Source organism: Sorghum bicolor, chromosome 10 (assembly GCF_000003195.3).
Source record: "Sorghum bicolor cultivar BTx623 chromosome 10, Sorghum_bicolor_NCBIv3, whole genome shotgun sequence".
Classification (NCBI taxonomy): Eukaryota; Viridiplantae; Streptophyta; class Magnoliopsida; order Poales; family Poaceae; genus Sorghum; species Sorghum bicolor.
In genome coordinates this window covers 55,631,087-55,691,554 of record NC_012879.2, presented here as the reverse complement: position 1 = coordinate 55,691,554, position 60,468 = coordinate 55,631,087, and the positions used below count along the sequence as shown (strand labels likewise).

The 60,468-nt window shown below is 41.8% G+C and overlaps 7 protein-coding genes and 1 long non-coding RNA gene across 9 annotated transcripts in view; 5 read left to right on the top strand and 3 right to left on the bottom strand.

Annotated features, from left to right (window-relative positions):
* LOC8058449 (zinc finger protein CONSTANS-LIKE 5) overlaps positions 1 to 1,466 on the top strand; it is a 1,811-nt gene extending 345 nt beyond the window's left edge. The window contains exons 1-3 of the mRNA XM_002438733.2: positions 1 to 510; positions 614 to 754; positions 866 to 1,466. The exon at positions 1 to 510 is cut by the window's left edge and continues 345 nt beyond it. Of these exons, the coding sequence (XP_002438778.1) occupies positions 1 to 510; positions 614 to 754; positions 866 to 1,180 (966 nt within the window). The 3' untranslated portion in view covers positions 1,181 to 1,466. The remainder of the gene's footprint in view (positions 511 to 613; positions 755 to 865) is intronic.
* LOC110431413 lies at positions 6,455 to 8,049 on the top strand. The gene is made up of 2 exons (XR_002448907.1): positions 6,455 to 7,111; positions 7,588 to 8,049. It is a non-coding gene; the product is annotated as an uncharacterized LOC110431413 (long non-coding RNA).
* Positions 9,535 to 11,292, bottom strand: LOC8069361 (PTI1-like tyrosine-protein kinase At3g15890). The gene is made up of 4 exons (XM_021449913.1): positions 11,015 to 11,292; positions 10,753 to 10,903; positions 9,755 to 10,647; positions 9,535 to 9,634 (listed from the first exon to the last, which is right to left on the bottom strand). Exons 1-4 carry the CDS (start codon positions 11,062 to 11,064, stop codon positions 9,535 to 9,537), a joined length of 1,194 nt encoding a protein of 397 aa, XP_021305588.1. The 5' UTR covers positions 11,065 to 11,292.
* Positions 15,117 to 16,185, top strand: LOC8058448 (protein GLUTAMINE DUMPER 5). Its single transcript, XM_002438732.2, has one exon. It carries the CDS (start codon positions 15,383 to 15,385, stop codon positions 15,965 to 15,967), a length of 585 nt encoding a protein of 194 aa, XP_002438777.1. The 5' UTR covers positions 15,117 to 15,382; the 3' UTR covers positions 15,968 to 16,185.
* On the bottom strand, positions 18,120 to 19,083 carry LOC8058447 (protein GLUTAMINE DUMPER 5). Its single transcript, XM_002437344.2, has one exon. It carries the CDS (start codon positions 18,919 to 18,921, stop codon positions 18,340 to 18,342), a length of 582 nt encoding a protein of 193 aa, XP_002437389.1. The 5' UTR covers positions 18,922 to 19,083; the 3' UTR covers positions 18,120 to 18,339.
* LOC8069360 (probable histidine kinase 1) lies at positions 25,389 to 35,636 on the bottom strand. 2 transcript variants are annotated; one of them, XR_002448884.1, is made up of 14 exons: positions 35,408 to 35,635; positions 33,544 to 34,465; positions 33,388 to 33,444; positions 33,008 to 33,235; positions 32,370 to 32,463; positions 32,077 to 32,283; positions 31,788 to 31,918; positions 31,529 to 31,578; positions 31,083 to 31,393; positions 30,844 to 30,947; positions 29,910 to 30,596; positions 28,951 to 29,130; positions 27,864 to 28,357; positions 25,389 to 27,018 (listed from the first exon to the last, which is right to left on the bottom strand). XR_002448884.1 is itself a non-coding variant. In XM_021450484.1 (14 exons), the coding sequence occupies exons 2-13, from the start codon at positions 34,243 to 34,245 to the stop codon at positions 28,229 to 28,231; spliced, it is 2,880 nt and encodes a 959-aa protein (XP_021306159.1). In that variant the 5' UTR covers positions 34,246 to 34,465; positions 35,408 to 35,636; the 3' UTR covers positions 25,389 to 27,018; positions 28,203 to 28,228. The 2 variants fall into 2 exon arrangements, 1 of the variants encoding a protein (XP_021306159.1); XM_021450484.1 differs by having other exon boundaries at positions 28,203 to 28,357; positions 35,408 to 35,636.
* Positions 48,999 to 55,671, top strand: LOC8069359 (ubiquitin carboxyl-terminal hydrolase 18). Its single transcript, XM_021449484.1, has 11 exons — positions 48,999 to 49,721; positions 50,560 to 50,731; positions 50,814 to 50,908; positions 51,002 to 51,087; positions 51,165 to 51,333; positions 51,433 to 51,556; positions 51,636 to 51,793; positions 52,527 to 52,611; positions 52,705 to 52,914; positions 52,999 to 53,060; positions 53,662 to 55,671. The coding sequence occupies exons 1-11, from the start codon at positions 49,417 to 49,419 to the stop codon at positions 55,124 to 55,126; spliced, it is 2,931 nt and encodes a 976-aa protein (XP_021305159.1). The 5' UTR covers positions 48,999 to 49,416; the 3' UTR covers positions 55,127 to 55,671.
* LOC8069358 (protein transport protein Sec61 subunit gamma) lies at positions 57,189 to 59,234 on the top strand. Its single transcript, XM_002438730.2, has 3 exons — positions 57,189 to 57,407; positions 57,515 to 57,630; positions 59,003 to 59,234. Exons 1-2 carry the CDS (start codon positions 57,314 to 57,316, stop codon positions 57,628 to 57,630), a joined length of 210 nt encoding a protein of 69 aa, XP_002438775.1. The 5' UTR covers positions 57,189 to 57,313; the 3' UTR covers positions 59,003 to 59,234.

Here is a 60,468-nt window from a genome sequence, read left to right as displayed (position 1 = left end):
TGGGTGTGCGAGGTCTGCGAGCTGGCCCCCGCCGCCGTCACGTGCAAGGCCGACGCCGCCGTGCTCTGCGCCGCCTGCGACGCCGACATCCACGACGCCAACCCGCTGGCGCGCCGCCACGCGCGGGTCCCCGTCGCGCCCATCGGCTCCGAGGCCGCCGCCGCGGCCGTCGAGGCCATGCTGTTCGGGACCGGCGACGCGGCCGAGGCCGACGACCAGCACAACAACGCGGCGGCGGCGGCCGAGCAGCATCAGCATCAGCACCACGCTCACCACGCGCACGCGCTGAACCTCAACGTGGAGGCGAAGGACATGAAGCTGGACTACCTCTTCTCTGAGCTGGATCCCTACCTCAGCGTCGAGATCCCGCGCTTCCACCACGCCGACAGCGTCGTCCCCAACGGCGCCGGCGCTGCCGGCGCCGTCGAGCTCGACTTCACGTGCGGCATCGGCGTCAAGCACTCCTCCTACAGCTCCTACACCGCCACCTCCCTCGATCTCGCGCATAGCGTAAGCTTCTCCTTCTCTTTGCCTTGCCTTTATATGCATATATATAAACACGTCTTAGAATTGAAACTCACGTGGACACCATCCTGATGAATTAATCTGGCAGGGCTCCTCGTCGGAGGTCGGCGTGGTGCCAGAGGCCTTCGGCGGCGGCGGCGGCGGCGGCGGCGGGAGCTTTGAGCTCGACTTCACAAGGCCAAAGCCTCAGGCCTACATGCCATACACGGCGACTCCCCAGAGCCACAGCGTAGGACCCCAACCAAGCTCCCACCTTTCGGGACGCACACGCACCCGTGTTAGTCACTCCATGAGCTCCTACTGACGTGTCGCCGTGAACTCGATCGGTTTCCGTATGCAGGTGTCGTCCGTGGACGTGGAGGTGGTGCCGGAGCGGGGAGACTTGCCGGCGGTGAGGCCGGTGCCGCTGATGGGGGAGAGCCGGGAGGCGCGGCTGATGCGGTACCGTGAGAAGAGGAAGAACCGGCGGTTCGAGAAGACCATCCGGTACGCGTCCCGGAAGGCCTACGCCGAGACGCGGCCGCGGATCAAGGGGAGGTTTGCCAAGCGCGCCGACCACGACGGCGACGGCGACGCCGACGACGCCGAGGCCGAGGCCGCCGTGCCGTCGTCGTACGTGCTCGACTTCGGCTACGGCGTCGTGCCGAGCTTCTGATGATCTCGATCGGCCCACCCCGGCCGGCGGTCCCAACGCGCGCGCATGCATGCATGGCCGCCACGGAACGCCGCGCGCGCGCGCGCGCCTTGTACTTGTATCAATGTATAGGGAGGAGTAGTAATCCCATGTACTCTCTTTTTGAGCAAGCCCTTGCGTAAACTAGCCATGTATAATTTGTATACTACTGGTAACAAGCTGCAGTAGCCGCTACTAATGACCCATGAATCTACTATCGCACTAGTTGTCGTAAACTTGTGCTAGTTACTGGTACAGTAGTGCCATACATGCATGATCCAAACTTGGGCCTTGTTTAGTTTTCAAAAAAATTCGATTTTGTGACATATCGAATCTTTATTAAATATAGATAAAAATAAATATTAATTACAAAGTTTATGTATAATTTACGAGATGAATTTTTTAGTCTAGTTAATCTATAATTAGACAACAATTACTAAATACAAATATCTAAAATCAGAAAAAAAAATGCCAACTGAACAAGGCCCGCCATGCATGCTGTTTCGACCAACCGATCTTCAAATGTTTGGCGCAACAATCGATTGTAGTAGGTCTTAACTGCATGCTGTTTCGACCAAACAGATCTTCAAATGTTTGGCGCAACAATCGATTGTAGTAGGTCTTAACTGTATGTAAGGAAGTATTATTTCTGTGAGAAACAGTGGTGGACCTAGGATTTGGTTAGGACTGGGGCTAAATCTTAGTAGCGGAAAGTAAAAAACTACACCATCATCTATATAATCTATTCCCTCCGTCCACGAAAGAATCAACTTTTAAAGTTGTCCTAAGTCAAAATGTTTAAACTTTGACAAAATATTTAGAAAAAAATACTAAGATTTATGGTATCAAATTAGTATCATTAAATTTATCATAGAATATATTTTTATAAGATACACATTTTATGTCATAAATGTTATTACTCTTTTCTATAAAGTGAGTCAAACTTTAAAAAATTTGACTGGCACGGATTCTAAGATTTGATTTTTTCATGGACAGAGGGAGTATGTGTCATATATATAAAAATTGCTATTACAAAGAAAAGTTTTTAGATCATGAAGTTCTCCAACTACATATTGCCATACAATTTTTAAGAATACAACATTGAACTACAAAAATAAAGACTTAGCAATGACAAGAATACAACATTGAACTACAAAAATAAATACCTAGCAATGATCTGCTACATTCGCATTTTTCATGTCCTTTGCAATAATGCCTAAATCTAGACACAAGATGTGAGAGTTTAAAAAAAGACAAATAAAAAAGTAAGCTTACTTAATGACAATAGATTTGTAGTCTGAATATATCTTGTAGCGTCAGAAAGGATCGTAACATTGTGGAGTTTTCTTTTTGTTAAGATCAGAACAGATGTAGTAGAAGAATTGTATGGGATTCAATTACTTCGTAAATTGGATTAGGGCTTTCTTGAGGCCGCGGCAGAACTTGATGAAGCGTTGGTTGATCTTCTCTTGCCCCTTCCTCTCAGTGATGATGTTGTCTCGCCTACTCACCCGACTATGGCGCGGTGAAGCACTGGCGGGCAACGGGCACCGGTTACGAGCGGCAACGCGAGCGAGCAAAGCATCCAAGCGAGAGCACATGACAACTAGAGAAGAGGCGTCGATTCCTAATATGCATGGTTTGGTTGGCGTTAAAGCTATTGGGCTAAACTATGATAAACTAAAAAGGCATTGGTCCATAAATTAAAGAGCTGTACCTAGAATACCTAGACTACGACTAGGGGCAAGGCCCTAGTGGCCCTAGGCCTGAGCCCACCAATGGTGAGAAATGCTATCCAACAATGAGAGTGTTGGACACTAGATTTCTCTTCATCTGCATGTCCTCTCTTAGTGGTCTCTTCCTCTCTTCTCCAAATCTAGCAGCGAAAAATTGAGGGAGGCCGACCAACGACGATGGCACCGATGCTAGGGTGACGTTCAGGTACGGGTGGCGGTGGAGGCGACCGACTAGATCGGGGCAAGGGCACCCATGGTCGGAGCTCGTTGGCCAGCCAGATCGGGACTAGGGCACCAGAGCCTATCACAAAAGAAAGAGGGGGAGAGAAAGAAGGAGGCCGCCGTGACCGCGGAAGAAAGAGGGGGAGAGGAAGAAGGAGGCCGCCGTGGCCATGCTAGCTAGAATTTTGTCGGAGCACCGTAGCTAAAAGTGAATAGAAAACTAAGATGCACAGCGATTATGAATTGAACAATACCAAACAAATGTCAATGCAAAGAACAACGTGAACAGTGCTAAACAACGAGCGGACAGTATCGAACAGTGTTAGATGGCTTGAATGGCCTTCAATTGATTCATGGTTGACGGATTATATTATATTAGTTATGGCTTTTTAGTCTAAGCCAAGATCATATCGCAAAATCTAAATGTATATGTTTTTTATATTAATCACATAGTTGTATTAGCCATAGATAAGGCTGGATCATGAGCAAGCTCGGCCAACTCGTTTTAGCTTGATAATATAACGAGGCTAGGCAACCTTGGCTTGGCTCGTTAACCATCTTGATCTGGCTTGTTTAGCTTGCAAGCCACGATATAAAAGACCACTCAATGCATAATTTGTAGTTTTGTACATTTATCCGAACCTTAAAATAGTAATAAGTTGATGATGCAAAAGTAACCCAACCCAGTGCAGACAAAAAATGTAACATGTACCAACATGACATACCAATAAATAATACACTACACCATTCATGGTCCTTGGTCCATACGAGTAAACAAGTTCGAGTACACGACCCGACTATACAGACATGCATAAATCACTTCACAAGTTTGAAGTTTCCAACTGCAAACCAGAGTCACATTCATAGCCATACAGTTGAAGACACGAGCACACAGCCTGACAGCCATACGGAAGTTAAAGACAGCCATACGGAAGCAGTTCAAGGGCCATGTATAAATTTACGATATTGAAAAAACAGCAGCAAGCTCTTCATCTTTGGCCGCCTATTGTCCTTGTGGCCTGCTTGAATTGATGCCTTAATTTGGCTCGTTTGGCTCACGAGCCAGACTTGCGAGGTGGCTCGTTAACACCACAAGCTAAAATACTAACTTGGCTCGTTGAAACATATAAACAAACTAAGTTGACTTAAGCCAGAGTGAGTTGCCGGGCTGCGAGCTTTTTGTCCAGCTCTAGCCATTGACTCTTTACTTAGTTTAAACCGTTAGATCATTGTAAAATTCATCATTGTATACTCTTTTTATTTTTTCTATTACATAATTTTCAGTCTCCCTTGACGAATGTGGTGTTTTTTGTTTGTCAAATTCTAAAATAATAGATATTTTTAAGATAAGATAATTTCATTTGTTTTTAAGGATCAGATGATAGATAAATGTGGGTTCGGAGTTAATGTTCCAGCCCAACAAGCAAGTAAACGAGTAAACGACAGGCACAGGCGTACGGCCCATCAAAAGGGTGTTTGGTCCCGGAATGGTCCAGCTAAAGCATGTGTTGTTTTTTCACGAATACGCAAAAAAAAATGTATATTATTGTAATTATGTTAGAAGAGTTTAACAGCATGCGTTGTTGCAGCAGTGTAGTAGTACTCCTATTTGAGTGATCCTAGCTCCTGGGAACCGTGCAATGTAATGATGGATTAGACTTGAAGTTATCCAATTTTTTCAAGATGAAATTGAAGTTATCCAATGGGTACCTGCCTACCTGGTTCCTCGGAGGCAAACAAATTCTGAATCCATTTCCGTCTAAATTCTATCCTCTTCTAGTCTTCTTCCTCTGTACTTCTACTCTACGCATAACAATTCTAGTCACCGATCCTTGGATCAAAGATTTGGTGGGTCAAACTCCATTGATTGATTAGCAACGGAGATTTGGTGCGTCAAACTCCAATTCAATCGACACAGAGCAACTCCGACCCAAGTTCCTAAATTAAGCTCTTAAATTTTATTTACAGGCTATAATAAAAAAATAAGGGCTCAAATTAAGACCCAACTCCAATGGAAAAAACAGACCAGGTCCTTATCTCACATGAGATCCGTCTGCCATTGACAAATCCTACATCAACTCCACTATTTGTAATTCTTGTCTTGATTTATGGGTGGGGAGAGAAAGGTGGGTGGGACCCACTCGATAGGAGGGTTATGGATGTGAGGGGCTGAAACTATAATTTGGGAGGATATGGAAAATGAGAGCCCAAGTAAGAGGTGGGTTGAAGTTAATTTTTTTGAATCAAGTTCTTAGATTTAGAATAGTGACTTGTTTAGGAGGTGGGCTGGAGTTGCTGTGAGCGCCGTATTGTTTTAGACAGTCCGTAATTTCGATAAGCTTGATCGATTTGTGGCGTGGATTCGATCCTGAAGCTTCCTAGCATCCATAACCACTTCATGCGTCATCAGCAACATCGCCGAAGTGTGGAAGATCCTAACACGAAATTGATTCTTGAGGTGTTACAGAAATACTTCACTGAGTTCGATATCAAGTGTGGAAGCAATGATTTGCCGCCAATGAGACCCAGAAGGATGAGCATGTTAGTGAGGTCGAGGCCTTTCTGCAGATGGCTCAAGCTCGAGGCGACCAAACTGAACGAGCACACATGGATTGTACCGAACCATTCTTCCTTAGACCTGGGTTTGCTTCAGCGATAGTGAAGGTTATGTACCCACCCTGACAACTATCTGGTTGGATTGCTCATTCGCATGATCATTCATCTATCTGTTCAGAGGGCTCGTTCGGTTCTCAAAAAACCTTTCCCTTAAAAAGATTCTAGTTGAGACGGTTAGCTAATTTTGTATAAGTTTTATGAAGTTGGATTAGTTCCTAGCCTATTCCAGGGTAACTGAACAGGTCCTTAGGAGGCTTTTTGTTCTATTCCTAACTGTATGTGTAAGCTTCATTCCCTAATGCGATGGTGAAAATATGAACTTGTGGATTTCTAGCTGTGAGAATTACTTAACTTTTGACATGTACCTTCGTGACATGGATATTGGACATCTGATATTGGATAAATATAAAATAATAATATTTATAATACATAATCAATATTATTAGATAGATCGTTGAATCTCTACTATCTTAATAAATTTAGTTGGAACGTTGCACGTATTTTTTACAAATCTAATCAAATTGAGAAAGTTTGACTAGCACGCATCCCATAACGTTATCTATTTACCAAACCCAGAACCTGAAGATAAACTAGACCATATACTGCCATGATAATTATTTTATTTTAGAAGTTAACCAATTTGTCCAAGTAAATAAATAAATAGAGAGAAGCTGCAAGAAAAAGTACTAGACTGACATAATAGACACAGTGACACTAGACATCAGTACTCTTCTTCTTTGTACAACTATATCAAGAAGGGTTGGCCCTTACTAAAGAAGAAGAAGAAGAAGAAGAAGAAGAAGAAGAAGAAGAAGAAGAAGAAGAAGAAGAAGGAGGGTTGGTCCGGCCACAAAACACTCTAGCCCTTATTTGCACCTGCACGGCTGCACCCACACCGTCGTACACTCTTCCTCCAAATCTCAGCAACTACTAGGTGACGTAGCACCAGGTGGACATGGACATGGACATGATGAGCCTATGTTTGCCGCAGACGCTGCTTGTTCTGAAGAAACAGCTTCTGACCACATTTCCTCGAGAGTCTTTGGAGGCGGCTTGAACTTAAGCCCGATGTGAGCGATCAGGACACCAAATGTGACGCAGGTCCACCAAGTCGTGAAGTCCGGCGGCAGCACCCTACGCGGGGGCGGCGGCGGCGGACCGTGGACCTGCTGCGCACGCGTCTGGGCGCGCCGAGCCACTGAAAGCGCTCCTCCTTTCTTCCCGGAGTTGCAGTCGCACCATCGTCGCCGGCGGGCGTCCAACGCCGCACGCCGAACAACCGACCGCAGCACGGGATGCATAGTTCGTCACTCCTTCTTGGATCGATCCGATTCTTCAGGTACGGTTCTGGGTTTGGCACCTGCACCTGCGGCATGTATTGCCCTAGTAGATAGATAGATAGATAGATATAATATATTCCGATCCTAACCGGAACTGATAACTTAATTCGCTCCGAATCGGAGTTGGGAACATGGTTCCGTTCCGTCGTCTAGATCTGGAACGGTTTAAGATTTCAAGACTTACCTCAATGTATAGAGCCTATTCCCATCTTGGCATCTTGACACCGATGCCAAGATGGGAATGCGTTTCATGGAACCCTTTTTAATATAATTTGAAGGCTAGGGTGCATGCATTCTCTCTGTAAAAAAACAACTCTAGTCTAGATTTAAGTTCTCTTAATTTGACCAATTTACTCTAAAATATGGTTGTATATGAAAATAGACTCCATGGTTACTCTAAGGAATTTTTTTTGTATAGATTTAGTTGAAAAATAAAATTGTATGACTCTTAACATGCTAGCTGCGTTCTTTCTAGAACAACGGGATATCAGCATCTCAAACAGTTGAGTGCGAAGCATCAGGCAATGGAGGTGACGGTGCGGGTGCTTGCTGCCGTGGCCGAGACGACCACGCCGTCGAGAGTACGAGACGAGTAATGCCAAGGCCGCCAAGGTGCTGCGGTGCTGCCCCTCCATCTAATGATGATAATCACAGCTCCATCTCCATTTGCATCCTCCTCATGTTTGATGGTGGGGAAGATGAGAGTGGCCACCTTTGCAGAGCAATGAGCGTGCTACCACCACCGTAGCCTGGAGGAGCATATATACCAAGCTGAGGAAAAATGCCAAGTGTTGGTTTGCTTTGAATGGAGAGGAGATCGAGATGAGTTATTTACATCGTGACTCGCCCCTGAAAAACAGACTACACTTTCAGCTAGTGTTCTGGCCAATGATGGTCTATTCCAGCTGCGTGAAAAAAAGGAACAGCACTTTCAGCAGTGTTGATGGTCTATTCTAGCATTGTGCCTGTGTGGAGAAGGTACAATGGAGTTCTTCTCAAATTCATAATCTTTCACATTTCCTACGTTTTTCTTGTGAAATTCATATACGATTCCTACAAGATTCCTGCATTCCAAAGGGCAGGGACTCAGGGAGTGGTGGACGAGGGCTTCCGCCAATCAAGTAATGTGGGCTCAACGCCTAAGGTGTGGCTTACTTTGAAATAACCGAGCAGGACTGTTGTGAGAGAAACAGCAGTGGTGTCACGTGGGAGCTACGTACAGCCGCAACGGGACAGCAAGACAGTAACAACAACAAGCAGATCATCATTCCTAACAGTCTAACACTGCTGCTACTATGATTTACTAATAACTTTGGTTGCTGGGCATTGAGCTTATACCTGGGTCACCTGATCCTCTCTCCATTTACAGCTCGGTCCGTGTCGCGACCTTCCAAAATGCGTAACTTTCTCGTCTAGACTCCTAATTGAGTGATTCAAAATTCCATTCTATGTATCTCGATGAGATCTTCGACGGTCAAATATGTGATTTGATCAAGTGTTCATGTCCAATAGTCACCTTTATTCGTACATCCACGTAGTCACCAAAACTTATGAAATTGATTAGAATTAAGCCCTATGACTATGGTGGATGTCATTCACATTCCCAATTAAAACATAGTTGATGGTATGGAATAGGGAGCAGAGTTAGTGACCATCAACAGAGGTGGCGGTGGAGATGGAAGAGTGAGATGGTTGAGAAACTCTAAGTCTGTTATATGTGACTACAGTAACAAATTGATTGAGGTTCAAGCCTATTTACATAGACGGGCCTCTTAAGTGGTTCGCCTCTGAAAATAAGGTCTATTTCCAAAGGTTGTGTAAATCGATTTCCAAAGTTGCTTGTCTCTCTTTATATATATATATATATATATATATATATATATATAAAGACATCCATTGAGTTGTCTCCTAAAATCAATTTTAATTTTGTAGTAGCACCCCAGCATAGTATTGTTTGTTTCTTCATATGGAAGGACATTTAGCTCATTATATAGAAATACACGTTAGAGAACATAGAAAAGTCCCTAAAATAACATTCATGAGAACACCCACACTCGAACCAATTAAGACAAGTTTACACCCAACAAAATTAATACAATGTTCACTCACATCCCAACCAGGTAAACCTGATCGCCAATTCGCTGTCCATCGCGTCGCCAATCAACGGCTTGCCTGCACCATGATGTTCTCTGTTTCTTAACTTAATTGGAAGAACATTTAGCTCATTACTACATAAATACACTCCATTACTCCTATACTGGAGTCTGGAGAACATAATTGAACATTTTAGCATAAAAGAAAAGCCCCTAAAATCAGAAAAGCATCCAACAGAGCACCAACTCGATCGAACCTATTAATAAGACAAAGAACTTTGCACCCAACGAAACTAATACAATGTTCACGTACTAGCTAGTGTACTAAATTAGATCTTGATAGCATTAGCATTCCCCGAGAACCTCTTGACGTAGGGGTCCTGCATCGTCTGCTGCACTGGCATGGCGCCAAACGCCCCAAAGTTCATGCTACTTTTGTCATCAATCAATGAGTACTCCTCCACCTCGTCGTCGTCAATGTCGTCTCCTTCCTCCTCCTCCTCCTCCTCCTCCTCCTCCTCGTCCCCGTCCTGAGGCTCATCGTAGTACGAGCTGCTCTTGTCCATCTCCATCAGGCGGTCCGCGTACTTGACGCTCTCGATCCTCACCGGCACCTTCTGCTCCCCTTTGCCACCACCACGCGCCCCCACCGTGGCGGCGGCGGCGGCGGCGGCGGCGGCGGCCACGTTCTCTCCGCGCAGGATGCGGACGACGGTGCGCATGTCCGGGCGGCGGTCGGGCTCGCCCTGCACGCAGAGCGCGGCGCACTCAACGACGCGCGCGAGCTGCGCGGCGTCGAACGCGCCCCGGAGGCGCGGGTCGACGAGGTCCCCGAGGCGGCCGCGCGCGATGAGCGGCTCCGCCCACTCGGTGATGGTGCGCTTCGCCCCGGACGGCAGGCGCTCGATGGGCTTCCTCCCGGAGACGAGCTCGAGCAGCAGGATGCCGAAGCTGTAGACGTCGCAGGCTCCCGAGACCTTCCCCCACATGGCGTACTCCGGCGCCAGGTAGCCCAGCGTGCCCTTGACGCGCGTGGTCATGTGCGAGACCCCCTCGGGGACGAGCTTGGCGAAGCCGAAGTCGGCGACGAGCGGCGCGAAGTCCGAGTCCAGCAGCACGTTGCTGGCCTTGATGTCCCGGTGGATGATGTGGGGCGCCGCCTCGTGGTGGAGGTACACGAGGCCTTCGGCCGAGCCGACGGCCACCGCGACGCGGCGCTTCCAGTCGAGCTGGACCTCGCCGGCGAACTGGCCGTGGAGGTGCGAGAGCAGGCTCAGGTTGGGCATGTAGTCGTAGACGATCATCCGCTGGTCGGCGCCCGCGCAGTAGCCCCGGAGGCCCAGGAGGTTCCGGTGGCGCACCCGGGCCAGCACCTCCACCTCCACCGCGAACTCCATCTCCGCCTTGGAGTTGTTGGTCGCCTTGAGCTTCTTCACGGCGATCTGCATATGAATGCAAAGGGGTGCGTCATGTCATGTGCTGATGTTCACAGCAGGATGCATGCTCTGAGTTCAACCTTCAACGATGAGCTTGTTGTCAGGTGTTACCTGGAGGCCGTCGGACGTCTTGCCCCAGTAGACGCTGCCGAAGCCGCCCTCGCCGAGCTTGTTCTCCTCGCTGAAGCCATTGGTGGCGGCGTGCAGCTCCTTGTAGCTGAAGATCCTCCACGTGCTGCTCATGGGCGACGAGCTCACGCACCTGATAATTAATTAAAAGGCACACAGCAGAAACTAAACCTCCTGACAACAAGTAGATGAAATGAATCGTACATGAAATCGATCGAGGACCGTAACGCTCGCACACACGTACCCTTGCTCGACCTTCTCGGAACCGCAGCAGGAGCTCAACGACGAGCCCATGGCGACGACGATGCGCACGCGGACGGACGACGTACGTCGGCCGTGGACGGGGACGACGACACCTCGACACCTCTCCAACGAGACGGTGTGGCCGGCCAGGGCACAACGGCGAACTAACTCGACCGGCGGCGGCTGGCCGGCGTGTGTCTCCCTCGCTCGGGATCGTTTTTGTCACGCGCACTGATCTACGTAATAGATAGCTCTAGCTTGAGGGGCACTTGAGTTGAGTCGTGGTTGTGCCTTGGAGTGAAGGAAGAGTGGTGGAAGCGATAAATTGAGCTGGGGAACAAATAGAAGCGCTCCTGCTTTGGGCTGGCTTGATGCTGTTGGCAGGGTCTCCCAAAACCGTCCAAGGCCGGCGGACATCTTGATGCACCATTTGTTGGATCCTGCCAGCACTCCCGTGGTTTATGCGAGTAATAAAATAACCGGGCAGGCAGAGGCTCCAGTTAAGTTACCGGCTCGCTCGCGCAGCGGCTTCGGCTGACCTGGTTTGGTGCCGTGCAAGAAGAGGAGTGAGGAGAACAAGTGCCACGTGGAGCAACGGATCTGGGCACGGCGCGGTCAACGGATTGCGAGCCAGTCAAACGTCTCGGATGCCGCCCGGCCACAGGCCGCGCAGCCCGGTTGCGGGAATGGGTTGAGTCGTGACCCGAGGAAGGAATCCACGTGGGCCGCATGGGCCTCCACACGGCGTACGCTAAAACAGGCTGCCGGATGAGTACCCGCCCAAGGATACGGCCTATGAGGGCCCATGCATGCATCCAACCATATATGAACGTTTTTGATTCGTGCTGCATTGCACGGCCCGTCTGCCGTCAGTATAAAAATGACATCAATCCAAAAAAAATGTATAAACTGACATGCATCCAGTTCTCAACATTTTTCGATTCGGATTTGAACATGGATACAAATATTTTTCAAACATGAATACAAGATGGATGTCTTGGGTTTGGATTTCTATTCAGATATTTAATTAATTTAACTTTAAAGTGCATATTGTTAAATTCAACTTACATGAATAGAATTTTACTACTAAGTTCATTGATAACCAAAATGACATAAAATCAAGGTACACTCAATATTATAGTGAAATATGTCAGGTAAAAAAATAAGAATGCTAGGCAACAAGTAGTCATTTTGCTTTTATCAATGTTTTTGTAATTACGTTTATTACACAACTAGAGATTAAAGTATGTAGGTATAATAACATAAACGAGGATAGCTCATGAAAAATAATATATTTATTAATAATTATTTAATAAATAAAGATGTCCTTATTCAAGTAAATAGAGATAAATTAAAAAATTAAAAATAATAACAAAAACAAATATATTAGGTTTAGAATAAATTATAAAAAAATCCTAAAGTTAATTTAATCTTTATGTATCATTAACATCAAATTAGTTAAAGTTATTTATAGATATACTGTTAAATAGTTTCAGTACATCATTATCAGTAATATTAAAATTAGAAAACTAGTCCTAGGTCATGGAGCAAAAAATTTTAAATAGATTTATTATACCTTGTTCTTTTGCAGATATAGATAAAAGTCGGATATTCCATACTTTTGCCGAATATGTATCTGGAATCGGATAGAGAAAAATACTAAAGAACGAATTCAAATACATTTATTTAGTATCCATATTAAAAATGGATACCGGTATTTAAGTTTTAGCAGATATGGATGTCGGATAATTTAAATATCCATTTCCATTTTCAATCCGACCTGGTTATGGAGGCAACACCCTTTTCACTTTTCAGAGAATCAAATCCTCCAGGGCTTGGCACTTGGAAGGTAGTATATGCTCCGGCACATATGGTATGGCCGCAGCGCAGGGCATCTGAATATGATCCATCAGGCCGTCCAGCTCCTAACTAAATTCCCTTGTGCTTCAGGTGCCCTTCCACTAGCAACGATATACGTACTACTACTCCTAGGCGTCCCACGGCAGGTGGAATCGGGGAATCCGAACCCCCAAGTCCCCCCGCGGAAACGGGGACTGACCGAAAGGAACGACGAAACGACCGGAGTCCGGAGCTGCCACACGCACCGAGTCTCCTACTACTCAGGAATCAGCATCGATCATCATGGGAATTCCGCGGGAAATGTGGCCGGCCGGAGACGGAATCCGTGGCCGCGGAGTCAACAGCGACAGGCGACCTCTCGTCGGCTCCGACCGCTGCTACGTCGTCGATCGTTCCCGGAATTGACGTGCGAATCCGGCTGCGGCAAATGGGAGGATCTCGAATTCTGGATCGACATGACCCGAGGCCTTGTTTAGTTTTTTTTTTTTTAAAAATGAACTTTGTAGCATTTTTTTATATTTGATAAAACTATGTAATTAGTTAATTTTTTATCTATATTTAATTTTTTATGCATGTGCTGCAAGATTCGATGTGATAAAAATTTTAAAAAAAAATTACAAAATTTTTTAAGAACTAAACAAGGCCTGAGTTTATCCGTCAGGCAGGGCTTTGCATACTTGCAAGAAGATCAACTACGACTGTGAAGAATGGATCGAAGAATCCGTGCTAGTGGCTATAGTGACAGTGAGCACTAAGACTATGAAGAATGGATCGACGAATCCGTGCCAGTGGCTAGAGTGACACTGTGACAGTGAGCCGCCGATTCTTCGTACAGTACTACGTGAGACCAACACGGGCCCAGCTGTGTTCTTCAGAGTTCAGAGTTCAGACTTCAGCACCACACGACCTGGCAATTGGCAAATGGCAGATTCTCTCCTGACCATTTGTCAATTCTCACCAGGTAGCAAAGCCGAGAGCTGGACGGATCCGGGTTGCAGTTGCAGGAGATAAGCACGAACTGACTGCCATCGAGCTGAAGTGCTGAACTGGGCACACACTGTCTCCTGCCTGCCTAGCCTGTTATCGGTGACGATGCCATCTTGGGCGCCTTTTGTCATCTTGAGATGGTAATCTGCAACAACATAGGGAGGCCAAACTGCTTATTGCAGGAAAGGTGATGCATGAACAGAGCATGTCCCTGCTGGACTGCAATGCATGCGCTTATACATCTGACGGCTGCTGCTTTCTGAATATGTTTCCGGGATTGCCGGATCGGGCAGAATGACTGAACTATTTGCTGATTTTGTTTTGAGAAAAAAAAATACTATTGAATAGCTTACACATGCAGCAGATAAGTTCAAGCTAACTAACAGGCTGAACAGCTCAGATCACACGAACGGCCTTGATTAGCCGAGTTCACAGAAATTTCACCGGTCCGTGGAACTGCCAATCTGTTTTGGAGACTGATCCAGCATGGCCATCAGCAGCTCAACTGCTTGTCTCACTATTCAGGGATCATCTATATCGTCCATTCGTCCTTCCAACACCCGTTTTCTTTACAAGAGTACAAGACTCAGACAACAACCGCATACAGAAGCCATTATTCTAATTTTTTTTCTTGTGCAAAAAATGGATACTAATTTCAAAACGACTTTTTTTTGAAGAAAAAGGAGGAGCACAACTGCACAACTCTTTCATTTAAGAAGACTTTACAATATCACATAGGAGCGCAACTCTTTCATTATGCGCTTTCATTTAAGAAGACTCCTTTTTTCTTTAGAAAAAATGTTCTGAAATTGATGTCTAGTTTTTTTGGGACGGAGGAAGTATAAATTACTAAGTGTAGTTCTTTTTCAAAAGCAAAAAATGATCGTTTACTTTTGCTTTTATTTCAAAACTATGGACTGCAGAGCATGAGAGAAGCTATCCCGCCTGATGAGGATCAGCCTTTGTCATATCTCAACCTTTGTGTGTTTCATAGTGCTATATGCAAAGGCTTCAGAGTGGAACTTGTCACTTCAACACGTGGTGTAGAACCCAAACTAAACTATTTACATCCCATAAGGAACTTGTAAACGTTTCATCATGCAATGATGTTTGCTTAATTCCGCCCAGTTATCTAACCTACAAGTTAATCATTCCGCGGCTACACAGATCAAGGAATCACTCATCTTATCTTATCTGCCTAAACACCATCATATATATAAGCCCAAAGTTGGCAACATAAAACCATTTCCCCATTGGTCCTTTTTTTTGTGTTACCCTCTTGGCATCAACTTTACAAGCATTTTCACAAGCCTGTGTGTATTGTCCAGGACTCCAGGCTGTATAAATACATCCCTTCCCTCTCACCATTTCCGCACCACCTCCAAGAACAAATCATTCGTGTGATCTCTCGTCCCTCTCATTCATAACAGACAGCAAGAGAAGAACACCAGCCCATCCCGGCGCGAGGTGGGTGGTGCAAGACTGCAAGTGAGCTAGGCAGCTAGCAGCTCTACCGCCCGCCATGAGGCCAGGAGCAGAGTTCCCGACCACGAGCCATGGCGCGCCCATGGCAGCTGCAGGGGCGAACGCGAACGCGACGGCGCCTCACTCCCCGTGGCAGTCGCCGGTGCCGTACCTGTTCGGCGGGCTGGCGGCGATTCTTGGGCTCATAACCTTCGCGCTGCTCATCCTGGCCTGCTCCTACTGGAAGCTGTCGGGGTACCTCGACGCCGACCGCGACCGGCGGGCCGGGTCGTCGGGGGAAAGTGGCGCCGCCGACGGGGAGAAGGGTTCGGCGGCCGGCGCGGCCAGGCCGGCGGTGGGGTTCCAGGAGCACGTGGTGGTCATCATGGCCGGCGAGGAGAGGCCGACCTTCCTGGCCACACCGGCGGCCAGCCGAGCCGTCGTGGAGCTCGGAGCCGTGCCAGCCGCGCCGGGCCGCTCCGGCTCTGGCAACGACGAGGAGAAGAAGGCGCACGTGGACGACGGCGACTGTGAGCAGGAAGGACCCCGGCTCGGCGCCGACGCCGGCGCCGGCGCCGGTGCTGTGAGCCGGAGCAGTGAAAGCAGCACAAGCAGCAGCAGCGCGACGGCGCTGGCTGAGTGATCGCTCGTTTTCCCCTGTCCCATTTGCTCCTCTTGCTGGAGTGGTGTGCTAGATTTAGCTCTAGCTGTAGATTCTTGACGTGATTGGTTGAGACTGGGGGTGAAATTAATGGAAAAAAAGAAACTTGAATGCTAGTTTTTGCAAACTGTGCTAGTTGCTGAAATCTGCAATCTGTTTATGGAAAAAAGAAGATCGCAGCAACTTTCTGCTTCAAATTCTGAAACGACTATAATGGATCGGTCGTCGATAAACAGGCACAGCCACCAGGACTACAGTTCAGGCAATGCTTGAGTAGAACTAGTAGAACACATTAATTTTCCGTACAAGAAAATAGTTCAGTCCATCTGTTTGTTCAAGTGATCAGCCAGAGAATTCAGTAACAGAGGTTCAGACTTGAGAAGGAAAACACAGAAGATACAGGTATAGTGAGACAGGCAGCATAGTTCTGATGGCCATGTCGGCCATGCCTGACCCTTCTCTGCCTTAAGTAAAGTAGCATCCGTGTTGACGAGGCTACCAAGATTCGGCTCCACGTTAAGCTCATCGTACGTGGTCCCATTTTTATAATAAATCAGCGAATAATACTTTTAGCCATGGATTTTTAGACAAGCGAATAAGCTCGTAGTCGAAAGAAACTATCTTAGGCCTGTTTGACAAAGCTCTCAAAATTGATTCTCAACTAAATTCAATAGGAGCTCTATCAAACAGTTTTTTTAAGGAGTAGTAATTCTTTGTTGATTCCGTAAAGTAATTCTGTCGGAACTGGAAAAAAGTAGCTTTTTTATTCTGTGAAGTGATTCTACATTGTGATTTTAAAAGTTTATTTTAAAGAATTAAAGAGAATCACTTTTAGCCACATAATCACTTCTATTAGAAAATCAGCTTTCGTAAAGAATCATAAATAGATGGAGCTCTACCAAACAGGCTAGACCCTAAGCATAGTTATTACAGCTTCGCATATAGGGATGGGCATTTGGATAACCCGAAATTTGAATCGGGTAGTTCAGGTATAAGGAATTTCAGGTAATAGAAATTGATACATCATGTTTTCCCTCGAGAAAGCATTATCCAGTAACTTGAGGTACCAAAAATTCAGATTCAGATATAACCGATGTACTTGAGATTCACAAAACCAGCAATAGAGAGATGGCATGCCCTGCTCGACGGGTGCGTGGTGACGCTTCGCCGGGTGGCAGCGCCGGCTGCAGAGAGTTGGCGGAGCCTGCGGCAAGAGAACAAGAAAACGGACTCATGACGTGCAAGGCAGCTGATGTGAGAATTTCTTAATGGCACACGAAATTTATCTCAAAAAGCTAGGTTACTCACGTCATATATTGTGTTCTCTACCATTAATTTCCAAACTTTGATGTGTGTAGCATATGCGACGGTGTAATGGCTATGCTCAGGGTCCATTTGAGATAGTTTCTTCCTGCTTCAGCTCTATGCTAAACCTAGAGGAGTTCAAGCCGGTGAAGGCAACACTATTTTCATCCTTGAGGGCTTGAGGGTGAAGGCACTTACAGCATGGGCTATGGGATCATGCAGGGTCGTACGTGGTCCCAATTTTAGGCTTTTTTCTCGTAACAAATCAATGAACAGTATTTTCAGCCATAACGTGTGCAGCCGGATCTTGGTGGCCTCGTCAAGAAGGATGCTAGGAGCAGGGTCAGGCAGGGCCGGCATGGACATCAGGAACTCTGCTGCCTGTCTCGCTATACCTGTATCCTCCGTGTTTTCCTTCAGAAGAACCTCTGCGAACTCATTTCTCTAGCTGAACCAAACAGATAGACTGAGGCCTTGTTTAGATGTGAAAAGATTTTGGATTTCGCTACCGTAGTATTTTTGTTTGTTTGTGTCAAATATTGTCCAATTATGGACTAACTAGGATTAAAAGATTCGTCTCGTGATTTACAGGTAAACTGTGTAATTAGTTTTTATTTTTATCTATATTTAATACTTCATGTCGAAAAATTCGATGTGACGGGGAATTTTGAAAACTTTTTGGTTTTCGGGGTGAACTAAACAAGACCTGAACTATTTTCTTGTACGAAAAGTAATGTGTTCTAGTTCTATTCAAACATTGCTGAACTGTAGTGCTGGTGGCTTACTGGCTGTGCCTGTTTATCGATGATCGATCCATTATAGTCGTTTCTGAATTTGAAGCAGAAAGTTGCTGCAATCTTCTTTTTTCCATAAACAGATTGCAGACTGCAGCAACTAGCAAAGTTTTAGGAAAACTCGCATTCAAGTTTCTTTTTTCCATTAATTTTCACCCCCCAGTCTCAACCAATCACGTCAAGAATCTACAACTACAGCTAAATCTAACACATCACTGCAGCAAAAGGAGAAATGGGAAGGCAAAAAACGAGCGATCACTCAGCCAGCGCCGTCGCGCTGCTGCTGCTGCTGCTGCTTTCACTGCTCCGACTCACGGCGTCTGCGCTGGCGTCGGCTCCGAGCCGGGGCACTCCCTGCTCACAGTCGCCGTCGTCCATGTGGTGCGCCTTCTTCTCCTCGTCCTCGCCAGAGCCGGATGAGCCCGGTGCGGCTGGCACGGCTCCGAGCTCCACGACGGCTCGGCTGGCCGCCGGTGTGGCCAAGAAGGTCGGCCTTTCCTCGCCGGCCATGATGACAACCACGTGCTCCTGAAACCCCGCCGCCGGCCTGGCCGCGCCGGCCGCTGACCCCTTCTCCCCGTCGGCGCCGCCACCTTCCCCGGACGACCCGGCCCGCCGGTCGCGGTCGGCGTCGAGGTACCCCGACAGCTTCCAGTAGGAGCAGGCCAGGATGAGCAGCGCGAAGGCTATGAGCCCCAGCATCGCCGCCAGCCCGCCGAACAGGTACGGCACCGGCGACTGCCACTGGGAGTGAGGCGCCGTCGCGTTCGCCTTCGCCCCTGCAGCCGCCATGGGCGCGCCGTGGCTCATGGTCGGGAACTCTGCTCCTGGCCTCATGGCGGCGGTAGAGCTGCTAGCTCACTGCTTGCAGTCTTGGTTGCACCCACAGCCGGGCTGGGCTGGTGTTCTTCTTGCTGTGTGTTATGAATGAGAGGGACGAAAGAGAGCTAAGGAGTGCTTTGTTCTTGGAGGTGGTGTGGAAATGGTGAGAGGGAAGGGGACATATTTATAGGACAACTGGACAATACACACAGGCTTGTGAAAATGTTTGTAAAAGTTGATGCCAAGAGGGTAAGGTAACAAAGAAAAAAGGACCAATGGGAAAAGGGTTTTATGTTGCCAACTTTGGGCTTATATATATGATGATGCATGGTGCTTAGGCAGATAAGATAAGATGAGTGATTCCTTGTCCTACATAGTCGTGGAATGATTAACTTGTAGGTTAGTTAATTGGGCAGGATTAAGTAAACACCATTGCATGATAATACGTTTAAAAGTTTTTTATGGGATGTAAATAGTTTAGTTTGGGTTCTACACCACGTGTTGAAGAGCAAGTTCCACTCTGCGCAGTTATACTGATCCTCATCAGTCAGGACGGATAACTTCTCTCATGCTCTTCAATTCATGGTTTTGAAATTTGAAATAAAAAGCAAAGGCAAACGATCATTTTTTTGCTTTTGAGAAAGAACTACACTTGAGTAATTTGTAGTACGAACTGTCCATTGATTGCATTGATTGTTGTTCCCGTGGATGGACACTATATGGTGGCCCGAGGAAGAGGTCATCTAGAACTGTACGAGAATGATTGCTTGTGCACTGATTATTTTCCTGAAAGGTTGTGCATTGATTATTGGCAGACTCCAAACTGAAAATGATAGAAAAGAAATTATGTTAATGATAAGGTTTAGGACATATGTAAAGCATCATCATCCTAGCTTCAACACTTTGGCAACTAAATTAATGCATAGACATAGATATGATGTGGTACCAACAAAGAGGAACATTGCAGATGTGAATTTGCTCTAGCTTTGCCACTACATATGTGTAGCACAAGAGAGTAGAGTTTAATTATAACCTAGCTAGATCAGCTGCTCGGATACATATATATGGTGAAATTTTAAACCTAACCATTGCACATATGTAATTTTCTTTTGAGATAGCACAAGTTGTAAGCATCATCCTTGAGATGTCCAATTTACAAAAGTTATACATTCATCTTAATGATAGCACAAGTTTGTTAATTACTTCAAGGTAATAAAGGTCATGTCCTTATCCTCAAGCATCAATTAATTAGCTACTAGCTTAATCCATCACTTAGTGGAGCTTTACCAACAACAATGTGGATTACGTCTGCCAACTTTAGCTAAGAGCTAGCGTGACAGATTTGATGAGTGGAGAATTTGAAGCAGGGCCCAATAGAATGATCGCACTCTCTCTATATATATACTTTCGAATCACATATCCCACACTCTACTTGCAGTAGTAGTATTCCTCTAAACAAACTTTATTTCAATAAAAAACCATATATTCCCTCATTAACCTTTTTGTCGCAACTTTTTGTTTGGGATTATTCTTTTCGCTAACTTAGTGTTATGCTCATCTAATAGTGATGCAACAGAAGAGATCTTTTTGCATTTTCTTCAGGAGGATATGTATGAACATACAAACATATAAACTAGACACATAGTGCTTGGTTGTGTTGTTGCTTGGTGTGAGCTTATCCACATGGGAAAATGGGGGACCCGCCCAGCCTAGGGTTTGTATTGTATCCAAAGACATGGGTATAATGTCTCGATTTTACAAACAGCCTCAGTGTATTCTCTCTCAAAGAAAAAGCAACACGAATGCATGTTTTGTAGCGCATCGTTGATGCCGCGGATAAAAAGCTACACATATGTCTAGTACAACTAGGTTTTGGAGTGCATGTGATGGACAGATTGATCATATCTTTCAGAAAAATTACTTTGTCTTCGGTCATCTTGGATTGTTTCCATGTACTTTGTTCTAATTTAATTTGGTTATAACCAACTGATGCTAATGTTCTCTTCAGAAATAATGGCTTTATATGCGCCAACACATATCACTTGTGGAAGCTAACTCTACTATGGAACTTATGTCAATGGTTGTAGAGATACATTGCACAAGAAAATCTATTTCTATGAATGTATACATAAAAAATCACATGACTTGTGACTTGCGAAAAACCGTGTAGCTTGTCACTTATGACTCGATGAGGTTTATTTTTTTTCACTAGCAACTGAAATTTCTGAAAAAAAATGATTTATAAGGACAGATCATGTTATCAACCACCCCCAAAATCGATATTTATGGACAGACCATGTTACCATCTATCCATAAGTATCTATTTATAGGGCCAATATGTAATGTCAACCATCCTCTAAAAACCATTTTTGTGAGCTAGTTTGTGCAGCCGTCACACATATGCTTCATTTTTGGAGGCGCTCGAGTAGATGTGATTAAAACAACCACCTACATAATTGATTTTGATCGATTCTAAAAATAAATAGTGTAAACTAAATAAAAGATATAAATATAAACATGAATGGTAGTAATTAGTAATGTTGACATGACTAAAATAAATTTATGTACTCATTGGCAATTCAAATGAACAAATAATTTAGTTAGCCATTTATTTAGTGTTAGGTTCAGCTGGTTGGGTTTTTTGTGGTGGAATCTACCCACTCGGGTTCAAATTTTTGACTTAGCACGGATGCTCGTATTTTTCTAAATTTATCTTAGGATTTAACGTCGTTATACTTTCAGTGGTAGACGACGTTCCCGTTGACAGTGAGGCGCCTCTGGTGACTTCGTGAATCTCGTGAGTCGGGATCTGTTGCCTCAGTACTTCAGAGGTGCTCATATAGGTAGAATTTTTATACGTATGTTCATATAAATGAGTGCGTGCGTTATGAGTGTCGTACCGTGTAATTTTAAAAAAGTTATGTAGTTGTAAGAGAGAGAGGCCTTTTAGTTTTATAGTTATAGGAGAGAGAGAGGCCTTTTAGTTTTATAGTTATAGGAGAGAGAGAGGCCTTTTCTCGATCAAGTGGCATCTCACTTTGGCATGGTGATTGATTCCACTGTTAAGGCATCCCATTGGTAGCTCATAGTTTCTGAGTAATGCACATGAGCTTTATTAATTTAGTGATCATGGCTTTTTTTTTTTGCTGAAGTACGTGTTCACCTACAACTACAAGCGGCTCCACCTGGGCCTGAAAGCTGCTGCTTTTTATGTGCTTTGGCTCACATGTTGCGACCTCTAATTGGGTGGTTGTGTGGTATTGTCTGGGCAACGGTAGATGTATTATGGGGCGCTCATGTCACATTCGGTTCGGATTGGTGTTAAAATCATCGCTGACTTGACTTCCAACACCAAAATATCAATCTGATTTGACATCTCTCGACGTACGTATGGAGTGACATATACTTTCCCTTATTACAAAATATATTCTAAGCCAACATTTTAAAATTTTGACAATAATAAATATCTATAAAATTATATTATTATTATACTAAATGAAAATCAATATATATAAATAAATCTAATAAACTGTAAGGTATTTATATAAAAGTTTAAAAGTTTGATTTAGAGAAGACCTAGAGGGAGAATCATTGACATTATTTCCTTTTAATTTCCAACTTACCACTAATGGTTGCTACGAGTATTATTTAAGAAAATCTGTAAAGGGCTAACTAGGTGTAAGGATTTAGGTTTATGTTGTACTCTGTGCAACTTCATATATGCAATTTTGGTACATTACTAAAGTATTTTTTCAGTTCAAATTCATGTGACATTCCAAAAATCCAAATAATAAACAGATTTATATATATGGAGAACTAAAGAATTCTGAACGTCTCTCACAATATATATTAATTTTCTCACCCTGAATACTCTCTTTATTTGTGTTATTATTAGGGAATCCGGTCCGTTTAGGAATATTTCATATTTGTAATCAATTGCCAATAGTTCCTTTTAACCGATATATAAACTGTGAACCAAGTTGGCACGCTTTGCAATGTAAAAAATAGGGTCTAGCTAGGAGAATTACATGTAGGTAGAACTTAGCTACCTTTGTTTCAATATTCGATGTGGATGTGTGGATAGATGGTATATCAATCAATATTTGTGCCTGAGATGGAATCCGACCACACAACAATCATGTAGCAGGCACGTCTTCAGATGAGGGTGTCTCATAAAGTCGGTCATACCCAGATGACCAATGGATGCTGCCAAAATACTATTTTCATTTTTTTTCATGAATAGAAATGTTTGGTCTTTATTAATGTGTCCAATGATGGGCTATATGGATTGGAAAAAGTTGGTTCCTATGTTGCTTATAGGTGAGAAGATTTCTCTGGAAATATATAGGAGTACACCTGTTGCTCTAGATCCCTGAGATGTTGGTATGTCCACACTCCACACTGTGACATAAATTACTGGTCCTGGATCCTATCCCTTTCCAATTGTATGTGCTTATTTCATTATTTGAATATTTCCTATGGATGGTCTCATGTGCCTACATTCGTCCGAGGCAAGTTAATATACATATATATACCCTCCATTTCAAGTTGTATTTCACTTTGGCTTTGTTGGAACTTCTTTAATTTTGACTAAATTTATAGAAAAATCCACCAATCAAATTAGTTTCCTTAATTTCTTCATGAAACATGTTTTCATGATGTATTTATTTGAACTCATAGGTCTTACTATATTTTTCTGAAAAAAAGTGGTCAAAAACAAATAAGTGTCACTTAGGTCTTACAAAATGAGCATGAAGTATAACATAGGGGGAGGGGGGTAATATTCATTTTTACAATAATAATATAACTATATATATATTTGGCATGAAGATATTTTATAGAATGTCGTTACAAAAACATTTATGTACTGCTATGTGTTTCATAAAAAACTATTATATCAATCATGAGAAATTCTAAAAAAAAGATAATAGTTTAAAGATTTATTAGTGGTTCACCAAGGATCAATCTATCTTTCAAAGAAGCCTCGCAAACTCACATGTGTAAGGCCTTGTTTAGTAGAGCCGTCAGAAGAAGCGCTTGTTAGAGAAGCTATACAAATAAAGTAGAAGCACGGTCAGAATAAGTTGGTCTAACCCAATTTCTACCGTTTGATACAAATGAGTGTTGTTTACAGCCAAAAAAAAAAAAGTTGTAAAAAAAAGTTTTACCATTCAACTTTTAGTTTCAGCTTATTTTCACGAGAAGCAGCTGCACCATTCGTGCCCGTACCCTAAAGACCACGTTGCATTATCTGCTCTCGAAGGTGGTTGCGAGGTGAAAGTTTCAGAAACGCGCGCAGCACAACCGCCTGACGGTTTGCTGGCCGCGACACGGCAATGTCGTCACGTTAAAGCGTGCCGCTGGGCTGCGCTGGCCACGGGTACAAGAAGGCCGGCCGGGCCCAGTGTCAGCCTCTGTTCCGGTCCTGACGCAAGCAAACTCCCGGCCGTCAGGGGACCGCTGCTGTGCGAGTGCGACAAGGGCAAAAGGCGCTCTACTCCTACTACGTACGTAGGCTACCGAACCGTGGGCACGCCGTTACGGCGCGGCGTCACCTAGGCCACACAGCACTGCGTAACAGAATAACGGCATGGTGATGAGATCACATCGTCTTCACTCTTCAGGCAGCCGAACAGCCACTTGTAGCCGAACAGCCTAAGTTGTCGAGTTTAGAAATGTAAAAAGCCATATAAAAATATGTTTATAAATATATATATATATATATACCACTTATTGATAAATATTTTTATAAAAATAAGGAGTTAAAAAGTTAAAATGCTCGTACACACGCTTACTTCCACGTCCAAGGCGTCACTGCCAGCATTTCTAGCACGTAGCAGGTCGTTTCATACTTGCCAATAATGCATTCAGCCGTACGTATGATAACACTTATCAGGAGGCTAGCCTTCCTTCAATTTGTTGGAGACGACGACTACTACTACTACTGGATCCAGAGCATTTGTCCATTTTCGCACGTCTTGCTAGCTACTAGACCACTGCCGTTTCTCCACCTTTAACCGTAGTTTTCGTCTCGGTTCAAATGATTATATATTAGATAGATGCTGTATGCATGCTGATTGTTGGGCACTGAAGTGACAGGTGAACCCAATGCTTCGAATATATATATATTAATATAAGTTATATGTGTGTCATCAATCAGTCATTCATATTTCGTTGAATCTCTTTTTAATTCAGAATTAGGCCTGGTTTAGTTTTTAAAAAGTTTTAAGATTTTTCATCACATCAAATCTTTAAACGCATGCATGAAACATTATATATAAATAAAAAATAACTAATTGTATAATTTAACTGTAATTTGTGAGACGAATCTTTTGAGTCTAGTCAATCCATGATTGAACAATAATTGTCAAATGCAAATAAAAATACTATCATAGCTGAAGCCAAAAATTTTCGCGAATTAAATAAGGCCTTAGGTAGGCTCCTTTGGAGGCCTTTTCCTACATATTGTAGTAATAACAATATATAAAATGCATAAATTTATTAGTCTTGCCAAATCAGCATGGTTTTTTTTTTATGACAACCGATGCCTATCGGCCAGATAGCGATCTTTACTGTCAGACACTTAAAATGGATAGTATTGTCTGACGAGACAACCTTGCATTGCCTGGGCAAGGAACCAAACTTCGTCGTGTTGCTCGGCCACGAGCCCACAACCTTCTTGTGGCACCATGAACCACCTCCTAACCTTCCACCAAAGAGTTATTGTAAATGAACATCCTCACATGTCAGACATCAATTTGAAGTTGGAGGTGCACTCTTTGATTGCATCAGTATGTCCACAGCACACGCAGTAGCCTGCTGACATCCGAGATAAGTGCCATTGATACATCACTCTCCACGGATTACTAGCGCGTGTCGACACACAGCACCAGGGGCTACAAGTTGTGCTGCAGTAAGCAGCCGCAATAACACAACCTGACGAGAGCCAGTTGATGCGGATTAACAACACCAGAATCCTACTACATGAAGGCAAGCTAAACGGTAAGGGAATCCTGCAGTAGTGTCACCATCCAATGATCCAACGGCATATTTCCACTTTTTCTCAGCGAGCTGAATCTGCATTCACATACATGAACCTCTTAAGCGTCAGTCATCCTTCCACAGTGACGTGTCGACGCCGCATTGGTCGATACCAGGGGATCAAATGGGCAAAACTGTCCATATATGCCCACAGTTTACAAGCTACCCAGCAGCAGCCTCCAGTCCACCTGTGGGCTTCAGATTCTGTGCTGCTCGATCTGCTTGGATTTGTGCTTGTGCAGTGTAGGAATCCTCCTCTCCCCCACTGGTCACTGTGCTCAGGTAGTGAGAGCAACCCAACGTCAGGGCAGAGGAGGAACCTGAGGGATTCGTCGGCTGCCCTTGGTGAATTCCTGACGATGATGGCGAGCATCTGAATCTGATGCTTCAGAAGATACCAGCATCAACAGTCCCATAATCTGGCAGCACAGGACACACTGATTCAGAGTTCCAGCTCTTGATCGGTCATTGATATTTTCTGGGGGTAAAATAACAGAAATATCTACAGAATAAGCAGACTTCAGATATGCTGGGAAAGGGAATGGATTATCTCGCTTTGCAGTTGCAGCACATGTTGCAGAAGGCCTGCTTATTCAGCCAGAGCCAGTGAATGAGAAAGAGATCCATCCATCCATTATAAAACACGCATATGCCATCATCCTGAACCCCCTTTGGTAACTGAAGATTGGCACAATGCAAAGTCATCACTGGCAGAAAGAACTGCTGATATGCAGCTCTTTCTTGTGACTGGCTGCATCATGGTCAAGCCAACGAACCTGGTTGCAGGAACAAGGGCAATGCATGAAAGCTACCACAAGCCTGTTCCATGATACATCAGCCCCAACCCTAGCAGCCCTTGTGCTGAACTGCTCAGCGCTGCTGGGATAAACAACTTTCCCCAGGCATGAAGAGAAAAGAGCAGAGCTTTATGCATGCAATTGGGACGTCCCTTTCTGTGTGCTCCTTTCAACACTGCTGCTAGTGACACCAGCACTGCCAGAGCAGGAATAAACAATGCTGAAACCAGAACAAAATCTTTATTCGATCTGCAGCTGTAGCCTGTAGGATCATCTGCCATAAAAAAAAGGATGATTATGGAACTTCGCTTCAGGCTTGCCCATGAAGAGAACAAGATTTGATGCAAATCTACTGTCACCAATAGGAAAGAGAATAAATAACACAGGGCTCAGTGCATGTCCCATTCAGAAAAGCAGAGTGTTTATTTGGGTAATGGCTGCTTTAATCCAACATAATGATCTTGGAGAAATCATCTAGCATTTATTATTCTTGTTGTGGAGCCTCAATATAAGCCTTTCCAGTTCTCCTTGTTATTTTTTCCCAATTGCTTCATTCACTGACCAACTTAGAATTTACTGCGGGAATATCTTATATGAGATGCTTGAATCTCTTAAATTTTTAATTACACAGAAATCTCTAAAGATGGTGCAGTCATGATAGCTGCAAATATACTTCTGTAGTCAGCACATCAGTGAATGCCAACTGTATCTTTTTTGTGTGCATATATAGCATTATGCGGAGAATGTGGCAGTATAACTTTTTAGAATGAAAATGTAAAGAATTTCTAATGGTGGTGAAATTCTGTGCCCAGAAACATTGTAGCTGGCTTTAAAACTATTGTTCACAGCTTAGCTAGCAGAGCATGAACAATTTATCACTGGATTTGCCTAACAGTTAGAAGAAGATACCATATAGTACAACAACAGTATACACTTAGAAGTTAGAAGAAGATACTAAGAGATGAGGAGGATAATAACCACTAGTGTTTCTATACAATAGAAAATATCAAACTTCTATATTTTTGAGCATAGATTATTAGAATAATTTGTATCGAAAAGATGGCAGGTTTGATCCATAAATGTTGCAGCAATAGATATACAATTATAATTGTATCACACCTTTGCTTCTCCATCACATCATCATAAAACCCATGTTGCTCATCAATTATGATACAGATAGAATACTGACTGCTAAAGGATAAGAACCTCCATAACAATTATATACAGGAATATGTCTCGTAAACAAATGAGGATCCTAAAGTTTAGAGTCAGCTCTTGATCTTACTGGTGGGGTTAGGTCAGATTCAGGATGCTCTCCAAAATAGAGCTCTGTCTCTGTCTCCCAGTAGTAAAGGTAGAATGGTCGACAAGACAGGATTCGCTATATTTATTACGGATTGATTTACAAGAAACGGACTGATAGGTGATTTCACAAAACTTTCCTAATCTACAGATTACCTTTCTACTTTACAACAGTTGGTTAGTCATTGAGACATTAAATACCGCTGCAGGCATTCTTTTATATTCTGAAAGTTCACAGGCTTAGATATGTAGGAATCCATGCCTGCAGCAAGGCATTCCTCGGAACTCTCTGCGAATGAATTTGCTGTCATCTGCAATGCATAAGGAGATTTTACATGGTTATAAAATGTCAAAAAATAACCTAGGGTTGGAAGAATACAATTTCATCTGACATGAGGATTCTATTTACATTTGATCAAGAAAATACCAAGGAGCGAAATACATCAGAGATTTTTTAGTGTGGGACAGACAGGGGATTTTTTTTAACCCCAGCCTGAAATTCGCTCCCACGGTGTGGACCTGAGGAGTGTTACTAGAGCCACCTAATCAACTCAGCTAGAGGTCCATTCGCCATCACACTAATTAACAAAAACTTTTCTGCATGGCATGCAACCATGACACCCTATATGGAGTATACTGGAGTACAAGATGACAACGACCAGAATGTCAAATATGTAATTACTTCCTGATAAGGGTGATCTAGACCTCAAGTGACACAATTAGAGTTGAGGGACCTAGATGAGCATTTTAAGAGTATAGGTACCTAAATGACACCACGGAACAAGTTTAAGGACCACCAATGCATTTTACTCGACTGAAAAATATATGAAGTAGCATGCAAGTAAAGCTGACAAAGAGATCTTAGTTGATATGAGTTAAGAATTTAGTGTAACTGTAAACATACCGCAATTATAGGAACCCTCTGCCCTTGCTTTTTTGCATGTGCAGAATCTGATGAAATAGTTGAGTCAGTTATCATCTGATTGTCTTCAGGCTTTACAGAAACGTCCCAACAGCCGGTATTCTCAAAAGAACGGATATGTTTAGTGGCTTGTAGGCCATCCATTTCTGGCATGTGAACATCCTGTAAAGTAGAAACCAATAGCATTTTAATTAGAGGAGTGGAAGCAAAATGTTTGTAATATATTATAAACATTTTGACTTGGTTTGTGAATCTATCCTGGAATACCAATATTGATATCACACCACGAGGTGCTGTAATGATTTAACATTGTTTTTGTCAAGGTAATCAAGGACTACAAGCCAACACTTGTACTGGACTACTGGTTCACTGGTATGATGGGAAAGCAACCATTGGGAACAGCAAGGATAATCCATGAACCTTAGAAGAAATCTGAACAGGTGTCTTAAACAATTATACAGGGTGTGCCAAGCCAATCAATCATTAATATAACCCTTGCCTATAGTTAAACTCATCAATGTGTATCATTAATAATTTAAAAAATTATTCCCTCCGTTCCAAATTATAAGATGTTTTCGCTTTTTTGGATACATTGTTTTTATATGTATCTAGATATAGTGTATATCTAAGTGCATAGCAAAAGCTATATATCTAGAAAATCCAAAACGCCTTATAATTTGGAATAGGATTACAAAGTTTTTCTTTGTTTTCTTTGGCACACTCTGCATGAAATCAGCCATTTGGTCACAAATTTGATGCGGGATTTGCATCCTCAGGGTATTACTTCTGCATCTTATAAGATGTTGAGGTGAGACAATTGGGAACTAAGTGACAATACAAAAGGATGAGTTGATGAAGTAAACATAAATAAACAGAAGTAATAATAACTAATAAGCATGTAACACTTATACTTTCATCATTGAAAACAGTTCTAGCCGTACCATCAGAATAAGATCATATTGGTGCTGCTGTACTGCACGGATTGCTTGCATCCCATTATTTACGATATCTATTGCATGGCCCAGCTGCTCCAGCATTGATTTTGCCACTATTATGTTGACCTTGTTATCTTCAACTAGGAGGATCTTTGCTTTGTTGCTGGTTGGAGAACACTTTGATTTCTTGTGGAATGACTGTTCTTCAAGAACTTTGCATGGAGCAGCACCTGAAACAGATACCAAGTCTCCTCGGGAACTGGAAACCCGTTCAGCTTGACTATTCAGTTCAAGGACCATTGCATTATCATGTTCTTCTTCAGCTGTGCTCCTAACAGTATCACCATTAGGTTGGTGAGCAGTAGAGGTATTTGTAAAATTAGGTTCCGTTGATGAGAAACCATTTGAGAACAATTTGTCCGGCGGATCATAGCACATAAGCTTGGCACCAAATAACTTTGTGTTGTTCATTATTGAAACTCCAGGAGACAGAAGAGAAGCTCGCATTTGTGGCTTAAAAAAGAAAGAACCTTCTATATCGCTGTTTGCAGAATCATTCTGAGAACTGTGCACTTCATCAGGATCATCACTATGCTCCTCTTTTACAGGGATTTTACAAGGCAGCACAAATGTAAATGTTGATCCTTCATTCTCTTTGCTGACCACAGTCAGTGTACCACCCATCAACTCCACCTAAATCATTATAAAAACACACACACTTTTATCAGTTACCATGGGGCTGATTTAAGTTACAACCTACAACTAAAGTTACAGGTGTTACTGTTGTATTTCTAGTTATCTGTGTTCCATGTATGCTTATGTACATCATTTATCTGAGTTCCATGTATGCATAATTATTCACATAAAAAAATAAAACGACCAGCATTATACAATATTGCGTCCTTTAACTGCATCAATGCATGGGAACTGAAGTTCATACCAACTGCTTGCAGATTGCAAGGCCAAGCCCTGTCCCACCATACTTCCTCGCATGATCGGTGCTAGCTTGCATATACCTCTTGAACAGCAATGGTAAGGACTTCTCTGCAGGTGGCCAGATGTTGAAATAATCAGAAACAAAGCCAAACATGTAGCAAGCATTATATAAAGTTTATCCATCAAGTGATATATGGAGAAGATGATTATGCCAAAGATAATAAAAAAATTGTCAGTGAAAACCTGGTATTCCTATTCCAGTGTCATATACATCACAGCGAAGCCAAACGACTTCCTCTCCCTCAATATCCTCCTTGAAATTTTCACATGTTGGAACACCATTCTGAAAAGCATCTTCATGTTTCGAGCAATGCAAATTATCTTTATCACAATTTCTTGGAGAGACAACAGCAGTTTCTACAGCAGTAATTGCTGTCCCAGAATATGCTCGCTTATGAATTTTCCCGCCCTCTATTTTGCATCCTGGTTGCTTGTCATGCACGACCTGAAGAATTATTCCAACTTTCCCTTCATGTGTAAACTTGACTGCATTGCTGCATTGATTTAAAATACCGAATAATGTCAGACTACAGTACACATATTTCCATTGTATACAGGTAAATGAGTTTCATCAACCCTTTTAAGTTGAGTACCCAACTGTATGCCTTCATAATGTATGAAGTCCATACCTGATCAAGTTGGTCAGAATTTGCCGAATCCTTAGCACATCACCAATAACCTACACCAATACATTAGAAAACAAATGATGAGTGAATGTGTCATTTTGCATCTGGATACCTATATTCCCAACGGTATCTCCTAAAAAAATACTTGAATTTGTAAACAGGTACATCATTTTCCAACTAAAGGCAATCTGTAGATACGTGAAATTAGAAAACCTCAAGAGTATAGACAAGAAGCATGCCAAGGATAGGTAATTCTCTTTACCTCCACTGGAACATCATCACCTATGCACCCTTCAAGGGTCAATTCCTTCTTTAGAGAAGCCGCGGCAGTTTGGAGTACATGTTTAACTACTTCCCTTGGTCTAAATGTCGTAGATTCTAGTTTCATGGCCCCTGAAAGATGAAGGCATAAACAAACAATTCAACTTAGGGCATGAAATAACATAACTAATCAAATAATTAGCAGCACCAAACTAGTTTGAAACAAGTATTGAACATCTTAGTCCTATCCTATGAAATCATTATTTACTTATTTGCAATGCATAACATACCTGACTCCACTTTGGAAAGATCAAGGATGTCATTGATCAGCTGCAATACAAGATCTCCAGAGGATAACATAACTTCAAGCAACTGATGTTGTTCTTTATCCAGTTTGGTAGTTGCAAGAATTTCAGCCATGCTAAGAACACCTGAAAGAGGAGATCTGATCTCATGGGACATGGTAGCTAGCATTTGTTTTGCTCGCATTGTTTCCTCTGAAATGTGAAATAAGGTAAAGTAAGTGTCCTGAATACCAATCTAGCATAAGTGCATCAAAAGAGTATTGTAACAAGATGCAGACCTGTTATGTGAAGAGATTTGCTAAGTTCGGTTTCCTTGGCATTTTGGACAGCTTCCCTCACCCTTATGTCTGCCATTTTCTCTCTTCTTTTGACCTAATGTGCAAAGAAGCAGATTAATTGCAGTTCAAAAGCATGAAATGAAATGCAGAACACCATTCAGTGTGTTCAAACAGTTTTCCATCCAGGAGATAACATGAGAAAAATACCCTCAGAAAATAGTTTGTACAATCATCTCAAGGCATCAATGTTAAAAATCAAAACTGTTAATATATCCATGCAGTATAGCAACTAAAAGCTTACTATTGGTCGCTTGTGCTAGTTACCAGCCAATAAAAATATACTACATCATGAACATTTAGGAAATAGCATGTCCCCTTTTTGGTGGTAGTGAAATTTTAGCATGCAGTTCTAGGTACAATATTATCCATCCATTGGGAGACTCACAAGCATTGCAGTACCATATTTACCAAGGAAGATAAGTGTACTAGTGCACACTAAAACAAAGAGAAACAAAGAATCATACAGCTTGTACCGATATAGAATAGAACCCCCGCAATGATAATATCAGAATTTTCAACATCCAGAAGCAAAGGGAATCAAAGGTAAATCATAAGAGAATTCAAATTCATAAAGGTACCTGATCTGTTATGTCCATTGCAACATAATTCACGCCAATCGTTTCCCCACCTTTGCTGAAAACTGGCTCAATGTATGTCACAAATGTCTTTGCCCCAAACATTGGTGTATTAAACGCAAATTCTCTTTTAGTTGCTATTCCCGTGGCCATAACTTCTCGCTTGACACTATTCATCTCTTCTATACCCTCACCTGACAATATCTCATAGTCTGTCTTACCAATAACATCCTGATAAAAATGATATGCTTCAGGCAAAGTTGCAACTTATTGAAAGTACTAGAACATCAAATTCTCATGTAGTGCTTGTTTATTGCCAATGTTCAGAGCCATTGCATACTCTAATCATACAGCAACACACAATGTAAAGGTGTCAAGATTACCTCATCAGCAAGTGTTGGATAGTGGTTAAATATGAAACGGTACCGTAAATCAGCATCCTGAAAAGAACAATATATGGGTTATCTATACCCTGTTATAAAAGTTCGTGTCCAATGTTCTATGTCATGCCCTATTTGAAAAAGCATCTCAGAACGTACCTGATGAGCAATAACAATAGGAGCACTTTGTAGAACCAAATGCAAGAAGTAATCAGCGCGTTTTAGCATTCCAGAGAATTCCTCAGCTGGTGTGTGTGACTGCAGGTTCTTTATATTTTCCTCCAATTTCTCAACTAAAGAACGCTCCCTTTGGATGCTTTCCTCAAGTTTTTCCTCTAACTTAGTTGCCCGCTCTTTCCAGTAGGAAACACTGTCATAATCTGCATCTATTTTAGTCTCTCTACTACGAGAAAGATCGTCATTCTTTTTGCTAGGTCGCTTCCATTCATCTTCATAAACTTCATCCAGTATCGGTACATGCCGCTTTACAGCATAATAACTCTCATCCTGAAAACGTTGTTCTTCCAAGATTTGTTGCTTATTTTGCTCAATCTCTTTCCTTTGTTGGCAGAGAAGACCGAGCTCTTCCTCCAGAAGCCGAGCAGCATTGGCTCTCTTATATTCCCAGTGCTTCATAAAGTATTGCATCTGAGAAATACCTTTCTCAGAATTTGCCATTTCAATAAGCCGCTGGTAATCCACATGAACAGGCTTTTCATCAAACTTCACATCCTTGAAAGCATCTTGGTCCTTCCTAAAGTTTTCCATTCTGAACTGCCTCTGATGTTTGTCTCCTATATTCTCAGGCCACATTGATTGTGGAACCTCGTCCTCAGGTTCAGCTACGTAGTTGTCCCCCATCTTTCTCGATAATCAGCACGGTTTTCTGTTCACGTTGAAATTTTACTCACACATCAGTTGACTGTTGAACCCAACAGATGATGTTGCTGACTATAGCTGATAACATTAATCCATGACTGAAACTTCTATGCTCCTTGTTCTCTGAAAATGATATAACCGGTAGCATAACAGTTCCACTGAATAACCAATGAGAGAGCGAGAATCAGAAGCTGCTCCTTATCTGCATATACATCCCATTTGCGGCTCAGTACCAAATTAAACAAAAGGATGGTATCCTCATGAAGGAGTCAAATGAAAGGATATATACATGATAATAGATAAAGAGATTGAGAAATTTTCCAATGCAAATCAAATGATTACAGGAACTGAAAGGCTGACTGGGGAGCAGACTATGACTAATAGAAAGTTGACATATATGGAACATCTCAACTGAAAGGCTGACTGTTGCTCAAGAAAACACACAGTGCCGTACCAAAAGCTGACACGAAGTTCAGCTTTTAACAGAATTCCAAGCCATAAAGATGGAACCTTCCATTACCTCGAGGCATACTGGAGATCATCTTTGGATCAAGGAAAGAATCAGTAAAAAGAAGTGCACAACCGAATCTAAGATTCTGGGGTGCTCCAGCTGTGGACAAAATCAAACGCGACTGAAAACTGAACAAAACTGAACACAGAGATGCAAACCTGAGAAAAACTACCTTAACCAACTAAACTGAACCCTCCAGGAGATCACACCAGAGTCGTTACGGATCAACTACGCGGCATACATACAGCTCATAAAGTCAAACACTCAAGCTTAACGGAAACCAGGAAAGCAACGGGACGCGCAACCGCAAAGTCAGAGACTCCTGATCCCAGTAGGATCCCTGCTCTGTCGCGCTAGAGGCGCACTGCCCATTCGATGAAATGCCGAAAAAAAAAACTTCAAGTGATCCTGGAGCGCTCGAGATCAAATCTTTCACCGCGAGACGCCCGAACAAGGATGGTACGCACGAAAGAAAGAAAGAAAGAAAGAAAGAAAGAAAGAAAAACAGCCAAAACGGAACAGCTGGACTGGATAGCACTACGCCCGCCACCCATCCGACAAAATGCCTGGCCGGCCTGCTGGCACTCCCGATCACTACTAAAACCTCGCGACACGCAAGCAAGGATAGCCCACCTGGAAGAACAAGGCGCAGCTCGGAGAGACGCCGTCCCGCGGCGAGTCGTCACGGCCTCGACGGACGGAGCGGCGTGGAGCGGAGCTGTAGGCGAGCAGAGGAGCAGGAAGGTCAATGCGACGGGGAGCAGGAGCAGAGGCGAGGGTCGGAGGAAGAGGGTGGAGTTTGCAGAGGAGGATCTAATGGCCGCGAGCGGGGGGCGGGGGGGCGCAGCGGCCATGTGACGAGAATAGTATAAAATTTGCGCGGGGGGGCGGAGGGGAGGGGCAGCTGGTGGTGCAAGGAATCGCGCCCGCGGGGGCGGAGGCGGGGAGGGGCCATGTGCGCAGCGAAAAGAATTGCGCAACTGGCGTCGCCCTCCGCGCGACTTGTTTAGTCCTCCGCCCTCGTGGCTGGTTTCTTTCTCTTTTTTTTCCGTTTTCTCGCCGGCCGATCTGGCCGCCGCCCCCCGGTGCTGCTGGTGGTGGTGGTGGACTGGTGGTAGCGGTGGGCGCGGAGGGAAACGACGAGGGGAGAGGGGTTAAAAAACGCGGCGGGGGAACCGGGCGGACGGGCAGTTTTTAAATGATGGCTGTGGCCTCTGCTGCGGGGGGATGCGGGGCAACCAGCTCCAGCTCGCCAAGTCAGCTGCCTGAGTGCCTGGTTAGTACCATGCTTCTTCTTTTTTCCTTTTTTTTCCCTTCTCGGCCATCCGATTTTGGACGTCCCGGGTTGGATTCGCTGCCTGGATCCCTCCCTTCCAAAACAGATATAGAAACTTGTTTAGTTTAACGAAATTTATAAAAAATGATAAGGTACCTCTAAATAAATTTGTTGTAAAAATATATCCACTGATTCATCTAATAATACTAGTTATACACTATGACTATTAATATTTTCTTATATATATTTGATCAAAGTTAAAAATATTTGAGTGGCACTTTTTATGAGATCGAGAGAGTAAATATTACTCCATGTCTAGGTATTGTTTAGTTCTACATCCACTTCCTCTCTGATCAGTTTATAAAAACAACTTTGAGCTGTTATTTTTCTACCTTGTAAATATTTATTCCTATGAATTTCCCTGTTTGTTTGCCAAAAAAAAAAATCTATTGCTACGAATATAGGGTCACGGTCCTGACAACACCCCCCCCCCCCCCCGAATGATTCGTACAAGTACTGCACTCCTTGGTCTAGCTTTGTTTGTCTGATGCTGAAAACCTGGAAATCATGTGATTTTTTTATTATATAAGGACCATAAAACCTAACTAGCCCACTAATACTATGCTTAGATAAAATTGTTAAATGTGTGCTAGCTAGTGACATTTGTCGATGCTCAAAACGACAAGTAAATTAACAGAAGGGGATGCCTTTTTTTTTCTCATCCCTTGTGTCATGAGGTTGACTTTACTATTGCACTCTGCATCATTTATATCTGCCTAATCAGTTGAGGCAAGCCTGGATATCTGGTCCCTTTTTCCATCATCAATAATTTCCTTGTCGCACAACTTTTTCAAATTAAAAAGTTCCTCAGGATGGAATCAAAATTTGAAAAATTAAAATATAAATTCATTAGCTGAGAAGTAGAGTAGGAGTTATGAAACATGGGCGGTTTGACTTTTTTTAGGCTGCGTCAAAATAATGCCGCAAATTCAATGGATCGAGTGAACAATAAGCTTGCTAGTGCACACTAACCATCCTCAGGATGGAATCAAACTTTTTAAAATTAAAACATAAGCTCGTAGCTGATGAGTAGTAGGAGAGTAGGAGTTAAGAATCATGCGCGGTTTGACTTTTTTTTAGTCTGCATCAAAATTGTTTAGTGCCGCAAATTCAATGTATCGAGTGAACAATAAGCTTACTAGTGCATTATATTAACCATGTTCTCTCCATGAAGCGTGCACACTAATCAATGGTGGTGTTCAGTAGTTCCTTGATCAGTACTCATAGCGAATGCTGATTAACAAAATTGAAATGCATGCTAAGTTGAGTGAATTTGTTAGTGTCTGACGACCGCCATAATTCGCGTTAGCATTTGAAAAAAAAAAATTGGTGTTGGCATCGTGCAACCAAACACTGTCAGCAGTTTGTCACAAGCTCTACCTACCATACTGTGTTACTTTAATCTCGGATCATTTATGAGCGAGTTGTTTTCATCCGTGAATGGCTCACTTTGATGTTTGAAGTGTCCTTTTTTTTTCTTTTGCAAGCAAAATTTAGGTCACTACAGTCGAGTATATTCAAATAATAGAGTGTAGCTGGGGCACAAAAGAACCAATAGATAGATTATCCAGAGCAACAGCTTGGGAAATCCATCACGATATGAGCTGAAGCCGTAAGGGGATAAGTTTACAATCTAGAAAAAATATGTTTATCTTCAAGATGCAGAATCTAGTAGTTTCAGCAGGGAATTTAAGGGCGCTGCCGATAAGTAGTTTAGTGCTTACCAATTACCATTTATCCAAAATGGAGTGGTTATGCAATCATCTTATCTTTCATTTTTCTTAATTAGAATCATTGACTTTCAGAGGCTTTTTCTTAAAAAAACTAATCAGGCACTTTTAGTTGGTTTGAGAAGAATTGTGCCAGCCCTCTTCTTTTCATTCTTCCCTGTCTATTTACTTTTTCTTTTTCAAATATGGGATATATATATATATATATATATATATATATATATATATATATATATATATATATATATATATATATAATAGTTCTATATATAGGGAGAGTATACTCTGTAGCTAGCTACAAAATATGTTATTCTATAGCCATCTCCATTTACGATAATTTTATATACTAATTTACGATAATATGTATATATATTTGCGATAGTTGGGTTACTATAACAATGAGGATATTTACCGTAATGTTATAGTAAACCATTTAATAAGGAGTTACTATAATCTTGTAAATTAATATAGTAATTATCGTAACTCAAAGTGGCTACAAAATAAGTTATTTTGTAGCCAGCTACAGAGTAATAGTTCTATATATATATATATATATATATATATATATATATATATATATATATATATATATATATATATATATATATATAAACTTGTAAGGGTTGTGTTCATGCCCAGCCCTGGATGTATAATACCTTGTTATACATTAATTTGTGCCCTTAACAAAAGCTCGGCTAAGGCCTTGTTTAGTTCGTGAAAAGAAGATTTATACATAAATTGAATCTATTTTTTGTTTGTAAGTTGCAAATAAGATTAACCTATAGAGGGAGAACCTGGCTAACTGAACTAACTAGAGCTCCCAATAAGAGCATACACCATACAAGACGAAACACTGAACACGCTTTTGCCGACAAGTTGACTTACATTATCCACACACAACTCACCAAGTTGCATGCCGATAATAGTAGTGGTGCAAGTACTGCCTATGATTTTTTTTTTACATGTTGCAGGTTCACATGTTGTCGCCTCCAGTACTGAGTTTTTATTGCTAATCTCCAAAACAATCTACTTACAAATTACAACATATATCATCATGAGTTTAACCATGATCATCGTATTTATATATACAAATACACAATATATACATGTTCAGATATTATTTTGGCCGTACGCACTTGCATAACATAATCGATAATCCACATATTATTGGCTAATAAATCGTCGCTCGAAAGGGCCCTCGATCCTGCATAAATCCTTGAACCTCAATTTTCAAGATGAATGGGTGCCTTATAAAAACCAAAGTAGTAGCAACGATTCCATTCCACTTGCAAAGAACTGCCATCATATAAGCAACTGTCCCCAAAGTACAATGCCTCCCTAATTGGATGCTTATATGTAGGAAAAGCAATCAGCTGCACAACAATGATTTCAAACAAGAGGTCAAGCAACCATAATCTAACGTGCTGCCAGCTTGATCCCTGCAACGCGCGCCACAGCCGTCGATAGTATAAAAAAAGAGTACAAAGGCCTTGTTCAGTTCGCAAAAACGGTTGAAAAATGACACTGTAGCACTTTCGTTTTTATTTGACAAACATTGTCCGATCATAGAGTAACTAGGCTTAAAAGATTCGTCTCGCGATTTACAGATGAACTGTGCAATTAGTTTTTATTTTCATATATATTAAATGCACCATGCATGTGTCGCAAGATTCGATGTAATGGAGAATCTTGAAAATTTTTGTGAACTAAACAAGGCCAAAATTTCACAACATGCGGCAATATATATGCCAACATGCTTGTGTTAGAATTACATATATACAAAGTGGTGAAGTCTTATTTATGTAGCATTACACCTATGATTATCAACTTTTTTGCCGAGATGCTCCAAGCCTGCTTATGGCCATATAACTGAGTGTAGACACAGCTGGTTAGGTTACATCAGTGGTTTTTATAATGGTCGATTTGTACTCCTAGGGCCAAGCAGTTATAATCTAATGCATTCTGACAGCTAGATCTGCTGTTGCTACAAAAGAAGTAGGGCAAGCATGCTGATAAATCCCAGGGAGAACTCACCAATTGTTTCATTTTATTCTACTACTTGCATACCACTAACATGCTTTGGACCGCCAATTGGATATAAGCAAAGTTGCTTTGGGAGAAAAGGAAACAGATTGACCAAATAATTAAAAGAACAGGTCAGTTTGTGAGCATTGTACTGTAATTTATATAGAAATAGTATCCTAATTGTAATTTGTGTGGTAGGCTGGTAGTAGCTAATATGCCAACCATAATAATGTCAATAAATTAAACTTGTAGCATGCAGTCCAATATAATATCCAAAGAAGCTCTATTTAGAGTACTTCTAGATCCATTATTAGAGCAACTCCAACAGCTTGGCTATTATTGTTGTAGTGGCTATTTTAGCATTTATATAGCAAAAAGTAAGCTCCAACAAATGTGCTATCTGATTTTGTAAAATAGCAAGCTGGTTATTCCTTAATTTTCGGTGGCCATATATAGCCAACCATGGACGCTCGATACCTGATTTTGTAAAATAACAAGATTGTTGTAGATCTCTTCTTTTTTAACAAGTTTTCTATTTTACAGAATGGCTAAACAATAAAATTTGACTACTAATTTAGCCAAGCTGCCTTCTAAAAAATTATCAAAGAAGGTAAGCAAAATCCAATTTTTCCTAATATATAACTCTCTGAAAATGGAACTCAACTTCTTTGAAGGACTGATGTTAAATTTGTTTATCCATGTGAACCATAAACAAAGGAAATAGGAATAATCTTTCTATGCGAATGTGAAGTTAATATTAAGAATATAATCAATTTTCTGAAGCATTTAGCCACGAAAAAATGTACAAAATATTGGGGGAGAAAAAAACTTGGAGACCATTCCACAATCTTGAACGAGAACTGCTTGAAGCATTAACCAGTTATTAGACTATCAACGGAGGTTAAACTATCCTACTTGCCATAAAAGACATGATGGAAAGAGCCCAAAGAGTGAGCATGTGAGCCCATTTTTATTGTTTGTGTCATGTGAGCAACTTGGTGTCTCTTCGATCACTAACAAAGTTCTCTTGAAGCAAAGTCAACTCTCTCCTAAAGAATGATGAAGGCTCTTATAGAGATGAAAACTAGGTCACCCATATCTGACCCATCATTGTTTTAATAATAGAAGAAAGATAAAATTAGCCTAAACATCAGTGTACTGTTTATGTTTATAGCTAAAACGTCAGTGTGAAACAATTAGTACCATTCTGAATTGTTTATTTCTTTTAAAGCATCACACAAAAAACAAGCAGGGCTGAGCCGCTAAGGTTCCCATGTGCTGTTGGAATAGATTAGCTTATGATGTCTACTGTTAATTAAGTTATCATGAGCACTTAATGGGCACAGTAACTAAAGCTTGGCATCTTAGAACGTGCAAGGTGGTTGCCACCATGCTTAGTTCTCCAGTCTCCATTCTTGGCTCTTAGCGTACTAGATGAGGCAGAGGAGAAATTAGGAGGGAAGAAATGTTATATCTCATTTATTTTCCAAATAAACATGCATATATAAAACACATTTCCAAACGCCAAGCTATAATAAAGACCCCTTTCTCTCTATTCCTTGCTGAAAACTTGTTTCACTTTCTCTTCTTGAACAGTCCCAACTCTCCAGGAGTTTCTAAACATCTTATCAGGAGCCTTTTAAAAAATCACATTAATGGTGTCTCTTTATTAATACTTATATACTTTGATATATGATTGTTTACTCAGACTTTCTTAGGTTGTTGCATCCTCAACAAAACAGCTTATTATGATCGAACAATATATGCATATTGTAGTCCAATCAGCTAGAGATATCGTGCAAAGCATATTTTCTTGGCAGCATTATTTGCTTTTGATGGCTAGCTAGCACGGAGTTAATTAAGATTTTCCCTTTTTTTCAAACAAGAAGCTCTAACCTTTCCCCCTTCTTTTTAGGTGAAGCTAGTAGTTATTGTATATACCTTTTGCTAGAAAACAATATATACAATACTCTTTCAGTCCTAAAATACAATGGACTTTCTGTTGTCTAAGTCATCAAATCATTTAAGTTTGACCAAACTTGTAGAGAAGCTAGTATCATCTATCACATATAAGAAGTATGTTACGAAAATAAAATTTTCATAACATATCTAATGAGCTCACTTCGCAAATATTATTATCATTCTCTACAAATTAGACATGATCAAATTTAGCATGGTTTGACTTAGTACAACTGAAAATCTATTGTTTTTTTAGAACATGATTTCACACGTATTTCAACTGAAATCTATCTAGCGCGGAGTGACCGAGGGAGTATAACAATAGAAAAATGGTATTTCAATGAGGTTGAAAAGCAAAGAAAGCAACGGAAACCACAAAAATACTTATACAAAACCGATTATAGCTATTTAGGAAACAATTTATAGAAAATCAAAGGAAACAATTATTTTTTGCATGACACATACCGGTGCAAAATTATGTTTGAGGCCTTGAGGGCCTCTCTGCATACTCGAATAGAGATGGGCTTCTGATTGAAAATATAGTCGTTTGTGTTCCAAGTGTTCTAGCTCATCAAAAGTGGTAATTTCCATAGTTAAAAAGAGAAACGTGTGTGCATTGTTCATAACATGATGTGTGCAATTTACAAAAGCTAGCAAAGATGGAAAACATCAGATTGGCAAGCTGAAACTAAACAACTTGCAGGTACATCCGTACAGGCATTATTGGTTGTAGTAACAATTATTTAGTTTTAAACAAAAAAACAGTATTGTTAGTACTATATTTCTAGCTTGCTCTGGAAAGATAAATAGATGTATAATTAATGAATGCTCTCGCCGAAAGCAGAGCTGTATGGCATCCCGAGACCACAGGAAAAATAATGCACTAGTCTAGCTTATCTGAACAACCTGGCATTAGTCTTTAAAAATTCAGTGCGATGATCTGCAAGCAAAATACTGGTACCACATTTACATACGATGCTCGGTTGAATTTGCAATTCACGCTATTTTCCAGATCATCACGGAACATTATGTATGTAACAACTGATAAAAAAAACTCCAAACGGAACAAAGCCAAAATATCATCAAACCACACATTATAATCAGACAATTTCTTAAGAATTAAATGTACAATAATACATCAGCGGTCCATGAACTTATCACTGCATGCCATTTATTAGGTCATGAATTCAGAAAATGCATTTCTAATAAGTCAGATTTTGGCAAACACTTTACCAGAGCTCTATTTGGTATGCTAAAAACAAACTTATCTCTCTTAAGCAAGCTTGCCAAGCTCAGACCCTGCATGATCTTTTCCATCTGCCTCTGTTGATAGAAGCTTTTCAACAGTTTCAGACTCTTGGGATGCAACTTGATGCTCTACAGTGGGAAGAGGCTTCAGACATTTGGGTGTATATCTGGAACTCCAATGTATTTTCTTCACAGAAAGCTTATGTACATTTGATTGACCATCGACAGGTTCATGGAGCCTACACTTGTCTTTGTAAAGCTTGCAGTCAAAACAAGAGGAAAAATTTCTTCTAGCTACTAGTACTTCTTAGAGATCACTTAAACACAAGGAACTTGTTGAAGCCAAAGAATATGTACCTGAAGCTTGCAGGCAATATATACGGACCTGTGATGCACTACTTAACAAATTTAACAATTCAAAAATTCAAAAAATACATTTTTAGAGTTCGTGAATTTAAGTGGCATATGCTGACAAAGTCAAGGCCGTTGGTGTATTTAACCCATTTCTGAATTATTAAGTTACCTTGACTAGTTCTCCGCACGTTTTGAGCAATATGAAACTGAAAGGAGCACTGCAGGTAGCAGCCCCTTTGCATCCAGTCAGTGAATAGTGTAATGTTTCTTATGAAACTCCGGCGTTGAATTCAGAGCACGTGCTCTCCACATCCCACTGAAACTGCCGTTCACTCTATTCAGTTAACACCCAGTCTCCTAGCATCTCAGATGCCATTCAGTTAACTCCTCCAATGATACTTGCTTCTCGAGCGGTTTATAACTTGGCCTGGCTGGGAGACACATGAACACACAGATGGGATCACGCTAAAATTTGTGCTGGTTGATGCGAGGCGGGCAGGTAGCTAGGGACAGAGAGACAGCTCCAGATTGGTGCGGCTAGCTGGCACGGCGACAATAGAAGGTTTGTCTGCTTCAGCCTCCGCGCAGCTTGCTTTAGTTTAAGCTGTGGGATTGAGCAATTTGCGGAGGGATAATTAAATTAATTAGTGAACCAAGTAAGCACGGGCACGGGGCTAAGCTGCCTCGAGGAGTGTAGCCGCTCGCCGTGCGTTGCTTGCAAGCCTTTGCCGCGTGTGGAGTGTGGACTGCGGTGGCGGAGTGAGCTGTTTTCATGTGTGCGATCGGATCAAAGCTCCACATTGCAAACAGGTTTTTGCTTATGCGACGCCACGTCAGAGGGATAAATTAAACTAAATTAAAATTCACGAAGATAAATTGGACTAGAAATACTTTTTTAAATATCTAATCTAAGAAAAACAATTTATCCAAATATTTTAAATAAAAAATATAATCTCTATATACGATTCATGCACCAAAAGCGGACCGATGGATCAGGCGAGCCTATGATCTGAACCAGCTTATACGGGTTGGTTCGGGTCTGCTACCCGCTTCACCATCATTCCCGTCCATCGCAAACCTTCCAGGGCCTAGAATCTAGGTTATTTCTAAGATTAAATCAGATTTTAGAATTTTTTAGTTGCATTGTTTTGCCATATAAAGATATTTATATGATTTTTTGAAAAAAAAATCCATTTTTTTTTGAGCTTTTAGTTTAGTTTGATTTACTCCCTTTGACGTGGTGCGGCCACATTAGTAAAACCGTCATCAAGACCATTCAATATGGAAAAAAATGGTTCTAAAAGTTAAGAAAGACTGAAAAAGAGGTTTTACGGTTTTAGAAGAAAAATTGGACCACTGCAATAATTGAAATAGATATATTAGAAATTTCCCTTTTAGCAAACTTATGTCGGTACTTGAGCCCAAACAAACGAATGGCATAATACTCCTGATTTTGGGCCAATTTAGAGTGTCAAATGCTTCACGGACGGGGCCTCTCCATGTGATTTGTGGGCCTTGTTACGCATTAGCCCATAACCTGCCTCCGAATTTCCTTATTTCACAACTAACCAACTATATACCACCTCATCGTAAAAAAAAAAATGAACGGGCGGAATAGTCAGCATTCACTTGGAGTTGGAAATTTCATGAAAACGATGATCAAATCGCCGGTCCAAGCGGAGAAGGCGCTGATGTGACGACCATCCATCCCCTTGGCTGTGAACTGAAAAGTAATTAAAAAAATGGCAAAGCAGGCACCACGTTTCCAATTGAAAGTCGTGATTCGTGAAGCCAAGGTGGTTATCGGTTGGTTACTGAAGCCAGAAGAGAGGGAGCGATGCGATCACATTCGCTACCAGTCAGTCACGGTCACGGAAGAGAAGTTCAACATTGATAAGTCATGGTAGAAAGTATTATTGGCTAATTTTTTTATGAGAGAAAAACACCATTGATGATTGCCTCAAAATGCGGCGCGGGATCGAACCTGCTCAGCTTGGCAGGAACACGTACTGACCTTAGTTAAAATAAAAACTGGAAACCCACCTTTTGAATTGCATTGCACCGGCATGGGAAGCAGCTTGCCAAATGCCAACGAATTTCCGAACTTCTGAGGGAAAAGTCAGCCGGCGACTCTGTTCGTTTAAGTTTATCTGTCAAATCTACGAGTCATTTAGCAGTGTTTTTCTCTCCTAACAATTAAGCGAATAATACTTTTAGTGACAGCCTAAACAGACATGAATTCTTGCGCGACGGCTGCAGGTAGCGTTAGCAGTCATTTGTCACTTAGTCAGTCAAGGAACCACACAAACAGCTTTGCAACCGTTGCGTTAGGTCGTTGGCTGGCATGGCGTTAACTGTTAGCGAGTTAATGATGACAACTCCCGGCACCTTTTGCTTATGGGAAAAGTGATCTTCCATTACACCGTTTTACCTCTGTTGTGATCCACTAGCTCCCATAAAAGAAATCCACTACCTAAACTTTAGGTACTAGAAATCCAAACGAGAGGTAAAATGTACACAATACATTTAGCTATTCCAACATAGCTAAGGACTTATTTGGATCCATTAGCACTAAAAAGTAGCAGCTAAAATTAATACTAGTGGATTTAAGATATGCTAACAAACCTAGTAATTATTCGCTGAAGTGCTACTCTTAGTTACATTAGTACTCTTTCCGTATAAAATTTAGAAGTCGTTTAGGACAGCGACACGGTCTTCAAAACACAACTTTGACCTCTTATTTTTATAAACATATTTAGAAAAAAAAATGATTTTTAAGACAAATCTATTTATATAATTTTTACATTTGCAAACTCAATAATTTAAAAGTTATTGATGATTTACATTTTCAAATATTTGACCCAAACCTTATCCAAAACGACTTTTAAATCCTATATGGAGGGAGTATGTTTGGAACTATTAATAGGCGTAGAGCAACTCCAACAGTTTGTTAAAACTCGCTTGGCAAATCTATAGTTTTGGCAAGTCTCAAAACCAAATGCCAAGTGAAAAAGGCATTCTCCAACAGTTTGCTATTTGGGCTTGGCAAAAGAACTTGGCATTATAGGATTTTTGCCAAAATCACAAAATTGAGCCTCCAACAAGTTGGCAAAACTAGTTGGCAAATTGAGATACACGTAATGCCAAACGGTGGAGGACTTGGCATATTTGCCAAGTGAAGGGGGAATTTTGCCAAGCTCACAAATTTGCCAAGTAGTTTTGTCAACTTGTTGGAAGCTGTTTTTTGTGGTTTTGATAAAAATCCTAGGATGTCAAGTACTTTTAACAAACCGTTGAAGTTACTCGGTTATATCCATGTTTGTTTAGCTCGCTATCCAACCACCTATTAATAGATGGATCCAAATAGTCTCTAGCTAAAAATTAGTAGCTATATATTAGATAGCTAATTTTTAGTGCTAATGAATCTAAATAGCCCCTAAACCCAGCTAAGCATGGTTAAAGACAAAATTGTCCATCTATTTTTTTCTGTGTCCACATCAGACTCTATAAAAAATAATGGTAGCATGGTAAAAACACCAATTAGCTAGAGGATCTAAACAATCCTAGTTTAAATTTAGTTGGCCAAATTAGCTAGGTTAGCTAGAGTGGATCCAAACATGACCTTAACATGAAATGTTGTCATGCATATGAGGGTAGAGCCTGAACAGCGAAAGCAAAAAATTATTTTAAATATAATAACAAGAAATGTAACTGTCTAAACCTAAATACATACTTGATCCCCAATATTACAAAGGATAGAGACATAGCCGTGTAGGCCGCATGCTTCCAACCAGGGTGATCTACAAAGCATCCATCAGACGCAAGCAACATCCAGGGGCGGAGGTTAGTGGAGGCGAAACTGGGCCTCCGCCCCCCTGGCTCACAAATTTTTCACATGGTTTACTGGCCCATCAATACGAAGTGCAACTATATGTACTATCTAATGCTGTTAGCGCATTAAATAAAGTCCCAAAACCAGCTCGCTGGTCCAAAAATATGTAAGCATAGTTCCTTGTGGCCCAAAAATCTCCACAAGGTTATAGCGCTGGCGTAAATGCTCTCACAAAAAATTGATACACAGTATCAAAATAGGCAATTTGCCCCCCTGCATTTGGGCCACGCTCCGCCACTGGCAACATCTACCTTACTTTGACTTCCTATGGCGAAACTTTGCCCCCCTTCCCACGAGTGAAGTTTTTTGCCTGGCTCTTGATTCAAAACAGGATAAGGCAAATTTAGCAAAGAAAAGGGTTGTTGTCTGATGCATCCTGTGACCTGTGCAAATACCGGGAAGAACATGAAGATCACATTGTATCAAGATGTTCCTTCCCTTATAGGTTCTAGAGCAAAATTGGTTGGTAACCGAATGTAATCGCCGTAGTTGAGAACCTGTGGGTGACCAGTGTGCCAAAACGAGTGCCTAAGGAAGCGGACTCATGTTTCTTCCTCTTGTGCTACCTGCTGGAAGCTCGTGATGTGGTCTTCAGAGGGTTGACACCGAATGCAGAGAGATTGGTGGCCATCTACAAATCTACTATTGCTCTGTGGCAATGCCGACTTCCCATAAGTTTTATTGTCTTAGCTAGTTTCTAGAGGATCTTTCTATGGCTTGCTCTTTGCGTTGGACATTGGATAGCCATGTGCGGCATGGACTAGATGTAAGGGACCGGTGTTTCCTTTGTGACCAAGCTTCAACGTTGAACACTAACTTGCCTCTTTCTTTCGCCTAGATTTTCATCAACACTAACCCGATGGCGTTGCCTGCGTGCACCACGCAATGCCCAACAATGGAAGGGTTTAGACTCGCTGTTCACGTTGATCTCTTGGTAGGTATGGAAAGAGCAAAATGCGAGATGCTTTGATGACTCACCAGCCACGATCGTTGAGTTGTTTCAGATCATCAAGATGGGAGCATATCGTTAGATTGAAGCTGAGATAACCGGGAGCTCGGTTGAGGAGGTATCTAGGCCGTTAGGTAGCGTGGTGCTAAGTTATTCATTTAAATATAACCTCTATACTATAATTATAATAAAGCCGACAATGCCACCCCTTGAATGTAAAAAAAAAAAAATCTCTATTCCTTCTTAACGATACAATCTCATGCTTACTCCCTGTATCGTGTAATATAGTATATTTTATGATTTTTAAGATAAATTAACCGAGAACATAAAAGACACATGTACCATCATTTTGTTTCATAATCAGACACTGTCGCCAATATGATAATGATTGATTGATATGGAAAGTATTTAATGCAAAACTTAGTTTGGTCATCTAGAATACATTATATTTGAAAATGTATTTACAGCATGGAAGGAGTATTGTCAAAAAAAAAAAACAATAGATAGCGTGGATTATTTTTGGAAGAAAACATGGTCAAAGGAGAAATGTTTTTCCAGTATAGTATATGTTTTCATAGCTACGGAGTAATCTATCATAGGAAATATTTCCCTTGAGAAACGAAAAGGAAATATTCTGTCAGACTGTCACCAGATAGATGTGGCTGGAAGACTCGCTCGTCTTCGCTCTCCCTTTCTGAAAGCAACCGAAGCCACCCGATCGGCAACATTTCCTAATAGTAGGCTTTTCCGTGCTTCATTCATGGACGCGTAGCCGAGGAAAACAAAACACGCCTCGCTTCCCCCGCCGTTTCCGCGACCGCGGCGTTGACTCGCTCGGCCCCTTCTCCCACTGCCATTCCGGCCCCACCTGCCCCGTCCCCACGCGTCAGTGACTGTACCGCGGCGAGCCCAATTGGAGAGAAAAGCGCACCAGCGGCAGTGTCCCTTCCGGCTCCGGCTAGCGGGAGGGAGTGCGGCGCGGGCGGTGCGGCGGGACCAGTTGGATTCGTTCGGACTCGGTCCGCGCTAGGGGCCTGTTTGTGACACCTCACCTGTGTCCGTCCGGGCGGCTCGCAGTGTGGTTGGGCTCGGATGGTCGGTGCCGGACGCCGGGCGCGGAACCCTAACCCTAGGGGCCGGCTATATTAGATGCTGGGTGGCGGCGCCGGAGGCGGTGGCGCGGGCCTGGGACTGGACTTCTCGGCGGTGATTCAGGCGGCCGTCGTCGGCCTCGTGCTCTTCTCCGCGGCCGTCGTCGCCGTGCGCCGCGCCGCCTCGCGCTACTTCGTCGTCGACGCCGCGGGGTTCGCCGCCTCCTACGACGATCACCACCACGACCCGATGGGTAACCCGCAGGAGCAGGGGGCCGCCGCGGCGGACCTCATGGGGCCCTGCGCCGCGTGTGGTGGCGTCGCCTCCAAGAAGTGCTCTCGGTGCAAGCGCGTGCGGTACTGGTGCGTGCGTCTCTGTCTCCTACCTAGTATTCCGCCTTGTGAATTGTACTGGTACAATGCGCCGCATGTGATCTTGCCGAGTTCCCAGCGGAATTTGTCGCTTCTGCTGTGTGATTTGTGTGGCTGGGGCGGACAATCGTGCTGCCGGGATCTTGCACGGTTCTTGACCTTCGCTCTGCTGCTCCTGCTTATGAAATCTAATGTTTACAATCGTGGGTTAGTTTCTTGGAGAATTGGTGTTTCGGGTGGGTCATTGCGTTGCCCATTATTCACGCATTTTCTGGTCCTGTCAAATGCGTGGTTCTTGTGGGTTTTCTGCAATTTGCTGTTCTAGTGATGGCGTTTTCACGGGAGATAGGGCATGGTAAAGTTTCTCGTGCTTGCTTGCTGTTTTGAATGAGATTTTCTTGTGCTGGATAGGAGGAGATTTAGCCTCTCTTTGTGTTTGGATGTGTTTCCGTGTTGTTGGTTTGTATGCGCTTGAAATTAGTAACCCCCTTGCTAAGCAGGATATTGCTGTTGGTTGTTTATTCTCGAAATTGATTGATTGGATTCATAAGCTGTCGAATGGATTATAGAGAAACAAATATTCTTGCTGCCTTACTATGCTGTGGCATGAATCTGTGGACTCCGATGTAATGTTGGTTGTGTTTATTTTCACAAGAATCTGCACCTTTTATTGTCATTATTATAAAACCTGTCCCATTTATGCTTGGAGTCCATTTGTTGTTGTTTTTTTCCAATCAAAGACATTGTCACAGAACCCGGTCGTTTTTTTGGTCACAATGCTGTTATGATGCACTCAGACATTAATCTCATCATTTGCTCTCTTCTTCAGTTCCCAAGAATGCCAGACAAATCATTGGCAAAGTGATCACAAATTCAAGTGCAAACAAATGAAATCATTGGATCCTGCTGACAAGTTATCCAGTGGAGGTGAGGCCAACAATAAAAAAACATCAGGTTTCGGTCGCATCTCATTGGTGCCTGCCTGTAAAAAGATAAGCAAGGTATACTCTTTTAACCTAAAATCTGTATGTGTTTTAACTTTTCATGTATCTGCAACCATTTTTGTTTCTCTCCCATACACAGGGTCAGGTTCTCTTTCCTTATGATGAATTTTTAAAGTTGTACAACTGGAAGGAATTTGATTTCGTACCTTGTGGGCTTATGAACTGTGGCAACAGGTACAACATAATAATGCTTTATATTATCTTATGTTTGCTTCACACATGCCTCTTAAATACACATGATAAATCCTCTTTTTTTCCCCTGTGCAGTTGCTTTGCTAACGTGGTTTTACAATGTCTCTCATGCACGAGACCGCTTGTGTCCTATCTATTAGGAAAGGACCATAGCAGGGAATGTATGTGATTGTCTATAATATGCATGCTTTGATGACACCTTGTTGTTTGCTTAAAATTGTTCATTTCTACTCTTCAGGTTCTATGAGACATGAAGATTGGTGTTTTTTATGTGAGCTGCAATGTCATATTCACAGAGCTAGTGGGAGTTTGCACCCATTTGCTCCTACAAACATTCTTTCTCATCTGCCAAATATTGGTGGCAATCTTGGCTTTGGTAGGCAAGAGGATGCTCATGAATTCATGAGGTGAATTACTAGTATTCTTTGCTTAGTTTACAACTTTACATGGATGGCTCCCTATTGGATTGTCTTCAATTCATTGTGCTGTTATTTATATTTTTGCAGGTTTGCAATTGATAAGATGCAATCTGCTTGCCTTGATGAATATGGAGGTGAGAAGGCTGTAGATCTTAGCACCCAAGAGACAACCATTATTCAGCACATATTTGGTGGGCGGCTGCAGTCACAGGTTTCTTATGTTTCCACTTCAACCATTTTAAATATGTATTTGGTTTTCTTTTGTCTGTGCTTTAATCAGATGTGTGCAGGTTCAATGCACTGCATGTGGAATGGTCTCAAACCGCTATGATAATATGATGGATTTGACTGTTGAAATTCAAGGTGATGCCGAATCATTGGAAAAATGCTTGGATCAGTTCACTGCTATCGAGTGGCTTGATGGGGATAATAAGTACAAATGTGATGGGTAAGTGTGGCTTTGTGCAAGTGCTTATTTCAAGTATCTATACATATGCACTTCCTACATATTTTCTAGCCACATTTATGAACCAATTTAATTTGAATGCATGCTGGGATTACCTAGTTTATTTTTTCTAATGATCAGTACAGCACACAAATTTATATCATGTATGCATATTTGAATGTCTTGCAAATGCATGGACGTAAATAACTAGAAGTCAAACACTAGTGTATTCTAAAGCCTACGTGAGTTGGTAGCTATTCATATTATTAATTTTGTAATAAATTGTTAGTGCTGGTTATTTAATCCTGAAATAATTAAATTATCACATATTTCTGGAATTACCTTAAGTCCTGTAACTTTTACTAGAGGAGCAGGAAAATATGTCATCTCCCCATCTGCCATAATTTGTGGAGCGTAATTATAAATTCACATCAAGACCACCTGTATTTTGTCCAGTTGCATGTACTTCCCCCAATCCAAATATAAGTTCAATTATAACTCCAATGCAATCTTTTGCCTTATTTTCCCATGCCTGCCCCTACTTAAATGCACCCTAATCAATGAAAATTGCCACCTATCTTAACTGTAGAAATGATTGATGGCTAATATTCATTATACCCTCACCTAAATCCTTCTGTCCAAGTCCAAATGGACCTATATTTGGGATCAGAGGTAGCATGTGGTTTCAGTTTGTAGACTTCGTTTGGATCAAAGTATTAAACATTCATTTATGCAGATGCAACGACTATGTGAAAGCACGGAAGCATCTTTCAGTTCATCAAGCTCCAAATATACTTACTATCACTCTCAAAAGATTCCAGGTTACAACATCAGTTTGTTAGAACTGTATCAGCGAAGTTATATGATTGCATTATAACAACTTCAAATAACAAACTTTTATGTGCCTGTAACAGAGTGGTAGATTTGGGAAACTGAATAAGAGAGTTACATTCCCTATGGAGTTAGATCTGACACCATACACGAGTTGCACTGATGGAAGTGACCTGTATGATCTCTATGCTGTGGTTGTTCATCTGGATATGCTGAATGCGTCATTTTTTGGGCACTATATATGCTATATCAAAGGTTATCAAGGAAGGTGGTATAAAATTGATGACTGCAAGGTATATATCGTTAACATTTGTATTGTTACGGCACATAATCTGTTATAAACACCATTGTACCAGCTTGCTTCTTTTTATATGTAGGTTATGGTTGTTGATGAGGAGGAAGTACATGCTCAAGGCGCTTATATGCTTTTATATAGCAGGTAATTGCTGTTCCAATGATTTTGATGCTGCTATATCATCGTCTGTCTCTTTTTTCATGTGGGGTGGGTGCAGTGCTCGCTTATGTTGTACCTCACGAGAATCCAAATCTATTTGTCAATTTTTGCTTGATCTGATCATATGGACATTCTTGCTATTCTTTTGCATTTGTACTGGTACTTCCAGGATTGTGTGCTTGGTTTTGTCATCGTCAACCAAATATAATTGTACTGACTGGAAAAAGATCCATATTGCCTGTTCTGGGAGGTGAAAGATATAGAACATATGTGGCCAATGGGAAATATATTGAACCAACCTAAACCCTGCTGTATGAACGATCAACTGTGATAATGCACAGTGTGACAAGCACATTGCTCAACCTGCTTTCCCTATGTTTACTATTGGTTCTTTTGATTTCAGCCAAACAACTAAATGCCTATCATAATTGTTTAATCTTCACCCCTTTGGGACACTATTGTTCTTCTTCTAAAATTTACACGTTTTCTCCATTGAATCCATTTTTTTTCTTATATATTTAACTAGTACTTGTCAGCTGTTTGGACTGAAGAGCTGACAAACTTACATTTCCGTTTGACTCTGCAGGAGAACAGCTCGTCCCAAGCCACTTGTTACAGTTGATGAGTCTGTGAAACAGCAACAACAGTGCAAATTGCTCCCTTCAAATGGACAAAGCCACATGATACTAGCAGATGCAACATTAAACTGTGAATCATCTTTGAAGACTACAGAAGATCCGTTACGACAGGATTGTGAATCCAATAATGGATCTTTGCATGAAATGGATATTAAGGACCAGGAGTCAGACTTGGATCTATGTACAAGCATTGAAGATGACAAATTCATTAGCAATGAAAATCTACATATACCAGGTTCACATGTTCTTGAAGATACTAGAGCTCCAGATTCCTTTGCAGAGCAATGCGAGGTGCAACTTGGCCCTCCTTTAGAAGGTGGTCGTATTACGATGAGCTCTGTGCAGTTTGGCAGCTCCACATGCAAAGCATCTTCAGAACATTCCTTTGCAGAGCAATGCGAGGTGCCTGCCCCATGTATTGATTCAGTTGACTATATGGATCTTGATACCGAAGCTGCTGCCGAAGTTGTCTTAGATGATTCAGTTGGGAGGCCGAATAATAACTCAGAAATTCCAACTGCAAATGGGATGTCAGGAGAACCGAAACCATCATTTTCCTCTGGTTTTTTTGATAAGCCCTCAAGAAAAAGGTCTTCCTTTGCAGAAGAGGATAGTGCTGGTTCTCCTCGAAAGTTAAATGGCTATTGCAATGGACATCTCAGCAGTCTAGAGCAAGGAATTCTTGCCAACTCTGGAAGTGAAAAGTGCAATGGAGATACACTCGCGACATCCAGTAATGGCAATTGCTATGCAGTTAATGGTGATGCACAATCTCGCAATGATTCCTTGGATGCAGACAAGGGAGATGTGCCTTTTGTTTCTCATGGCTTTGAGCCAAGACCTTACAAAGTACTATCAGACAGCAACAACAATTGCAGTAGGACAAGCAATGGGAAACCTAAAGCTTACCAAGGGGACATGTCATTTTTACCTCGGGGCTTCCTTGGAAGGTCTAGTTCCAGAGGAATTTCAGTCAAAGCAGATGATGGCTTGCCATTTAGTAATGGTGCATCATCATCCTTTGGGAATGGAAAAAGTAAGTCAAGTAACCACTCATCTTCTATAGGTGGCTTGTCTCCTGGTTTCCTTACAAGGCATCGCAGGGAATCCATTGCCCTAGGCACAAGCTCTGACATTTCAATGGATACAAAATCTAATGGTGCTGCAGTAATGCCAGAGGGTGCAGAGGAAATGGTTTCAGATTGTACGACAAATGGATCTTCGTTCCAAATAAGAGCGTCCGACCACCTTGATGAAAATGGCCTTGCAATTTTGCACACAAAAAGTAACAGCTGTGGGCAAGAAAATGACAGTAATGGAACCCCCAGCATGAATCATGATGGTTCTGAACATGGACTGCGCCGAAGAATAACCTCAAAATTTTTTGAGCAGGATGGTATTGATGCCCAATAAAAGCATGACTGCGTTGCTATAGCTGGTGAGAATAGAGACCATTCGAACACACAAGTGAGAGCCTGTGTGCTCATGTCATAGCTGGTATATAAACTGATGAAGGGCTGTGAGCTAGGAAGTAAATGCTAGCTGATTGATTGCTCGAAACTGCAACTGGAGCAAGCATTGTTTGCTTGATAGAATTTTTAACTCATTCGACACATGGCTCCCACTTGTCAGAGGGGTAGAGGGGTGTCTCTGGGTTCCCACACAATTTGTAGAAACCCAGATGCTCCCCTAATGCCATGCTATTTTGTTGGCATTAGTGTTAGGTACATAGCTGAGCGTAGGCTTACTACTATCCCCTTGATCCATAGCTTAAATAAACTGGAACTACTGACTCCTCCGGTGTCCTGAAAGCTGAATCAATTGTAGAGTGATAAGAGGAAATTCCCATGGCTTTCACTTTATATTTTGCATCCCTTTGCCTCGCATGATATATTTTATTGTTTTGCTGTGTGATGATGGGTGAAACTCTTAACGTTGTTACTCTGGTCACTTCAAAATACGTGAAATTTTCAACGCCTCAGGCCTTGTTTGGATGTAGTCAGATTCACATCAATCCACATGTGTTGAGGCGGGTTGGAGTGAAACTGGAACTAAATTCCACCCTAATTCACTCCAACACATGTGGATTGAGGCGAATCCGACAACATCCAAACAAGGCCTCAATGATTTCCTCACATTGGCCTGGGTGCATATATTGGATTATTTTGTTCCTGTTTATGTATTTTGTGTTCTGTGAACTGTGATGTTGTATTATTATGAGTTACAACCATCTCGGCTCGTTGCCGCCCTCATGCTTGTAAGTGTGTACCATTAGCCAATGGTGCTTTTTTAGGTCTGTTTTAGTTTGTGCCGTTCTAATTGAAGTGTTAGACCCGAACCATTTGGGATTAAGGGATTTGCATCCTCCTGCTGATCTGTTCATGTCATTTCTACAGGGGATACAAAGCTTTAGTCTGCATTTATTGCTCAAAGAATGAGTTCCTTTCCTTTCACGTCGATTAGGCAGTTTAGCAGTATGTAAGCTTTGACCACTAATTAGTCGAACTGTGTGAATGCTTAGTATAATATAAAACTGTGTATGCGTTTATGTTGTTGATACTATAACAATTGAAGGAAATAATGTTGTTACCATCCACTATTTATCTGTATGATATTGTTGAATATATATTCGACAACTCCTGATCTTACTACCTCTGTCTCACAAATAATTTAAATCTCACGTCCCACGGAATCAAAAATTTTTAATTTTGACCAAATACAAATATGAAAGTATTGATATTTGTGATATGTAGATCGATCATGTGATTTATTTTCATGATAAAATTTAACTAGAGATCTGAATATAGATAATTTATTCTAGAAGTTCAGCTAAATTTAAGAATTTTTTTGAATCCTCGTAAAGCAAAATTTGCATTATGTTCAGTTGGCAATTTTTTTTTGGTTTCGAGTATTGTAGCACTTTCGTTTGTATTTGATAAATATTGTCCAATCGTGAACTAATTAGGCTTGGCAAATTGTGTAATTTGTTTTTGTTTTTGTTTATATTTAATGTAAAATTCGATATGACGAGGAATCTTTAAAAATTTGGATACCTTTTGGGAACTAAGGCTTTGTTTAGTTTGCGAAAAATTTTGAGTTTTGCTATTGTAGCATTTTTGTTTTTATTTGACAAATATTGTCTAATCATGGACTAACTAGGTTCAAAAGATTCGTCTCGTAAATTACAGATAAACTGTGCAATTAGTTATCTTTTATCTATATTTAATACTTCATGCATATGTCACAAGATTTGATGTGATGGTAATCTTGAAAAAATTTTGGGAACTAAACAAGGCCTAAACAAGGCCTCATTGTGAGTGAGGAAGTAGATCCCAGCACGGCAGCGCTAGAGACCAGATCAGAAAGGAAATGCGGGCAAAAACTTCAACAAACTGATGAACAATGAACAACAGTACAAGCAAAAGTTGTGAAACGACGTAGCTCTTCGATACAGAAGACGTATAAAGGGGCCACCCATTTCCATCTGGAAAGGAGAAGAAAACAAGCAAAACTTCCCAAAGGCAAAAACCGCATTCTCGCGTCTGCTTTCCTTCCACACCCATATCCACCCCCCGCGTGACCGCGTCTCGCCCCGTCGCCATGGATGCCATCGACTCCGTGGTGGATCCCCTCCGCGACTTCGCCAAGGACAGCGTCCGCCTCGTCAAGCGCTGCCACAAGCCCGACCGCAAGGGTACGTGCAAGGATCCCTCCTTCCGCCGCCTCCTGTTCGAATCCGAGTTGTTTTGGTTCTTCCATCGTCAGATCTGACGGCGTTTGTGTGTGATCTGGGGCTTGCAGAGTTCACCAAGGTGGCGGCGCGGACGGCGATCGGGTTCGTCGTCATGGGCTTCGTCGGCTTCTTCGTCAAGCTCATCTTCATCCCTATCAACAACATCATCGTCGGTTCCGGCTAGGTTCGTGTCTATATTCCATTACCCACCCCCTGTTCGTTAGATCCGCTTGTTGCGATGTCGTGGTTTGCCGATCTGCGGTGCGCGCTCTTGTGTGAAGTCTGTGCACGCTTTTCAGGGGTGAAATTGGGTTGTGCGGAGACTCTGGGAATGATAAGATCTCGGCCGATCTGAGTATGCTTGTTCACTATGGTTGTGAATTTTGTTTTCGTGGCCTATCATTCGATTAGGTGGAAACTGGGTAAACTGGATTTTACCTACCTCCTGCATGATCTTTGGTCAGAGTCAGGTATACTTATTAGAAGAGAAAATCTAGCAGTATACTTATTGGAGCAGTGGATTAGTGCAGTTTCATCTGTTCACTTTTTCAGTAGCAGTAGTTGATCATATAAGTCATTGGTTCCAACTGATTGTTGAATTGTGAACTCAGTTTTGGATGTCAGCCTCAAGTTAGTATCAGTTTGTAACTCATCAGAGTTATTTATTTAGATTTAGTATAAGTTGCAAAGTTTTTGCTTTTGTCTGAATTGCTGAGGAAGTATTGGACTTCATCATTCCTCACTACTCAATGCAAGTAATCAGAATCCTCAGGGTCCTACATATGGGACCTATTTATGCTGGAACACGTCGTCGAATCATCCAACTCAACTATTAGGACCTATTTACGCTAGAACATGTCTAATTGTCCAACTCAACTATTACCCAGGCAAACATAATTGTACATTGTATAGTACCGGCCCATGATCTATTTTTGTTATCCGAACTGCATTTTTGCAACTTTCCATACTGCAAACATGGTGGTTCAAGCTATGTGATGTATGGCGGATTCTCTCTAAATCAAGAGTCATGACAGTCTCCCCCCCACCCCCCAATATGGATCTTTTAAACAAAACCTACTCATGATCAATTATGGACAGATGCTTATAACATAGATTGATTTTCGCCTAAGGGAGCTGATTAGCTGGCAGTTCATCTCCTTGATAAAATTTTATTTTTCCTGCTTCTGTTGAGGAATCATGATTAAGTGAAAACATCATTTGTGGGGCAAGTTGCCATCCTAACTTTCTATTAGGGAGTCACATGTCCAATTCTTGTCATGCTGCCAGAATTTTGAATTTATTGGGAGAATCTAATTGAAATGTGAAACACCGTGATTCCTTGGCTTTGTTGACATGATTAGTCTTGCTACCGACTACTGAGTAAAAAAAAACGCTTATATATATTCTATTATGCATTACAGTAGAATGTATCAAGTGTTTCCATTTCAGGTCAAATGTAAATAGAAACAATGCACAATTTGAGTAGCTAAGTAATAATTTCCTGTTCTCATGTGAGTACAGTGAGTGTGCTAATAAGTTCTCCTGTGTTTGTGCAGGCTTACAGGAGTGCAGGACGATTAGCATGGGAGTAGTGCGATACTTCTGAGAGCAGGATCTTGGTCTTTCGAATAGTATTGTTAATGACAGTTTTTATTCGTTGTGTTTCTGGAGTAATCGTTGTACTGTAAGACTTCAGGATGTCTGGATACCGGATTCTGAGTAGACCTTGAAACCTTGATAAAGCAGCCAGTCTTGGAAAGAAAGTTTTATCTTTTGTTGTTTCGTTAAGCTGTTTTTGTTGCTGTCCACAGCTCTCTTGGTGATGGCGATTTGGTGGTTTATATTTTTAGTATATCTGAGGATTGTCAGCATTCAGAACTTAAGCTGCACACTCCTAGCTTGTTTTCTGTATCGGGAGTGTTAACTTCTGGTGTTACGTCAGGTCTTAGTATCTAGGTGTTCGATTAGAAAGCTTGTTAGGCTGTCTCCAATAGGAGACCCATTTGGGAACCCAAACCCAAAATAGGTCTCCAACCCAATAGCCTCCAACAGAGTACCCAAACAGAAGACCCATTTTGGGTATAACCTAAATTTGGGTATCCTCTCTCTTCGAGACCCATTTGCAGAGAGTGTTGTCTTTTAGGTTTTATTGTTGGAGAAGACTAAAAATACACTTTTACCTGTAGCGCTATCCAAAGGACAAATGGGTCTTGTATTTTGGGTGACGATTGTTGGAGATACTCTTAGGGCACTCTCAATGCAGGTAGTACTATCATAGTTTCTATGAATATTAATTATACTGTCATCTAAGCATTTTGCTGATGTGGCAAGATAATTATTGAAGAGAGAGCAAAAATCATAGAAACCGGGTCTAAGTTAGAAACCATGTCTTGCTGATGTGGCAAGATAATTATTGAAGAGAGAGCAAAAATCATAGAAACCGGGTCTAAGTTAGAAACCATGTCTACATGAGAAGATAAAAAGTGAAATGATTGGTTGAAAATGGAGAAAGAATGAATATGATTGATAGGAATTATTTATTGGGCCCATGGTTTCTATATGTACTGTCTATACAATTAATACGTATAGCATTGGAAGTGTCCTCACTAGACTAAAAATTAGTCTAGATTAGGTAGGATTGGTTAGCACAAGTAGTTTAAGAGGCATGGACATGGATACAAAAAAAAAAGGCCCACCTAGTAGCTCTATGAATTAGGGCTAATTTTTAGTTAGCTAATGCAGAATAGACGTTTTGCTGTTGAAGAGTATCGATGAAAGGCATGTCGTTTTTGACGCGGGATGCAGACCGTAGACGTTCTGCTGTTGTAGAGGATCGATGGGACGATAGAAGGCATGTCGCTTTTGACGTTGGCGTTCTTCTGTGGTTTCAGCTTGCTACCAAATTCAGCAAAAAATGGCAGCCGATGCTCAAAATCAATCGTTTCGCCCTCTAATTGACCTTCTGGCATCACAAATCCACCTTATAGGTGTCCTCTGTCGCAGAAATTAGAAGGACTCGCCC

Bases quoted from the DNA above. Each gene is read 5' to 3' on its own strand.
- LOC8069359 (XM_021449484.1), top strand. From the start codon at position 49,417: ATGCTGGGTGGCGGCGCCGGAGGCGGTGGCGCGGGCCTGGGACTGGAC. The intron at 51,088-51,164 runs GTATGTGATTGT...TCTACTCTTCAG, and splicing joins AAAGGACCATAGCAGGGAAT to GTTCTATGAGACATGAAGAT. The intron at 51,794-52,526 runs GTAAGTGTGGCT...TCATTTATGCAG, and splicing joins AATAAGTACAAATGTGATGG to ATGCAACGACTATGTGAAAG.
- LOC8058448 (XM_002438732.2), top strand. From the start codon at position 15,383: ATGAGGCCAGGAGCAGAGTTCCCGACCACGAGCCATGGCGCGCCCATG.
- LOC8058447 (XM_002437344.2), bottom strand. From the start codon at position 18,921: ATGAGGCCAGGAGCAGAGTTCCCGACCATGAGCCACGGCGCGCCCATG.
- LOC8069360 (XM_021450484.1), bottom strand. From the start codon at position 34,245: ATGGGGGACAACTACGTAGCTGAACCTGAGGACGAGGTTCCACAATCA. The intron at 31,394-31,528 runs GTATGGACTTCA...AAATCAATGCAG, and splicing joins ATTCTGACCAACTTGATCAG to CAATGCAGTCAAGTTTACAC. The intron at 30,948-31,082 runs GTTTTCACTGAC...GGCCACCTGCAG, and splicing joins CACTGGAATAGGAATACCAG to AGAAGTCCTTACCATTGCTG.
- LOC8069361 (XM_021449913.1), bottom strand. From the start codon at position 11,064: ATGGGCTCGTCGTTGAGCTCCTGCTGCGGTTCCGAGAAGGTCGAGCAA. The intron at 10,904-11,014 runs GTACGTGTGTGC...ATTAATTATCAG, and splicing joins TCCGAGAAGGTCGAGCAAGG to GTGCGTGAGCTCGTCGCCCA. The intron at 9,635-9,754 runs GTACTACGATGA...TGACAAAAGTAG, and splicing joins GAGATGGACAAGAGCAGCTC to CATGAACTTTGGGGCGTTTG.
- LOC8069358 (XM_002438730.2), top strand. From the start codon at position 57,314: ATGGATGCCATCGACTCCGTGGTGGATCCCCTCCGCGACTTCGCCAAG. The intron at 57,408-57,514 runs GTACGTGCAAGG...TGGGGCTTGCAG, and splicing joins CCACAAGCCCGACCGCAAGG to AGTTCACCAAGGTGGCGGCG.